The sequence below is a fragment of the Pleurodeles waltl genome, chromosome 4_2 (assembly GCF_031143425.1).
Source record: "Pleurodeles waltl isolate 20211129_DDA chromosome 4_2, aPleWal1.hap1.20221129, whole genome shotgun sequence".
Lineage (NCBI taxonomy): Eukaryota > Metazoa > Chordata > Amphibia > Caudata > Salamandridae > Pleurodeles > Pleurodeles waltl.
Genome location: NC_090443.1, coordinates 872,745,966 through 872,818,054, shown reverse-complemented (window position 1 = coordinate 872,818,054; position 72,089 = coordinate 872,745,966).

The following is a 72,089-nucleotide window of genomic DNA, read 5'->3' as shown; positions in this document are numbered from 1 at the left end:
ATATGCTATTTTGCTAATTCAAAGTTCCTAAAGTACCTACCTGCAATACCTTTCATTTGAAGTATTACATGTAAATCTTGAACCTGTGGTTCTTAAAATAAACTAAGAAAATATATTTTTCTATACAAAAACCTATTGGCCTGGAATTGTCTTTGAGTGTGTGTTCCTCATTTATTGCTTTTGTATGTACAACAAATGCTTAACACTACTCCTTTGATAAGCCTACTGCTCGACCACACTACCACAAAATAGAGCATTAGTATTATCTCTTTTTGCCACTATCTTACCTCTAAGGGGAACCCTTGGACTCTGTGCATACTATTCCTTACTTTGAAATAGTGCATACAGAGCCAACTTCCTACAATAAACCCATGCAATTTTCTGCAGAACCAGCATGCCAAAGAAAGAAGGAATATTTTATTTAAAATATAAAGTAATCATGTTTGATTAAAAGCATATAAACTAATCATACAGTTAGATCCCTAGAGTTAGAATCTTAATAACATTCATAAAACCATCACCTAGGTCAAACAAAAATCCAACAATGATTACATACTGCGGTTACAATTTACTCTTTGTGTCACAAGAAAAAGCTCCTATAGTTTCTAATAATAGTAAATGTTCAAACCTTCTGTTATGGCACCTAAGTACTTCATAATTATTAGTATGACGTTTACCAGCGCGGAAGGTGCAATCATTTAACGAGGCTGGATTGTGCTTCAGTGACATGTTATAACCAGTTTCTTTAGCTGGCAAAGTAAATCAGCTGTGAGAAAATGACAAGATGACAAAAGCAAACAAAGGCTGCGTTATCCACAGAACACAACATTTCTCAGCGTTTAAGCTTAATATCCCGACCCATAAACATTGCATTAACTTGTTAGCGGAAGCTTCACTGTGATGAAAAACACTGATATGAGTCGTTACCTGTGAGGCGGCTAGTTGGAAATTTGGCCAAACTTCTATCTCATCAATCCCAAAGAGTTTTATTTCTTAGTGCCAGTAATCCTTGCCAAACTAGCACTTCAGGACTGTCGGAATTGGTAATGACTCAGGAGTAGACCTATTCCCCGTAGGTTATAAATACAAATGCCTTTGTGTGGGATACTCTAATCAACAAGCAGAAATTGACATCCATATTTTAAAGGTCTGGTAGTGTATTGGTTAGTTTACTTAAGGAGCTCTTTTTGTATCTGATGAGAATATCCTAGGTCAATCAGCTGTCAAACTATACGTCAAGCAAAAAAGGCAGACTGCCAGCAGTGCGGCCTGGATATAGGCGGTCAGACCTCCAGCACTGTTAGCACTGCGACCAACCACTGAGCTTATTACAAGCACACAGTCTCCCTGGCCATTCCCCTTTTGCAGTCTGCCAATGGGAGTCCTAACCACAGCAGTTCGCTGTCAGCAACATAACAGACAACTGCACATTGGATGAATTTGAAAACAGCACAACTGATACACATGTCACAGTGGAGGCACCAAAAGGGACATTCTATAACACACCCCTTCACAAACCACAAATCCTCTGCATTTACAATGCAAAACACAAAAGCTAGAGCAACTTATTTTTTTACAAACACTCCATAGACAGGGCACACCTTTTTACACTACTCCATAGAACACCCTGCACACACTTTTGTCCATTACACTGACCCTGCTTAGTGAGACACTGTCACCCATAGTTTTTTCTCACCATGCCACATTTAAAAAATACCAATTTTTCAGAATATGAGTTAAGAGTCATGGTGGATGAAATCATAAGAGTAGAGCCATAATTGTTTGGAGCACAAGTTCAGCACATTCTCCTCAGTAGGAGAGTCAAAATGTGGGATAGGATAGTCGACAGATCAAGGCTGTAGGCACCACCCTGCACACAAAGCAGGACATCAGGAAGAGGTAAAATTATCTCAGGGGCAAGGTGCGCTCCCTGGTCTCCAGGCACCAGCTTCAGTCCAAAAAGACTGTCGGTGGCCCTCCCAGTGCCCCATTACATCTTTTTCCCTGAAAGGAGAAAGTTGTGGCCATCCCGCATCCTGGGAGCTTGACAGGGATACCTGGGGAAGTGGAGTCTGGTTAGTCACAACAGAAAAATGCCTCCAAAATGCAATGTCCTGCATGCTCACTGCTCACTTTTACCCACTTTCTTGTCCACCAACAATCAATACCCAGAGTATCTGAGTGTAAACACTGTTAATGTATATTGTTGGAGCCAACATGACAGTTACCAAGACCCATCACATGCCATATGTCCAAATGGGGAATGGAAATCTCAAAATAACAAAGACACATTCCAGGATCCAGGTATATCCTAAAATATAAATGTATGCTCAAACTTAAATGCAGTCTGCATACAAATACGTAATACACAACATGTGTATAGTGTGTGTAGTACAGAGAGTTTCCTGACAGCAACTCCCAGGAGGCACTGTTTCTCTAACTTCAAATAACAGACCAGTGTTCACTTGTCCAAAGACCCCTGTTCCTAAACTCTCAATTTAAGTGTACTCACCTGGGGGATACCATTCTTCAAGTGGGGGAAGTAGAGGGAGTGACCTGACTGCAACTCCCAGGAGGAACTGTTTCTCTAACTCCAAACACCAGACCAGTGTTCACTTGTCCAAAAACCCCTGTTTGGCACCTTTCAATTGAAGCGTACTCACCTGCGAGGATACAATGTGTGTAGCGTGTGTAGTAAAGAGAGTTACCTGACTGCAACTCCCAGGAGGCACTGGTTTTCTAACTCCAAACACCAGCCCAGTGTTTACTTGTCCAAATACTCCTGTCTGGTAACTCACAAATTAAGTGTACTTACCTCAGGAGATAACATTTGTGTGGTGTGTGTAGTACAGGGAGTGACCTGACTGCAAGTCCCAGCAGGCACTGTTTAACCGTACCTCCAATCACCAGCACAGTGGTCACATGCCCCTATACATCTGTTTGGTAACTCTCAATTGAAGGAGACTCACCCGGGAGGATAACATTTGTATAGTGTGTGTAGTACAGGGGGTGACCTGACTGCTGAGACAAGGAGGAACTGTTACTGTTACTCCACTCGCCAGCCCTGTGTTCTCTTCTCCAAATACCATTATTTGGTAACCCACAAAAGAAGTGTACTCATCTGGGGGGATAATATTTGTATAGTGTGTAGTACAGGAACTGACATGACTGCTAAGGCCAGGAGGCCTTGTGTATGTAACTCCAAACACCAAACCAGGGTTCACTTGTCAAAATCTGTCTGTCAGTGAACTCTGAAATGACGATAACTCACCTGGGAGGATGCCATTTGTATAGTGATGGGAGGTAGAAGGAGTGACCTGAATGCAAAGCCCAATAGACCCTGTTTCTCTAACTCCAACCACCAGCCCAGTGTCCACTTGCCCAAATACACCCATATGTGAACTCTCAAATGAAGTTTACTCACCTGGGAGTATAGCATTTGAAAATTGGTGGGATGTAGAGGGAGTGACCTGACTGCACTGTTTCTGTAACTTCAACCACCAGCCCAGTGGTCACTTGCATGAATAGACCTGTTTTGTAAGTTTCAAATTAAGTTTATTCACCTGGGAGGATAACATTTGTCAAGTGGCTGTAGTATAGACGGTGACATGCCTGCAACTCCCAGGAGGCACTGTTTCTCCAACTCCAAACACCAGACCAGTGGTCACAAGCTACAAAACATGTTTGAGAAGTCTCAAATGAGGTACACTCACCCAAATCACAGAGGTATCTGTCAACATAGATCCAATGTGAATTGCTAACCCAAGATGAATTTTTTGAGGACAGAAACAACACCCTACCCAGTGTGCAGAACAATGATCCCTTTGGCCTCAAGATGCATAACCAGAATGGTATTGGCAGCAGACACATTCACACTGCACTGACCTCAAGATGACTCTAGTCACATATGCAACATATCACAATCAACTAGGTCTCACAATACCCACAGCCATTTCTTGCCTAGCCACTGTTTTGCCGGCACTGGTGGCAAGATGGCATTTTCAGGTCATCCTCCCAAGTGCCAATGACCTGCAAACTTCAACAGCTGCTTTATTTCAATGGAATTGACATGCCACACAAATATCATGTGAATACAACCAATACCATGGGTACATGCCACAATAGGAATAACTCTGTAGGAGCAGATCTCCCCTTCCCCACCACCATGAAAGCGGAGACATCCAACGAAGAATCCTGGAGGTGCAGATGGCAAGACACCCACTATTGCCAGTAATAACCCTCCTCCTTAAGGACCTCCTTTGTGTGCCACACATTCATTCTGTTGACTGATCCTCAACCACCTACCACCTACCAGTTCCAATATGCTTTGGACTCCCAATAGTGTGGTATCTACTCCATTCATTTCATTCACCATGACTGACACCTTCACTTTACTTTTTGGTTTCTTCATGTCCCATATTTATTTTCTGCATTAGCATTGTAATAAATTCACCCATCACAAACTCATTGTCTGCTTGCTTAATTTTCAATGTTTGCTATGTTGAGATGTGAGACCACGTGAACCATATGATGAAGACACAAGCTACTTGTGCAAGGAGGGATATGTTACAGGTGCACAGTGTCCATTTTAGGATTAAAACCATTACACACAAACACATTAGTACAAGAGCCTGGTCAAACCAAACTTTTATTCCATTCTATAGCACATAGGCTGTCGATGTTTCAGTACTTTTAGAAACAAGAATGTGTGACTATACTGAGTCACAGTACATATTTTCAGGGTACAGACCCCCAGACCATGAAAAGAAGGGATTTGTCGTAAATTGTGCTGTGTAATAGGCAAACATTAAAGTGGTTGATGTCACAAGCTTGAGCCTCATCGTATACCACACCAAAGTAATCCAACACCACATTATCCAAGATACAGACAGATGGCAGTACAACAGTCCATGATCACAGGCCCTTCATAATCCAATGACAATGCATCTGGTGATATGTCACAAACATATGTTAGTGTTGTGGCACAGGCACTGTCACCTACAATGAGGAAACATATCTACAGCTAGATACATCTCAAAGGAAAAAGAGTGTTTAGCCAGTGTGAAGGAAAAATGACTTGGTCAAAAGCTAGGGCTATATATCTTATGAACACATGATGACAAAAATGATGCATCAGGCCCACTACAAGACACACAACAAATACAATATGCACTTCTGTACCTCCACCCAAACACTGTGCAAACTCTTTTGGAACAGGTCTTATACACCCAAACTCTGCAACCTACATTACCTGGAACAATCTGTGTCCACTTTGTACGCCAGAACAGGCTCAGATACCTGACGATGTCACAACCCAGAAATGCCCACATGAAGTTGCCATGGTGAAGAACAAAGAACAAAACAAGGACTATAGGCTTGACACAGTACCTATAACACGTGCCACGTAGCAAGCAACTGGAAAACAAAGTACATTGCAAGGAATCTGACACAAACAAAGCAACATCATCAAAGTGGGGATGTGTCCAAAGCTATCTTATCAAGCAGCCTTTTGCTAATTATTGCAGAGTATGAGCTGTTTCCAAAACACTCAACTCCACATATCCTCACAACTATAGTTAATTGTACAGTCACAGTGAAGACATCACATGACATACTTACACTCATGAAAAGAACAATGTTGTGGAGCATGCAGCATTCCACAGTGATCTGGAAAGCTTTCCTAGGTGAGTAGAGGAGGGCTCCACCAGTCTAGTCAAGAGAGTAAAATCTGTCCTTCAGGAGCCTAGAATCCCACTCCACTGGCCTCCGTGTTCTTCCATTGGCCTCATTGAAGTGGACTTCCCCTGGTATAGCTGGATTCCTCTGCAGCGTCATTAGCCAAGGACGGTTTGGATATGGTGAGTCTCCTGTCTAGGAATGTGACAGAAGTGCAGCAATGAGTCACTCACTTCATGATATTAGCACCTGACATTGCTCACACACATACAGGACAGACGTCATTCACCAACCAGCCGGGCCTTCTGGGTGCAGTTGTGACATCAGCTGGGGTCTGGTGCTGTGCTTCATAATGAAGGAATCATGGGCTGAACCCGGATAACAGGCACAAACGTGAGATGTAGACATCCACCAAACAGACAACTTGCACATTGATGGAATGGAAGTTCTTTCTGTTGCAATAGACTTATTCGGTGGCCTGGGCTGGCACCACTCTAACATGTGCATCATTGGCTACATCCTCACGTCGGGGGAACCTGATATAGCTGTCAATGTGTTTCACCATTACTGAGAAGAAAGCCTTCAACACCAGATTGAACATAGGTTGGGACATACCAGCAGATAGGGCCACTTATGTTGGCTAGGGAGTGCAATACTGACTTGACTTGTACAATGGGTGGTATGCTAATTGGATAACTAATAGCTGGCATCAGATCCGGATCCAACTGATGGATTAAGTCCACTATTGTTTGCCTATTCAGACGGCAGTACATGATGATATGGCGTTATTACATGGTCTGAAAATCTGGCAGTGGACTACAGGAGGTTGTTGCATCCACCCTCTTCGGGAGGCATCCCAGCGCTTATGCTCTAAACATCCAGATTTAAAGCGCTTTATGGAAGGGAAGTTCTTGACTAGTTAGCCTGTGGGAGGGAGTTCCAAAGCATAGCTCCTATGTAGGACATGGATCTTCTGCCCCACCTAACTCTCTTCACTGCAGGAAGCCGGGCCACAGCTGATGTTGAGGATCTGAGAGACCTGGAAGGAGTATAAAAGGAGGCAATAGATCTTAGTAGGGGTGGACCTCTATTGTGTATGGCTCTATGCATCAAGCCAAGAGATTTAAACTGTACCCGCTGTTCCACCGGAAGCCAGTGAAGAAGGGAAATAAAAGATTTAGCAGATTGATGTCTGGGGATGTTAAAGAGGAGCAGCGAAGCGCCATTCTGGACCACCTGCAGTCTTTTTACTACATACTCGGGAGTGCCGAGGTAAACAGCATTACCATAATCCAGACACAAAATAATCCGGGCCTAGACTGAGAGCTTCCTGGCTAAGAATGGGAGAAATTTGAAAACTTTCCTTAAAAGTCTTGATAGGCTAAAACAGGTAGCTTCTGTTGTTTTGGATTGATGGTCCATTCGAAGCTGTCAGTCGAGCCAGACTCCTAGGCTTTTTATCATATCTTTTTGAAGGTCCATGGCTTTCAGAGACTCCGAAATAGCTAACTGGATCCCTTGAGAGAGGTGGTTTCCTAATAACGTTACTTCCATTTCGTCTTAGTTAAGTCTTAGTTTGCAGTCAGACATCCATCTGGTCACTGCTTGGAGACAAGGGGTCAGAGAGGAGTGATCGGTATTAGATTTAGTAGAGAAAGAGAAAACAAATTGAGTATTGTCAGCCTAGGAGACCAGCATCAGGCCAAATGGGTTTGGGACCCCACAGTTGAGTGAGACACAGTTCGAAAAATGGGAGCAATCGAGAACTTGAAAAGTCCTATCCTTCAGAAGAGAGGAGAGACGTTTTAACGCAGTGCCAGAAATCCCAGCATCTGACATTCTCTGGATCAGCGTGGAATGGTCAACCGTATTGAAGGCCATACTGAGATCGAGTAGAATGTTTGACATCAGACAGTGTGTCCAGAGCAACATACATGATGCATGCCAATGATATCATGTGACAAATCATTTCTGACTGGATATACATGACACCCTGTGTACATCACAGCAGCAAACTGCACAATGGTCACATGTGACCCACATGTGTCCAAAACATGGATTTGAACAAAACGCACCTGTGTGCACCACAATAGCCCCTCAAAATGTGACTGTATTTTCTGACCACCAAAATGACCATCGCTGGTGGTGTGCAATGCACCGCTGTAAAATGCCATTGGTGCCAGGCAACATACTAAAATGGTGGTTGATTAGAAGGACCTACTTTACAAGACATGATAAGGATGTTTGTGATGCATCAAAGCAGCAAAGCATGCCGGCAGATGGCGGTAAGGTGGCACTGCTGCCACCAGCAGCGCCCGCCAGCAGAAGACTGCCAGGCCGTATTATGGGTCATAATAATGTTGGCGGCAGTGTACTGGCGTGGCGCTGCTGGTGGCAGCAGCGCCACCTTACTGCCATCTGCCAGCATGGCCACAGCCGGATTTCCGCCATTCTTCTGGCGGAAATCCGGCTGTTGTCATAATACGGAGGACGGCTGGTAGCTGTGGTGACAGTCTTCTGGCGGCCGTTGTTGCGGTGGTAGGCGGTTTTTACCACCAGTGTCAAAATGAGGGCCTATATGTTGAGTTCAGTCACATTGTGTTGTCTGAGGTTTTTGGGGTCCTAAATCCTTCCTGTGCTAGATGCATATAACTAGCTGAGGAGACTTTACTGCCGCCCAATTATATCTTTTTCTTCTTCATTGTTGTAAATGTTGGACAATGACAGCATGAGCTTGGTATGCATCTTATATGAATCATTTGAGAATCTTGTAAGCAATGTGTATAGTACCACAGGTCTTTCACCCCACATCTGGCTTGTGTCTGGAATCCATATCCTGACTCACTCTGCTCTTCAGGTTGCCACACACACCACATGCCGAATTGCTGATGGCCACATGATGTACTGTCATGCATGGAAGTGAAGAAAAAGGAGTGTCATGTAGGTTCTGTATGCTCAGCCTACAGAAACCAGAGCCTGTCAAATGTACCTCCCAGAATGGGAACTAGTCAAGGCTATGGGAGAGTCACTGTGGCTATACAACTGTGGCACTGTGGCACTGTGCACCTGTACACCAGCAGATCCGGGCCTGTGGACAATAGGATGCTCTAGTGACGAAACTTGACCTGAATGCCTGAATCCATAGACTAGATAAGGAATGGGTACTGAGGTAAATCCCTGAACTAGTCCATATGTGCATTTAGCACCACTGTCAATGTGTGTCCTTCACTTATGATAGGTCCCTTACTCCCACAGCTCTGTTCTCACCTTCACACAGTTCATATCTGTCCTGTGCTGGCTTGCTGCACAAATGACAGTCGCACAGTGCAGACAGTGTGTTGATTCCTGGAAGGCCATGATATGTGAGTCAGTAGCTTGGTCACAAGCAGTATTTGTACAATGTATGCTTTTGCATGTTGGATGCCATATCTGTAGGATGGACAAATATGTCAAAAGGAGTGTTCTGTGGTACATGTACATACCACAGGATCCACTCCCTGAAGTGGCATGAGTTTGTATTTGTTAGGCCACATGTTCACACATGGACACAGAAGACACTTTCTGTACCCACCTTGCCAGCCCCTCCATTGTCACTCATGTGTAATGGTGAAGTCTGTGCTATGGAAGTTGCCTGTGGGACTCTATGCAGTAAGTCAATCTCACAGAGTGTGAATGTGTTGGTTCATTCAAGCCTAAGGAGTTTGCCCTTTAGAAGCTACATATGTGTGTAGTGTTTCATTGTGGCTCACATCACAGTACATGTTGCTGGAGCATGGGCTACCTGATGTCAGAAAGCTTGCTTAGTCATTGTCGGCCATGAGCAGGGTTGTGGGTTAATCTGCAGATGGATATTTATATGTCTGTAGTCATGTCCCTGTACTTATTGGCTTATGTGTTTCAAACTTGTGGATTGTTAACAAATTGAAAAGTTGTAGCTTGGTGTTTCTGACATGTATGTGACTCAACCATTTTGGTACAAACTTGTGATTGTATTCTCTTGATTTTTATGTTGCATCCATGCAGGTTAACACCCATCAGAAGAAGGGGATATGGAGAGCCATCCCCTGGTGGTCCATAGTTGGCAGAGCGCCCACTGTCAGAAGAGGTGGGAGGACCTGGGACGCTGGGCCTAAATATCGCAGAGGTTCGGCTGGGGATGTCCTCCCAACGTGGACAGGACCCCCCTCAATGCCCTTCTTTCTGGCAGTGGCCTACCCAGACCTTGATGATCGTTTGAGGATAGCACAGCGCCCACAAGGAGGTGAGTAAAGGGAATAATCCTGCCTCTCACATTGCCAAGTGAAGGTGTTAGGTTCTGACGGCTCTCCCTGACGATTCAGGTATGAGCCATATGTAACACAGTAGATGAGTGATTGTTTGTGTAGACATGTCATGTGGTGCATACTGATGTGCCTTGCCTATTGGCCCAGGGACCTTGGCCACAACTGTGTGCAATCCACAAACACTTTGCTCTCCAGGGACAGCATAAGGCTGGGTAAGTTGATCAATCAGGTATGGTTTGTTGTTGTATTGGGTGTAAATTATACACAACAGACCACTACTCCGCAGTATTACAGGCCAAAAGAAAGGTAGTGATGGATGGCTGTCCTCAGCCCTGTGTCTGGTGAAATGAGTATATTGGCATCTGCCACCCAGAGGCTATTTGTCTTCAGTGTGTGATGGGTGCTGGTGCCTCAGTACTGTCTGGCCATCATACATGTCACAGAGCATACATATTTTTGGGGGTGCAGCTACAGATCAACATTTTCCCTTGGTAAGTGGGGAATGTCCATTGACATGATTTATGTGACATCACTGTTGCCAACATTCCTTGTGCTTACATGGTAGCATGTGTCCCTTTCTCTATTGGAAAACATTTGTAAACTGCTGTTTCATGCATGGGCTACCTGTGTTAATGGAATAATTTCTGTATACCCTCACATGTATGTGCATGCCAAACTGTGTGTGCAATAGGACATTTATAATGGGGGTACATGTCACGTGGTGCCACATACAGGAGTGTGTCACCATTGATTATTGGCTGACACATACCCTTACTCGTCATAGCATGTCATTTGGCATGTTCAACTGCAGTAGCAATGAGGGACAAGATGTGTACAACTAGATATTGTAGCCACAATGTGCACTTCCATGCCATTGATGTGGCATAATGTAGCAAAGTGCACTGCACATGTGCAATGGGGAAGGTTTGTAACCTGACTGTTGGCATGTATCATGAAGTGACTTGCTTTTATGCTGACATCACATGTGATTGGGTACAACCATTCATCCACAGACATCTGGGATTGCATGACCAAAATGGAGAAAGTGATGTATCTTCCCATTGGGTAACATGCTGAGGGTCTTCTACGAGTACTTGCAAATCTCTGGGCCTCTCCAACGTCCAATGTACTGATGCAGTCAGGGGTAGTCATTGTGAGGGGTGCCAGACATTAGTGGTGATTTCCCTGGGACTTGATGATTCATTGTGTTGTGGATTTTAGGGACATATCTCCCTGACATTTTGCACATGATCTCTGCACTGTACATTTCCCTGCCAAATGTGTGGCATATCTGATTAACATTGGTACTACCTCCATGACTCCATTGGGACAAAGTTCACATGGTGTAGTGTGCATTGTTGATAGGTTTCGGGTGTGACATGGGTTTTTCCATGTCACCTTCTCTGGGCTATTGTACTGCTGTCAACAACATGGTATGTTCTGGGAGCATCATGTTGCATTGTTGTATTATTGATTACGTGGCAAATGCATGTCTGCATTACCTTGTGTGGTATTGGCCTACTATTGTATGACAGGTAACTGAGGTATACTTCATGCGGAAAAATATTGACCGTAATGTGGTCTCCTACTTGTTCAAAGTCACTGTGATTGTACAAATTCAGCCATGCAATTGTAGTTGTCTGAGATCCTGATTTTCCAGTGGGCAACTGTTGACAGTTCAAATGGCATGCATGCATATGGTATGGTACATGTATGGGCCCATTAGATAGAGTTTGTTTCTGGGGCCTACTTGACATCATGGTAATGTTTATTAATCACAGCTGTTGTTCAGGTGTGATCATGGACATGTGATGACTCTAGTTCTCTGTGTTTTTGCAGCAGGGAAGTGAAGGAGACAGGGCACCACCAACACAGAGGGACCCAGTGGCCTGGAGGGTGAGGGAGTGCCACAGAGGAGACGGGATCTACATCCTCATCATCGCATTCTACCTCCAGTGGCCACTCCCTAGTGGAGATACGCCCATAATGGATGTACTCCTGTAACATCTTTGTCCACCACCCCCAGTTCTATCGCCAACCTCCCTGCTGCTCCCACCCACTTGGCATGCCAGCTCACCCAAGAGGGTGGGCATCTCCTTTGGCGCAGGCACCTCCACCCCAGCCTCTGTTACCCCCTGCTGCTCTGAGTGAGGAGGCTATTGACCTCCTGAGGAGCATCTCTGTGGTTCAGATTGCCATTGTGAATGCCATCCAGGGATTGGCCTGCAACTTCAGCAGGCCAATGCTTTCCTTGAAGGCATTCATAGTTCCATGTCTGGCCTACAGAGATCTTTTCAGGCTGTGGACTCCTCGCTGATGGCAGCCAGTCACCCCCCACCTTCCATCTCCCCCTCCACCTCCCTCTTTCCTATCCAAATCCCACACTCCCCTACCTATCCCAAGTGCACAGACAGATCTGCATGCACCCACCTCAACACACAAAAAAAGCACACATAAACACAAACACCACAAAACACACCAGCATGCAAGCACTCAACAGACCCACCCACACAATATCAGCAACCACTTCCCCAGACACCCTCTCCTCCACCGGCCCCACACACCACATTCAGCATACCCACAGGCACCACCACAACAAGCAGTGACACCCCCGCAGACATCACCTCTACAGACACACAGACATCCACACCCCCACCAAACCCTCAGACACCACCCCAACAGACACACAGACATCCACCACATCTACCATACCTGCAGATACGACCCCAACAGAGACACACATATCCACCACTCCCACATCACCTCCACCTCCCAGCCCCCAAGACACGTAAACACCCACACTCACACACCCAACAGACACCACCCAAACACAAGAATACCTCACACACGGACATATCCAAGACATCCACTCCGACACACCAAACAACCACTCCCCCCTTCTGATGACCATCCCCGTGTTCCTAAGGAAAGCTATTTGTTTGACTTTGCCCTTTCCCCTGATCCTTCCACCAAAGTCCCAAATCCAAGAGGCCTGACCTCCATCCCAACCCATCCCTACCACCTACAAGTCCTCCCCGTCATACCTCCCCCCTCCTGCAAGCACCCATACACTTTCCCCCAAGAAGAAGCCCACCCCTCCTAAGAAAGAGTCCATCCCTCCCAAACCCAAATCCACCCCCACTCACCCCTCAGGATGATTCTTGAGGTGCCTGCCTGCCGACTTGATGCTCCTTCCTGTGGAGGCTCCCTGGCAGAAATATGAGTCAAGTGTGGACACAGTACTGTGCACTTTAAAGACTGATGGACTGGCCAATGGCCTTGGACATTTCCTATTTGCTATAATATAAACTCAAACAGTTTTTTTGTTGGGTACACATTTTTCATGCAATTCCTTTTCTGCCTGTACGTTGTTCCTGAGTAACTTGTGTTTTCTGCCTACAGTTGTGTGTGTTTCAGCCTGCTTGCTGATCCATTTGCTGTTGTTTGGAAAATCGGACTTTGTGGGCAGTGCTGGTGTCAGCCAAGACAAAGGTAGATGTTGACTGTATGGATATGTGGGTGTAAATGCAACTGTGGTGCTTTGCATTGTGTTCTGTTTGATATGGTAAGTATTTCATCTTGTATTGTCCAATGTGAGCATGTATGGTTTTAGACTTATCGCCCTGATATGGATTGTACATTTGTCTCTTGTGTGGGATCTCAAGTTTTATTTGTTCAGACATGGAGGGTGTTCAATTGTAATAGCTTCCTTGACATTTGACTGTGAATGTGTCCATTTTACTGTATGTACCTCGCAGCTACTTCATCTAAGTGCCTGGCCCACGCGGTTGCAGTTGTATGTGCTTTCTTGACTTGCACTTCCCTGTTTGTCCCTGAGATACCTGAAGGGCCAGTTCCTGTGCAAGTGTTGTTCATGGGCATGTGCAAAGTGAAATGTGTCCCAGTGCACCATCCTTCCCTAGGTGCTCCTGATGCCCCTATCACTATATGTTTGCATAGTGAGCTTTGGATATTTCTCCCTGCTTATTGTGCATCCCATTGTCCTTCTATTGTGTTGCAATGTGGGTGATGTGTGTGTCCATTGCAAGGTTGTTTCATGGGAGGAGTGTTTGTGTTCCATGACACATCCATACACATGTGTGTTGAATCTGATGACAGTCCATGGTATGTGTGCAATGTGAGGGCACAGGACATGTTAGGCTGCTTGCAGGTGAGTTACTCCCTTTATACTGTCTGTTTCTGCCTGCTGAGATGTGGTGGGTGGACTGCCAGGTCACACAGGCGGTGTGCAACCTCATAATGTGTCCGGTGGAAGCACAAGCTTCGCCGGCCTGTTTGTGCCACCAAACTCATAATGAGGCCCTAAGCCTGTTACAATCCCGAAGCTTTGCTTGCTAGCTGTTCTGCTGACCATTCCCACTGTGGAAGTCTACCAGCCAACCCAAGGACCTGGGTATCCCTGGTAGGAGTCTGTGGCCTATTTACCCCTCACCATGAGTTAGACGCCAGCTGTTGACAATTCGATCTTGACCACATCAGATGTTCACAAACATCTGCTTAGCCTCTCCTGTCTTTGCAACCAATGGAGATGGGCTGCCGAAGAGAGTGACTGCTGCAAGTGCAGATGCGCTCGTCATATCAGCCAAAGCAAATTACAATACCAACGCCAACAACTGATTCACCAACAGAAGCAGAATGCTGCTCAAGACAATGAAACACTGCAGTAAACCCCAGCCTGGTCTAACTTTTCCTCACTGCACAGAAAAGTGGAATGGTGTCAAACTCTTCTTCAGTGAAAAATACAGAACATCAAACAGCACATTGATGAAACCAAGTATGCTTCAATTATTACACTCACCCATGTGCCCCTAGAAACTTGCAATGGTCAGCCATCAAAGCCCTGTCTCTCCCAGATCTTGCCGACATACTCAGGTCCTTCAAAGTTACTTCTTATGAAGTTGATGTCATACAATTGTCTTTTATTAAAACTCTCTCAGGGGACACTTTCTTACCCTTTCTTACTATTGTGAATGCCAACCTCGCTCAAGGCATCTTCCCAGAAGTTCTCAAGACAAGCCAGATCTTCCCACTCATAAAGAAACCCACACTGGACCCTTATGACCTCATCAACTAGCTGCCATCACTCACCTACCATTCATAGGCAAGATCAATAAAAAAGCAATCTATGTTCAACTCCAATATCACATCAATGCTAACCATCTCCTGCACAAATACTAGCCTGGCTTCCGATCAAGCTGCAGTATGGAGACCTCTACCTTACACATCATAGACAATGTACTGTTGGTCAAAGATGAAGATGACCCCTGACTCCTGATAAGCTGGTTCAGGACATTACAGAATAATGCCTGATGATATTACTCTACGGTAAGAAAGGAATTATGCTCACACATTCAGAGTTCAGCTGGGTCAAATATGTGGAACAATTAATCAGTGGGGAGGCCGATAGCCCGGGGACTGGGATCGTGTGAGCCGCGATGGGAGACTAGAAGACGTACAGGTCCTACCAGGAAGCTAGTACGCCGGCATAATTTCCTCCCTCTTACCTCGCTCCTTGGTGTTTTTGTGACCGGCACCTCGCAGCAGTCCTGCTCTGCACTGTTGGACTCAGTTATTCATGTCTTACCATTGAGTAATATCCTCAGGCATCATTCTGTAATGTCCTGATAATGATCCTGGTATTTTTATCGGATTGAAACGTTGTCGACCCTTGAGCGCTGGACCTGTACTGTGTATACAATATTTAATATAGGGCAGAGTTGCTGCTAGAAATTTATTTTTGACTATAAGGATTTACTGATTTGTGTCACACATTATTGCCTGAGTCGGTCTATATGACTTATGTATTTTTGTTTTTTATTTCTACCCACCATTTTGACTTATTTCTCAACCTCTTCACTGCCAGGCCTTTTCCCCCTCAGATGCCAGGCCTTTTTTGGGTATTTGGGGCAGTTTGCGCTTAGTACCTCATAACTGTTTGTCCACATAAGCTACCCATGCCACATTTGTGTCCTTTTTTCCAACATCCTAGGGATTTTAGAGGTATCCAGAGTTTGTGGGTTCCCCTGGAGGAGACCAGGAAATTAGCCAAAATACAGCCAAAATTTCTCTCCACATTTTCTTCTATAACTTTTTCCAGCTATGGCTACTTTTGAAAGCAATGTACTGTTATGTCTGCTGGACTCTTCTGGTTGTGGGGATATATAGGGCTTGTAGGTTCATCAAGAACTCTAGGCACCCAGAACCACTAAAGAAGCTGCACCATGCAATGGGTGTTCATTGTATACCGGGTATACAGCAATTCATTTGGTGATATGTTGTTAGAAATGGGGCCTTTGGTTGGCAGTCAGGTTACCCCCTGTTCAAGGAAGGACCCTCTCTCTAGTCAGGGTAAGTCACACACAATCCACATTATCGTGTGCCCACCCTCTGGTAGTTGGCACTGAGCAGTCAGGCTTAACTTAGAAAGCAATGTGTAAAGTATTTATGCAATAAATCATGCAATAATACAGTATAAACACCACAAAAATACACCAGACAGGTTTAGAAAAATATAGAATATTTATCTGATTAAATGCATGTCTAAATGATCAAGATAAGTACACATTGAAATATCACTTTAGAAAATGATAAAAAAGAGTCTTTTGTTCTTAAAAGAAATAAGTGTCTCTTGCAAGCACAAGTACCTGGTTTGCGTCTAAATTATCTGCAAGGGACCGCAGAGGTGGAGATGTGTGGAAAACTGGGAGGTGTGCATTGGTTTCTCCGGGTGCACACAGACGATGCGTCTATATTTTCCACGCAGCAACAGACTTGTGTCGATTTACGGCACGCAGACTGGGATCCTCTTCAGGTTGCAGGGTATTTGGATGCCCCGGGGACGATGTGGAGAAATCCTAATCGTGCGGGACGAAGTCACAGGAACTGCAGTGATCCGGTGGGTGATGTGAGGAAATTTCAGTCACACGGCAGACACTGCGTCAATTCCTCTTCGCAGGAAGTCGGACTGCATTGGTCCGGCTCAGCAATGCGTCGATCCAGAGGGCTGTGCGCCGAAATTCTGGTCGCAACACTGGCACTGCGTTGATCTCCACTCGGGGAGCCTGGCTGCATCGTTCCGGTTTGCTGTGCGGTGCTTTTCTCACTGCAGTGCAGGCTGTGCGGCGATTCTGCCAGGCTGTGCATCGATTTTTCATCACACAAGGAGTTCTTTGCAGTGATTACGTCTTTTTTGCCCTGAGCCGTCAGAAAACAAGAGGCAAGCTCAATCCAAGCTCTGGAAGAGCACTTCTCAGCAGAGCCAGAGGGCAGCAAGGCAGCAGGTCAACAGCAAGGCAGCAGTCCTTCTCAGAAAAGCAGTCCATGTGAGTCCTTTGGACAGAGTTCCTCTTGGCAGGTTGCAGGTCCTGGGGCAGAGTTCCTTTCCCAGTAGGTATCTTGACAAGAAATGTCTGCAGAAGTAGCTGTAGAAGTGTCTGAGTTGGTAGGGTCAGAGGCCCTGTTTAAATACCCAAATGTGCCTTTGAAATGGGGGAGACTTAAAAGAGTGGCTTAGAAGTGCACAAGGTCCCCTTTCAGTTCAATCCCGTCTGCCAGGTTCCCAGTAGGGGGTTTGGCAGTCTATTGTGTGAGGACAGGCCACTGTCCTTTGACATGTAAGTATCACGCCCTCCACCCTCCCAGCCCAGGAAGACCCATTCAGTATGCTGATGTGTGCAGGTGTGACTGAGCATTCTGTGTTTGGGGTTGTCTGAGTGAAATGCACATGGGAGTTGTCAACTAACCCAGCCAGACGTGGATTGTAAGGCACAGAAGGATTTAAGTGTAGAGAAATGCTCACTTTCGAAAAGTTGCATTTCTAGAATAGTAATATTAAATCCAACTTCATCAATAAGCAGGATTTTCTATTACCATTCTGCAAATACTAAATATGACCTGGCTACTCCTTTCAGATCGGAATCTACCACTCAAACAGTATGTGAGGGTAGCCCTAATGCCATCCCATGAAAGGAGCAGGCTTCACAGCAGTGTAAAACAAATTTAGGAGTTTTACACTACCAGGACATAAAGAATACACATGTTCATGTCCTGCCTTTTACCTACATAGCACCCTGTCCTATGGGCTACCTCAGGCCTACCCTAGGGGTGACTTATATGTAGAAAAAGGGGAGTTTAAGGCTTGACAATTACTTTTAAATGCCAAGTCAAAGTGGCAGTGAAACTGCACACACAGGCGTTGCAATGTCAGGCCTCAGACATCGTTAAGGGCTACTTATGTGGGTGGCACAACCAGTGCTGCAGGCCCACTAATAGTATTTAATTTACAGGCCCTGGGCACATGTAGTGCACTTTGCTAAGGACTTACAAGTAAATTAAATATTCCAATTGGGTATGAGCCAATTTCACCATGTTTTATGGAGAGAGCATATGCACCTTAGCACTGATTAGCAGTGGTAAAGTGTGCAGAGTCCTAAAGCCAGCAAAAATTAGTCTCCCGATTAAAATGGTACCTCACTTGCGTGGGTAGGCCTAATGCCCGCCACTGAAAACTCAACATGGACATATCACATTTTTACATTGAAATATGACGTGTTTTTCTAGAAAGTGCCTAGCTGTGGATTTTGGCCACTAGCTCAGCCGGCACCTAGGGAAACCTAGAAAACCTGTGCATTTCTGAAAAGTAGACATCTAGGGGATTCCAGGATGGGGTGACTTGCGGGGCTCTCACCAGGTTCTGTTACCCAGAATCCTTTGCAAACCTCAACATTTTGCAAAATAAAATACTTTTTCATCATATTTCGGTGACAGAAATTTCTGAAATCTGAGGGGAGCCACAAATGTCCTTCTACCCAGCAGTCCACAACATCTCCCGATAAAAATGGTACCTCACTTGTGTCGGTAGGCCTAGTGCCCGTGAAAGGAAACGCCCCAAAACACCATGTGGACACATCCAAATTATCAAATACAAAACGACCTGTTTTTGCACGGGGCTCCTGTGTTTTTGGTCCTGGGCTCAGCAGGCATCTAGGGAAACCTACCAAACCCAGACATTTCTGAAATCTAGACAACTGAGGGAGTCCAGGGCGTGTGGCTTTTGTGGACCCCACAGTGTTTTCTTACCCAGAATCCTCAGCAAACCTCAAATGTAGCTAAAAGTCATATTTTTACCACTTTTCTGTGTGGGATCAACGCACTGGCACAAATTTCCTACCACCCAACGTTCCCCCTCAGTCTCCAGATAAAAATGATACCTCACTTGTGTGGGTGGGCCAAGTGCCTGGGACAGTGAAGAGCCAAAAACATGTCACAATTGAGGGGGAACCAAAGTGGGGCAGAACTTTTATCGGTATAGATGCGACAATGCTGGGTGGAAGGACTTTTGTGGATTCCTGCAGACTCCAGAAGGTTCCATCATAAAAATGTGGGAAAAATGTGTGATTTCAAGCAAAGTTGGAGGTTTGCAGGGCATTGCGGGTAAGAAAATGGTGTGGGGTACATGTAAAGCACACTACCCTGGACTCACCCAGATATTTACTTTTCAGATGTGTCTAGGTCTCATAGATTTTTCTAGATGGCAGCATCCCAAAGTCCAAAAAAGTGCAGCACTCACCATTCCGAGTAGCACAATTTTGAGAGTTAGACAAGCTCTCATGGCCCAAATGTAAAACCAAACCCCAAAATAATCAAATGTCCTCTTGCTTGCCGTTGAGATAAGATCTTTTAGTGTGCGGGGGAGAGCAGAAAGATTGTTACCCCCTTTAGTTGGGGTGTGGGCATAACCATGCCCATACTGGTTGGTAGCCACCACCCAACTATTTTTTTTTAATTCCCTGGCATCTAGTAGGCTTTCTGCCCCCCAGGGAGTGGAACGGGGGTATTTGCCCCATCTGCCCACTGGTGGGCAGAACAACTTTGTCCCCATTTATTTGGGGTGGGGTATGGCCATACCCCCACCCTCTTTTTAAGAAAAAAAAATCTTCCCTGGTCTCTGGTGGGCTCTCTGCCCCCCCGGGGGGCAGACGGGCCTTACAAAAATAGGACATCTTCCCTCAAGGGAGGCAGAAATGGCCAACAATAATGTGCCCCCATGGAGAGCGACCCTTGCCCAAGGGGCTGCCCTCTCTACCAAAACACACACACACAAACCATGGTGTCTAGTGGTTTCTGCCCCCAGGGGGCAGATTGGCCAAATAAAAGTAGACATATCTGCCACAAAGGGGGGCAGAAATGGATTAAAAATAATTTTTCCCCCCAGGGGAGAGACCCTTGCCTAAGGGGTTGTTCCCAATATGTAAAAAAAAATCCCTGGTGTCTAGTGGGTTCTCCCCTTCCCCCCCCCCCCTCACCAGGGCTGATTGGGCTTATTAAAATAGGCTGATCAGCTCTCAGTTGAAAATGCCCCCCAATGCCCCACCCAGGGAGTGACCCTTGCTCATGGGGTCGCTCCCCTCATGATAATTTCCCTAACATAAACAAAGATCCTTGGTGTCTAGTGGGTATTTCTTCAGCCCAATCACTTACGATCGGGCTGTAGAAATGTTCAAAGAGACATGAAAGGAAAGGCTTCTCCTCTCCTTTCGTGTCTCTGCGCCACCCCCAGCTTCCAATCGTGGGGGCGGCCTCTGATGAGGTCAGCGTGCGATCGCGCGATGACGTCATCGCACGTCACGAGGGGTGGGGGGCAGTGGTGGAAGGGGTAGCAATTCCCCTTCCATCCCTGCCCATGGGAGGAGGGTGGGAGGCTCAGCCAGTCCCAGGACGTAACTGTTACGTTCTTGGTGCCTCAGCGCCGCAGCCAAGGATGTAACCATTACGTCCTTGGCGGGGAATGGGGTTAAATAAATGTGCTTTTATTTGTTTTCATTGACATTGTGTCTAGTTCTATTTCTTTTCTGTAAATGTATGACTGTTGACCATAGGGACCCTTGTTCCTTTAAACCTGTCTCTCACATCTCATCATGCGTCCCATCACAAGATAATCGCATGTATGTTTGGGCATTGAAAATAATTTTTAAATCTGTATTTTTCTGGTAGTGTGCAACGTACTTTTTGTTTTAATTAAAGTTAAAAAAAAAAACGCATCATCATTTCAGTTCAAATATGGAATGTTTTCTTCACTGGCAACCAGCCGAATTTCCATGTTTTCATTTATTTTTTTATTGAACTGTTCCTCCGCCGCGTCAAAACGGATTTAATATTCTTGTCTCCAGCAGCCATGACATCTGTTTTAAGCTGATCCCAAGGGTAGGTCGCTCCCCCTGCCGCTGCAGCTCCTCCAAGTTCCCGAGTTCCTGTGTTCCTGAGACCCACCTAACTGTAAGTACCCCCCTCCTCCCAGCCCCTCGCCCTGCCCCGCGCCACTCACCTTCTCTCCTGCTCCTGCTTCTTTTCCTCCTCTCTGTCTCTTCCTCCTCGCCCCCCCTCTGCAATCTTCTTCTGTGTTCTTCTGTTCTTCTCTTCTGTTCTTCTGTTCTTCCCTTCTGTTCTTCTGTGTTCTTCCGGTCTTCTGTGTTCTTCTTCTCTGTTCTTCTCGGTGCTTCTGTGTTCTTCTTCTCGGTTCTTCTGTGTTCTTCTCTGTTCTTCTCTGTTCTTCTCTGTTCTTCTGCTCTTCCGATCTTCTGTGCTTCTGTCTTCTGTTCTTCTGTTCTTCTGTCTTCTGCTCTTCCGGTCTTCTGTTCTTCTGTCTTCTGTTCTTCTGTCTTCTGTTCTCCTGTCTTCTGTTCTCCTGTCTTCGGCTCTTCTACCTCCTCCGTCTTCTTCCCCCGAGCCTGCCCTCCTGCTCCTTCCTCATCCCCCTCCCTCACTCGCCTCCCCCTCTCTCACCCCTAGCTAACCCGTTCGCTATCTACCTCCCTCACTCCTCCTATCTTCATATCTCTCTAGCTCCCTATCTCACTATCTAACTCCCCCACTCTCCACCTCCTCCTACCTACCTATCTGTCTATCTATCTATTTCCCTATCTATCGACTTCTCTATCTATTTTCTCTATCTATTTCTCTATCTCTCCCCCCCTCCCGCCACCCCCTCTACTACCTATCTCCCTATCCTCTCACTCTACCTCTCTCCCTCACCCACCTCTACAACCCCCCCTCCCCTATCTTCACAACCCTACTCCTATCTCTCTCCCTAATCTCCAAACCTCCTAACACTCACCCTCCTCCACCCTAAACCCCCTCCCCCAGCTCCTCTCACTCTACCTGTCCCCCCCCTCCCTCGCGCTTTCCCGCCGCGACCTCCTGCACGCCCCCGCCCCCCAGCTCCCATTCGCCCCCAGCTGACCCCTCCCCCCCTCCTACCTCTTATGGCGGCCGCTGCGCGACAGTGGTAGCGACCCTTGACCCAAGGGTAGGTCGCTCCCCCTGCCGCTGCAGCTCCTCCAAGTTCCCGAGTTCCTGTGTTCCTGAGACCCACCTAACTGTAAGTACCCCCCTCCTCCCAGCCCCTCGCCCTGCCCCGCGCCACTCACCTTCTCTCCTGCTCCTGCTTCTTTTCCTCCTCTCTGTCTCTTCCTCCTCGCCCCCCCTCTGCAATCTTCTTCTGTGTTCTTCTGTTCTTCTCTTCTGTTCTTCTGTTCTTCCCTTCTGTTCTTCTGTGTTCTTCCGGTCTTCTGTGTTCTTCTTCTCTGTTCTTCTTGGTGCTTCTGTGTTCTTCTTCTCGGTTCTTCTGTGTTCTTCTCTGTTCTTCTCTGTTCTTCTCTGTTCTTCTGCTCTTCCGATCTTCTGTGCTTCTGTCTTCTGTTCTTCTGTTCTTCTGTCTTCTGCTCTTCCGGTCTTCTGTTCTTCTGTCTTCTGTTCTTCTGTCTTCTGTTCTCCTGTCTTCGGCTCTTCTACCTCCTCCGTCTTCTTCCCCCGAGCCTGCCCTCCTGCTCCTTCCTCATCCCCCTCCCTCACTCGCCTCCCCCTCTCTCACCCCTAGCTAACCCGTTCGCTATCTACCTCCCTCACTCCTCCTATCTTCCTATCTCTCTAGCTCCCTATCTCACTATCTAACTCCCCCACTCTCCACCTCCTCCTACCTACCTATCTGTCTATCTATCTATTTCCCTATCTATCGACTTCTCTATCTATTTTCTCTATCTATTTCTCTATCTCTCCCCCCCTCCCGCCACCCCCTCTACTACCTATCTCCCTATCCTCTCACTCTACCTCTCTCCCTCACCCACCTCTACAACCCCCCCTCCCCTATCTTCACAACCCTACTCCTATCTCTCTCCCTCATCTCCAAACCTCCTAACACTCACCCTCCTCCACCCTAAACCCCCTCCCCCAGCTCCTCTCACTCTACCTGTCCCCCCCCTCCCTCGCGCTTTCCCGCCGCGACCTCCTGCACGCCCCCGCCCCCCAGCTCCCATTCGCCCCCAGCTGACCCCCCCCCCTCCTACCTCTTATGGCGGCCGCTGCGCGACAGTGGTAGCGACCCTTGACCCAAGGGTAGGTCGCTCCCCCTGCCGCTGCAGCTCCTCCAAGTTCCCGAGTTCCTGTGTTCCTGAGACCCACCTAACTGCAAGTACCCCCCTCCTCCCAGCCCCTCGCCCTGCCCCGCGCCACTCACCTTCTCTCCTGCTCCTGCTTCTTTTCCTCCTCTCTGTCTCTTCCTCCTCGCCCCCCCTCTGCAATCTTCTTCTGTGTTCTTCTGTTCTTCTCTTCTGTTCTTCTGTTCTTCCCTTCTGTTCTTCTGTGTTCTTCCGGTCTTCTGTGTTCTTCTTCTCTGTTCTTCTCGGTGCTTCTGTGTTCTTCTTCTCGGTTCTTCTGTGTTCTTCTGTGTTCTTCTCTGTTCTTCTCTGTTCTTCTCTGTTCTTCTGCTCTTCCGATCTTCTGTGCTTCTGTCTTCTGTTCTTCTGTTCTTCTGTCTTCTGCTCTTCCTGTCTTCTGTTCTCCTGTCTTCTGTTCTCCTGTCTTCTGTTCTCCTGTCTTCGGCTCTTCTACCTCCTCCGTCTTCTTCCCCCGAGCCTGCCCTCCTGCTCCTTCCTCATCCCCCTCCCTCACTCGCCTCCCCCTCTCTCACCCCTAGCTAACCCGTTCGCTATCTACCTCCCTCACTCCTCCTATCTTCCTATCTCTCTAGCTCCCTATCTCACTATCTAACTCCCCCACTCTCCACCTCCTCCTACCTACCTATCTGTCTATCTATCTATTTCCCTATCTATCGACTTCTCTATCTATTTTCTCTATCTATTTCTCTATCTCTCCCCCCCTCCCGCCACCCCCTCTACTACCTATCTCCCTATCCTCTCACTCTACCTCTCTCCCTCACCCACCTCTACAACCCCCCCTCCCCTATCTTCACAACCCTACTCCTATCTCTCTCCCTAATCTCCAAACCTCCTAACACTCACCCTCCTCCACCCTAAACCCCCTCCCCCAGCTCCTCTCACTCTACCTGTCCCCCCCCCTCCCTCGCGCTTTCGCGCCGCGACCTCCTGCACGCCCCCGCCCCCCAGCTCCCATTCGCCCCCAGCTGACCCCTCCCCCCCCCTCCTACCTCTTATGGCGGCCGCTGAGCGACAGTGGTAGCGACCCTTGACCCAAGGGTAGGTCGCTCCCCCTGCCGCTGCAGCTCCTCCAAGTTCCTGAGTTCCTGTGTTCCTGAGACCCACCTAACTGTAAGTACCCCCCTCCTCCCAGCCCCTCGCCCTGCCCCGCGCCACTCACCTTCTCTCCTGCTCCTGCTTCTTTTCCTCCTCTCTGTCTCTTCCTCCTCGCCCCCCCTCTGCAATCTTCTTCTGTGTTCTTCTGTTCTTCTCTTCTGTTCTTCTGTTCTTCCCTTCTGTTCTTCTGTGTTCTTCCGGTCTTCTGTGTTCTTCTTCTCTGTTCTTCTCGGTGCTTCTGTGTTCTTCTTCTCGGTTCTTCTGTGTTCTTCTCTGTTCTTCTCTGTTCTTCTGCTCTTCCGATCTTCTGTGCTTCTGTCTTCTGTTCTTCTGTTCTTCTGTCTTCTGCTCTTCCGGTCTTCTGTTCTTCTGTCTTCTGTTCTTCTGTCTTCTGTTCTCCTGTCTTCGGCTCTTCTACCTCCTCCGTCTTCTTCCCCCGAGCCTGCCCTCCTGCTCCTTCCTCATCCCCCTCCCTCACTCGCCTCCCCCTCTCTCACCCCTTGCTAACCCGTTCGCTATCTACCTCCCTCACTCCTCCTATCTTCCTATCTCTCTAGCTCCCTATCTCACTATCTAACTCCCCCACTCTCCACCTCCTCCTACCTACCTATCTGTCTATCTATCTATTTCCCTATCTATCGACTTCTCTATCTATTTTCTCTATCTATTTCTCTATCTCTCCCCCCCTCCCGCCACCCCCTCTACTACCTATCTCCCTATCCTCTCACTCTACCTCTCTCCCTCACCCACCTCTACAACCCCCCCTCCCCTATCTTCACAACCCTACTCCTATCTCTCTCCCTAATCTCCAAACCTCCTAACACTCACCCTCCTCCACCCTAAACCCCCTCCCCCAGCTCCTCTCACTCTACCTGTCCCCCCCCTCCCTCGCGCTTTCCCGCCGCGACCTCCTGCACGCCCCTGCCCCCCAGCTCCCATTCGCCCCCAGCTGACCCCTCCCCCCCCCTCCTACCTCTTATGGCGGCCGCTGCGCGACAGTGGTAGCGACCCTTGACCCAAGGGTAGGTCGCTCCCCCTGCCGCTGCAGCTCCTCCAAGTTCCCGAGTTCCTGTGTTCCTGAGACCCACCTAACTGTAAGTACCCCCCTCCTCCCAGCCCCTCGCCCTGCCCCGCGCCACTCACCTTCTCTCCTGCTCCTGCTTCTTTTCCTCCTCTCTGTCTCTTCCTCCTCGCCCCCCCTCTGCAATCTTCTTCTGTGTTCTTCTGTTCTTCTCTTCTGTTCTTCTGTTCTTCCCTTCTGTTCTTCTGTGTTCTTCCGGTCTTCTTTGTTCTTCTTCTCTGTTCTTCTCGGTGCTTCGGTGTTCTTCTTCTCGGTTCTTCTGTGTTCTTCTGTGTTCTTCTCTGTTCCTCTCTGTTCTTCTCTGTTCTTCTGCTCTTCCGATCTTCTGTGCTTCTGTCTTCTGTTCTTCTGTTCTTCTGTCTTCTGCTCTTCCGGTCTTCTGTTCTTCTGTCTTCTGTTCTTCTGTCTTCTGTTCTCCTGTCTTCGGCTCTTCTACCTCCTCCGTCTTCTTCCCCCGAGCCTGCCCTCCTGCTCCTTCCTCATCCCCCTCCCTCACTCGCCTCCCCCTCTCTCACCCCTAGCTAACCCGTTCGCTATCTACCTCCCTCACTCCTCCTATCTTCCTATCTCTCTAGCTCCCTATCTCACTATCTAACTCCCCCACTCTCCACCTCCTCCTACCTACCTATCTGTCTATCTATCTATTTCCCTATCTATCGACTTCTCTATCTATTTTCTCTATCTATTTCTCTATCTCTCCCCCCCTCCCGCCACCCCCTCTACTACCTATCTCCCTATCCTCTCACTCTACCTCTCTCCCTCACCCACCTCTACAACCCCCCCTCCCCTATCTTCACAACCCTACTCCTATCTCTCTCCCTAATCTCCAAACCTCCTAACACTCACCCTCCTCCACCCTAAACCCCCTCCCCCAGCTCCTCTCACTCTACCTGTCCCCCCCCCTCCCTCGCGCTTTCCCGCCGCAACCTCCTGCACGCCCCGCCCCCCAGCTCCCATTCGCCCCCAGCTGACCCCTCCCCCCCCTCCTACCTCTTATGGCGGCCGCTGCGCGACAGTGGTAGCGACCCTTGACCCAAGGGTAGGTCGCTCCCCCTGCCGCTGCAGCTCCTCCAAGTTCCCGAGTTCCTGTGTTCCTGAGACCCACCTAACTGTAAGTACCCCCCCTCCTCCCAGCCCCTCGCCCTGCCCCGCGCCACTCACCTTCTCTCCTGCTCCTGCTTCTTTTCCTCCTCTCTGTCTCTTCCTCCTCGCCCCCCCTCTGCAATCTTCTTCTGTGTTCTTCTGTTCTTCTCTTCTGTTCTTCTGTTCTTCCCTTCTGTTCTTCTGTGTTCTTCCGGTCTTCTGTGTTCTTCTTCTCTGTTCTTCTCGGTGCTTCTGTGTTCTTCTTCTCGGTTCTTCTGTGTTCTTCTCTGTTCTTCTCTGTTCTTCTCTGTTCTTCTCTGTTCTTCTGCTCTTCCGATCTTCTGTGCTTCTGTCTTCTGTTCTTCTGTTCTTCTGTCTTCTGCTCTTCCGGTCTTCTGTTCTTCTGTCTTCTGTTCTTCTGTCTTCTGTTCTCCTGTCTTCGGCTCTTCTACCTCCTCCGTCTTCTTCCCCCGAGCCTGCCCTCCTGCTCCTTCCTCATCCCCCTCCCTCACTCGCCTCCCCCTCTCTCACCCCTAGCTAACCCGTTCGCTATCTACCTCCCTCACTCCTCCTATCTTCCTATCTCTCTAGCTCCCTATCTCACTATCTAACTCCCCCACTCTCCACCTCCTCCTACCTACCTATCTGTCTATCTATCTATTTCCCTATCTATCGACTTCTCTATCTATTTTCTCTATCTATTTCTCTATCTCTCCCCCCCTCCCTCCACCCCCTCTACTACCTATCTCCCTATCCTCTCACTCTACCTCTCTCCCTCACCCACCTCTACAACCCCCCCTCCCCTATCTTCACAACCCTACTCCTATCTCTCTCCCTAATCTCCAAACCTCATAACACTCACCCTCCTCCACCCTAAACCCCCTCCCCCAGCTCCTCTCACTCTACCTGTCCCCCCCCTCCCTCGCGCTTTCCCGCCGCGACCTCCTGCACGCCCCCGCCCCCCAGCTCCCATTCGCCCCCAGCTGACCCCTCCCCCCCCCCTCCTACCTCTTATGGCGGCCGCTGCGCGACAGTGGTAGCGACCCTTGACCCAAGGGTAGGTCGCTCCCCCTGCCGCTGCAGCTCCTCCAAGTTCCCGAGTTCCTGTGTTCCTGAGACCCACCTAACTGTAAGTACCCCCCTCCTCCCAGCCCCTCACCCTGCCCCGCGCCACTCACCTTCTCTCCTGCTCCTGCTTCTTTTCCTCCTCTCTGTCTCTTCCTCCTCGCCCCCCCTCTGCAATCTTCTTCTGTGTTCTTCTGTTCTTCTCTTCTGTTCTTCTGTTCTTCCCTTCTGTTCTTCTGTGTTCTTCCGGTCTTCTGTGTTCTTCTTCTCTGTTCTTCTCGGTGCTTCTGTGTTCTTCTTCTCGGTTCTTCTGTGTTCTTCTCTGTTCTTCTCTGTTCTTCTCTGTTCTTCTCTGTTCTTCTGCTCTTCCGATCTTCTGTGCTTCTGTCTTCTGTTCTTCTGTTCTTCTGTCTTCTGCTCTTCCGGTCTTCTGTTCTTCTGTCTTCTGTTCTTCTGTCTTCTGTTCTCCTGTCTTCGGCTCTTCTACCTCCTCCGTCTTCTTCCCCCGAGCCTGCCCTCCTGCTCCTTCCTCATCCCCCTCCCTCACTCGCCTCCCCCTCTCTCACCCCTAGCTAACCCGTTCGCTATCTACCTCCCTCACTCCTCCTATCTTCCTATCTCTCTAGCTCCCTATCTCACTATCTAACTCCCCCACTCTCCACCTCCTCCTACCTACCTATCTGTCTATCTATCTATTTCCCTATCTATCGACTTCTCTATCTATTTTCTCTATCTATTTCTCTATCTCTCCCCCCCTCCCGCCACCCCCTCTACTACCTATCTCCCTATCCTCTCACTCTACCTCTCTCCCTCACCCACCTCTACAACCCCCCCTCCCCTATCTTCACAACCCTACTCCTATCTCTCTCCCTCATCTCCAAACCTCCTAACACTCACCCTCCTCCACCCTAAACCCCCTCCCCCAGCTCCTCTCACTCTACCTGTCCCCCCCTCCCTCGCGCTTTCCCGCCGCGACCTCCTGCACGCCCCCGCCCCCCAGCTCCCATTCGCCCCCAGCTGACCCCCCCCCCCTCCTACCTCTTATTGCGGCCGCTGCACGACAGTGGTAGCGACCCTTGACCCAAGGGTAGGTCGCTCCCCCTGCCGCTGCAGCTCCTCCAAGTTCCCGAGTTCCTGTGTTCCTGAGACCCACCTAACTGTAAGTACCCCCCTCCTCCCAGCCCCTCGCCCTGCCCCGCGCCACTCACCTTCTCTCCTGCTCCTGCTTCTTTTCCTCCTCTCTGTCTCTTCCTCCTCGCCCCCCCTCTGCAATCTTCTTCTGTGTTCTTCTGTTCTTCTCTTCTGTTCTTCTGTTCTTCCCTTCTGTTCTTCTGTGTTCTTCCGGTCTTCTGTGTTCTTCTTCTCTGTTCTTCTCGGTGCTTCTGTGTTCTTCTTCTTGGTTCTTCTGTGTTCTTCTCGGTTCTTCTCTGTTCTTCTGTGTTCTTCTCTGTTCTTCTCTGTTCTTCTCTGTTCTTCTGCTCTTCCGATCTTCTGTGCTTCTGTCTTCTGTTCTTCTGTTCTTCTGTCTTCTGCTCTTCCTGTCTTCTGTTCTCCTGTCTTCTGTTCTCCTGTCTTCTGTTCTCCTGTCTTCGGCTCTTCTACCTCCTCCGTCTTCTTCCCCCGAGCCTGCCCTCCTGCTCCTTCCTCATCCCCCTCCCTCACTCGCCTCCCCCTCTCTCACCCCTAGCTAACCCGTTCGCTATCTACCTCCCTCACTCCTCCTATCTTCCTATCTCTCTAGCTCCCTATCTCACTATCTAACTCCCCCACTCTCCACCTCCTCCTACCTACCTATCTGTCTATCTATCTATTTCCCTATCTATCGACTTCTCTATCTATTTTCTCTATCTATTTCTCTATCTCTCCCCCCCTCCCGCCACCCCCTCTACTACCTATCTCCCTATCCTCTCACTCTACCTCTCTCCCTCACCCACCTCTACAACCCCCCCTCCCCTATCTTCACAACCCTACTCCTATCTCTCTCCCTAATCTCCAAACCTCCTAACACTCACCCTCCTCCACCCTAAACCCCCTCCCCCAGCTCCTCTCACTCTACCTGTCCCCCCCCCTCCCTCGCGCTTTCCCGCCGCGACTTCCTGCACGCCCCCGCCCCCCAGCTCCCATTCGCCCCCAGCTGACCCCTCCCCCCCCCTCCTACCTCTTATGGCGGCCGCTGCGCGACAGTGGTAGCGACCCTTGACCCAAGGGTAGGTCGCTCCCCCTGCCGCTGCAGCTCCTCCAAGTTCCCGAGTTCCTGTGTTCCTGAGACCCACCTAACTGTAAGTACCCCCCTCCTCCCAGCCCCTCGCCCTGCCCCGCGCCACTCACCTTCTCTCCTGCTCCTGCTTCTTTTCCTCCTCTCTGTCTCTTCCTCCTCGCCCCCCCCTCTGCAATCTTCTTCTGTGTTCTTCTGTTCTTCTCTTCTGTTCTTCTGTTCTTCCCTTCTGTTCTTCTGTGTTCTTCCGGTCTTCTGTGTTCTTCTTCTCTGTTCTTCTCGGTGCTTCTGTGTTCTTCTTCTCGGTTCTTCTGTGTTCTTCTGTGTTCTTCTCTGTTCTTCTCTGTTCTTCTCTGTTCTTCTGCTCTTCCGATCTTCTGTGCTTCTGTCTTCTGTTCTTCTGTTCTTCTGTCTTCTGCTCTTCCGGTCTTCTGTTCTTCTGTCTTCTGTTCTTCTGTCTTCTGTTCTCCTGTCTTCGGCTCTTCTACCTCCTCCGTCTTCTTCCCCCGAGCCTGCCCTCTTGCTCCTTCCTCATCCCCCTCCCTCACTCGCCTCCCCCTCTCTCACCCCTAGCTAACCCGTTCGCTATCTACCTCCCTCACTCCTCCTATCTTCCTATCTCTCTAGCTCCCTATCTCACTATCTAACTCCCCCACTCTCCACCTCCTCCTACCTAACTATCTGTCTATCTATCTATTTCCCTATCTATCGACTTCTCTATCTATTTTCTCTATCTATTTCTCTATCTCTCCCCCCCTCCCGCCACCCCCTCTACTACCTATCTCCCTATCCTCTCACTCTACCTCTCTCCCTCACCCACCTCTACAACCCCCCCTCCCCTATCTTCACAACCCTACTCCTATCTCTCTCCCTAATCTCCAAACCTCCTAACACTCACCCTCCTCCACCCTAAACCCCCTCCCCCAGCTCCTCTCACTCTACCTGTCCCCCCCTCCCTCGCGCTTTCCCGCCGCGACCTCCTGCACGCCCCCGCCCCCCAGCTCCCATTCGCCCCCAGCTGACCCCTCCCCCCCCTCCTACCTCTTATGGCGGCCGCTGCGCGATAGTGGTAGCGACCCTTGACCCAAGGGTAGGTCGCTCCCCCTGCCGCTGCAGCTCCTCCAGTTCCCGAGTTCCTGTGTTCCTGAGACCCACCTAACTGTAAGTACCCCCCTCCTCCCAGCCCCTCGCCCTGCCCCGCGCCACTCACCTTCTCTCCTGCTCCTGCTTCTTTTCCTCCTCTCTGTCTCTTCCTCCTCGCCCCCCCTCTGCAATCTTCTTCTGTGTTCTTCTGTTCTTCTCTTCTGTTCTTCTGTTCTTCCCTTCTGTTCTTCTGTGTTCTTCCGGTCTTCTGTGTTCTTCTTCTCTGTTCTTCTCGGTGCTTCTGTGTTCTTCTTCTCGGTTCTTCTGTGTTCTTCTCTGTTCTTCTCTGTTCTTCTCTGTTCTTCTCTGTTCTTCTGCTCTTCCGATCTTCTGTGCTTCTGTCTTCTGTTCTTCTGTTCTTCTGTCTTCTGCTCTTCCGGTCTTCTGTTCTTCTGTCTTCTCTTCTTCTGTCTTCTGTTCTCCTGTCTTCGGCTCTTCTACCTCCTCCGTCTTCTTCCCCCGAGCCTGCCCTCCTGCTCCTTCCTCATCCCCCTCCCTCACTCGCCTCCCCCTCTCTCACCCCTCGCTAACCCGTTCGCTATCTACCTCCCTCACTCCTCCTATCTTCCTATCTCTCTAGCTCCCTATCTCACTATCTAACTCCCCCACTCTCCACCTCCTCCTACCTACCTATCTGTCTATCTATCTATTTCCCTATCTATCGACTTTTCTATCTATTTTCTCTATCTATTTCTCTATCTCTCCCCCCCTCCCGCCACCCCCTCTACTACCTATCTCCCTATCCTCTCACTCTACCTCTCTCCCTCACCCACCTCTACAACCTCCCCTCCCCTATCTTCACAACCCTACTCCTATCTCTCTCCCTAATCTCCAAAGCTCCTAACACTCACCCTCCTCCACCCTAAACCCCCTCCCCCAGCTCCTCTCACTCTACCTGTCCCCCCCCTCCCTCGCGCTTTCCCGCCGCGACCTCCTGCACGCCCCCGCCCCCCAGCTCCCATTCGCCCCCAGCTGACCCCTCCCCCCCCCTCCTACCTCTTATGGCGGCCGCTGCGCGACTGCGCAGCGGGCGCGCGCAGCGGGCACGCCGCTGGCGCGCCGGAGGCGCGCCAGAGGCAAGCCCGTCTGCGCCCGTCCGCGCCTGGCCCGCGCCCAGCGCCACGACCCCTGGTCCCCAGCTCCCCCAAGCCCGCTGATCCGCTACGACCCCACCACCCTCCACGCCCTCAACCCAGGGCGCTCCAAAACCTGCTTCCTAGCTCACCCCAAACGCACCCATGGACCCTTCGCCTGCAACTCCTGCAAACGCATCTTCCACCACGCAACTACCACGACCACAAGCCTACGCGCCATCAACCACCTCAAGTGCATCCTGATCAACGCTCGTTCCGTCCACAAGCACGCCGTTGAACTTTGGGACCTCCTGGACTCCACAGCCCCGGACGTCGCCTTCATCACGGAGACATGGATGAACGCCTCCTCTGCTCCAGACATCGCTACCCGCCATCCCCGAAGGCTACAAGATCTCCAGAAAAGACCGCACCAACCAAGTAGGAGGAGGTGTCGCCATCATCTTCAAAGACTCCATCAGCGTCACCACCTCCACCGAAGACCCCCCCCTCGCCGCTGAACACCTGCATTTTCAGATTCGCACCGACCCAAGGACCACCCTCAGAGGATCCCTCGTCTACCGTCCTCCCGGACCTCGCGCCTCTTTCAGCGACGCCATCGCCGACTTCATCTCCCCGCACGCCCTCGCCTCACCGGACTACATCCTCCTAGGCGACCTCAACTTCCATCTGGAACAAAACAACGACCCCAACACCACCACCCTGCTCGACAACCTCGCCAACCTCGGCCTCAAACAACTGGTGAACACCGCCACCCACATCGCCGGACACACGCTCGACCCTATCTTCTCCGCCAGCAAACACGTCTTCTTCAGCCACACCTCTGCCCTACACTGGACCGACCACAGCTGCGTCCACTTCACATTCCGACGCGAGACCTCCCACCTCCGCACTCAACCCATCCCTCATCGACAGTGGAACAAGACCCCTGAAGAGCAACTCTTCTCCGCTCTCGCCGCCAACCAACCCACCCTCACCACCGACCCCAACGACGCAGCTCTCAACCTCACAAACTGGATCTCCAACTGCGCTGACAACCTTGCTCCCCTCAAACGCACGCATCGACAGACCAACACCAAAAAACCTCTCTGGTTCTCTGACACCCTCAAAGAATCAAAGAAAACTCGTTGTGCCCTTGAGAAGGCCTGGCGCAAGGACCACACCGCTGACAACATGACCGCCCTCAAGAACGCTACACGCGAACACCACCACCTGATCCGCACTGCCAAAAGGAACTTTTTCACCGACAGACTAGACAAAAACAGCCACAACAGCAGAGAACTCTTCAGCATCGTCAAAGAGTTCTCCAACCCCAGCGCCAACGCCGTCACGCCCTCACAGGATTTGTGCGAATCCCTCGCCACTTTCTTCCATCGCAAGATCAGCGACCTCCACGACAGCTTCGGACACCAGACCCAACCATACACCACTGAACCCGCTTCCCCGGACATCACCCTCAACAACTGGACCCACATCAACACGGAAGAAACCAAATCCATCATGAACTCTATCCACTCCGGCGCCCCTTCGGACCCCTGCCCGCACTTCATCTTTAACAAAGCCGACGACATCATCGCCCCGCACCTCCAGACCGTCATCAACTCTTCTTTTTCTTCTGCTACCTTCCCCGAATGCTGGAAGCACGCTGAAGTCAACGCCCTACTAAAGAAACCTACGGCTGACCCAAGCGACCTGAAAAACTTCCGCCCCATCTCTCTTCTACCTTTCCCAGCCAAGGTAATAGAAAAGACCGTCAACAAACAGCTGACCACCTTCCTGGAAGTCAACAACCTGCTCGACCCTTCACAAACCGGATTCCGAACCAACCACAGCACGGAAACCGCCCTCATCTCAGTCACAGACGACATCAGAACCCTGATGGACAACGGTGAAACAGTCGCCCTCATTCTCCTCGACCTCTCGGCTGCCTTTGACACCGTCTGTCACCGCACCCTAATCACCCGCCTACGCTCCACCGGGATCCAAGGCCAGGCCCTGGACTGGATCGCCTCCTTCCTCGCTAACCGCTCCCAAAGAGTTTACCTCCCTCCGTTTCGCTCAGAACCTACCAAGATCATCTGCGGCGTACCTCAAGGCTCATCGCTCAGCCCGACACTCTTCAATGTCTACATGAGCCCCCTCGCCGACATCGTACGCAAGCACGACATCATCATCACCTCCTACGCCGACGACACCCAACTTGTACTCTCCCTCACCAAGGACCCCGCCAGCGCCAAGACCAACCTACAAGAGGGTATGAAGGACGTCGCAGATTGGATGAGGCTCAGCCGCCTAAAGCTGAACTCTGAAAAAACGGAAGTCCTCATCCTCGGCAACACCCCGTCCGCCTGGGACGACTCCTGGTGGCCCACGGCCCTCGGCACCGCACCGACCCCCGCAGACCACGCCCGCAACCTCGGCTTCATCTTGGACCCTCTTCTCACCATGACCAAGCAAGTCAACGCCGTGTCCTCCGCCTGCTTCCTCACTCTCCGCATGCTCCGTAAGATCTTCCGCTGGATCCCCGCCGACACCAGAAAAACCGTGACCCACGCCCTCGTCACGAGCCGCCTGGACTACGGCAACACCCTCTACGCCGGGACCACAGCCAAACTCCAAAACCGCCTGCAACGCATCCAAAACGCCTCGGCCCGCCTCATCCTCGACGTACCCCGCAACAGCCACATCTCCGCACACCTGAGACACCTGCATTGGCTCCCAGTCAGCAAAAGGATCACCTTCCGTCTTCTCACCCACGCACACAAAGCCCTCCACAACAAGGGACCGGAATACCTCAACAGACGCCTCAGCTTCTACGTCCCCACCCGCCCCCTCCGCTCCGCTGGCCTCGCACTTGCTGCCGTCCCTCGCACCCGCCGCTCCACGGCGGGTGGGAGATCTTTCTCCTTCCTGGCGGCCAAGACCTGGAACTCCCTCCCCACCAGCCTCAGGACCACCCAGGACCACTCCGCTTTCCGGAGACTCCTAAAGACTTGGCTGTTCGAGCAGCGATAACCCCCCCTTTCCCCCCTAGCGCCTTGAGACCCGCACGGGTGAGTAGCGCGCTTTATAAATGTTAATGATTTGATTTGATTTGATTTGATCCCTGGGACACCGTGTCTGCCGTTAACCTTCAGAATGGAATAAGTTCGGTACGCCTGACTGATACCCGAAACAACCTTTTTGAACGCAAGTTTATGGGGAGGGGCGCAAGCGAATAGACGTTATCTCAAAAACTACTGATGACGCGGGCATCAGATAAATAGAATCATCAAAATGAATTGTTTTACTGAGAATAGATGGATAGGAGATTCCACCTAGACGCGCATTTATTAACATGAGAGACACTTGGAGAGTTGCGCCTGCTTTGAAAACGGCCTGCACAATGACACAATAAATGGCAGCCAGTCACTAAAAATGGGCGGTATTCCAAACAATTTGTACTGGAACAAAAAATAACTAGAAAAACTCTACGCGGCAAGCTTGCTGTCTGTCTACTAAAACATTTTCGCCAGGGGTCAAAGCTTTGACCAGGAATATATTTCACGCTGTTTAGCTTTTGTTACGTAATAAGAAATTGAGAATGGATTATGTTCGCTCTTCATATCTTAAAGTCGTTTAAGCTTAAGGCTACTGGTGCATGTGTCACTCCATAAGAAACAAGCATAGTGCATGATCAATGTGTCGTGTTTCATTGTCTTTTTATTCGGATTTAAAGAATAATTTACATTTTGAACATTAAGCAAACGTGTAAGAATATGACTGCTGACTTCAATCAATCCTATATGGAACACAAATAAACGCAGGATAAGCAGCTGACTATTACAGTTCACCATCAAACGTACGTAAAAGTATGTAAAACGTCTCAGATAGGCTCAAATGACGGAAGGCAGTGAACTTACAGCAGAATTTATGAGAAATGGAAAGATATCTGAAACGTGGTGTTGTAGTTATAGATCAGCATTGCAGAGTATCCACGACCACCCCGAGCAAAAACATAATCCTGGGTTATAGTAACGAAACAAAGGGAGAAACCATATATATTTAAGTGGCATGTGTGTGTGTTGGTATTTTTAGAGCACCTAGTTGGCAACAACGAGCGCCAAATTGGTTCATGACCCCCACAAATATGTCAAGGAAAGATTATCTGGTCAGAGGTAAGTTTTTTTTAATGGGCCTTATCCATCACTGCTGCAGTTTCAAAACAGTTTCACCCTTAAGTCATCAGTGTTGGCAATATTGTACTGCCAACAGACCACCTAAACTCTTATGCTCCACAGTTTTTTGCCACTCTAATCAAGGACTGGGAGTGACAACAATCCACTGGGCCTGCTGGATCATAAGAGAGATGAGGTACTCCCAGAAGTGACCACTTCATTGCTGATGAGGAACAGGTCACAGCCACTATAGACTCAATGACACAATCGCCTTAGAGTTTCCTCTGTTTAATTCGTGCATAACCAAAAACTAGACTCTTTATCCCTTCTGCACTTCTGGGTCACTTCTGGGGCAGTACCCGCTTCCACTTTGGAACCTCCTGGGAGATGGGGAAGGACAGCTTTGCCTCTCTATTTCCCAGAGTGGTGTCCATGACTCCCACCTATGTCAGAGAAACTATCACCAATTTCACAAGCAATGCGACACTTCAGGACTGAACCACTTGGTGAGGCCAGGATACTCCAGCATCGAAGATGGCCATAACATGGAGCTCGGGAAGGAGCATCCTTTCAGGTCTGGAGCTCTGGTGGCTAAAATGTTATTCATAGACTAGATTTCCATGGATAAAATCCCTATCACACACTTAAAGATTTGTAAGTCAAACTCAATGACATAGATGTTTAGCAAGAGTTTCACACTCCACTTTTTCCCTGATGCAACATAAACCGTTGTGTAACATAGACTTGGGGAATCCACATAACACTTACAGCAAAATGATGCTAAATAGCTGTGCCCTGTTCTGTGTCCCACTGCAAGGTTTCTGGCCATCTGTTTTGAAATAGAAGAACACAAATGTATAACTTAGAGACTTTCACGTAGATTAACACATTTAGGAAATGGAGAAAACATAACAAAAAACATAGCATAGTGGACTACTAAATTGTCCTAATATGGTTTATCTATATTAATTTATACGAATTCCTGCTTTTTCCTAAATTTGTGACTGTCAAAAGCATTTTTGGTTGTATTCTTGTACACGTTTTATACTAATTACCATTCTGTGAGGACAGTATTTGCTTTTTAAAGGGACCTCCCCAAGAGGGACGGTGGATTAAATAGTCTAGCTAAGGATTTCATTTGTTATTATAAACCTTTAATTGGTCACTTTTTGTGAAGCAAGTCCACCTTGGTGTCTCTCCTTATGATGGTCCTTTTTAAAAGAAGTAATCACCACATGTATAATACTGACACAAATGGGGAGGTCTAGAATTCACTAATAATACTATTTTTCTGGAATTTGCCTAACATCAATGCCCCATATATGCAGTGGTTGGTTTCTACCATAGGCAATGTTAGTGGTTGGCGTTCCCTACTTGAGCAGTTTGAGAGAAATCAGGAGATAAACACATATATGTTGAATCTACCTAGGAAATACTAGGCCATTGTCTGCTCTCAGGTCAAACAAACAAACTGTGCTAAGCTCTGCTTGGGCTAAATAATCTATCAGTTATCCTATGTCAGCTTTAGCTTGGGCTACGCTCCATCAATGACAAACACCATCAACAGCCAAACTCCTTCTCCATTTTACTCACCCTACTTACCCATCAAGTACTCTATTCTGAACCCACAATCCACACTAAGAATTTAGAAAAAGTTGAAGAGAACCATACATTCTCACACACTGACACGCTTGCTTTCTTTATATCCCCGGTGGTGTAATCTTCATTAACCTAAACCCTCAATTTTATATATATAGAGAGAAATCTAGTTTATAGGTCCAGAAGCAATTTTAGCTGTATTAAATGGGTTTATACAACCTACACAGAGAGGACGTTGAAATATCAAACTTCCTAAATCTTGGGTTGTTGTAATCAGACTACTTTCTTCACAGTGTTCAGTTAATAGTAACTGTCATGATGTGCCAGTTCACTTAAACAGTAGCTGAGGAGTCTGCCAGAGAAAGCATAATTTTGTTTTTGCCCTCACGCTTGCTGGTCACAGACTGAGACCACTTTAGGCCAAAGCACTTCTGTGGAGGCAGGTGTGGGCCAAATGCTGGTAGTGCATAGGTTCCACTGTACTATGCAGTACTGTTAAGGCACAATCTTAGGGAGTTCAGCCTAAGTCCCACACTACTGTGGGATGCTGCCTGTCCCTGTCATTTGAATGACCTGAAGTCTCGCTTTCTGTAACCTGAGGCATGAGGGAAGTACCTGAGCTTTCCTCACTCCAACCACAGGGTCCTGTCTGCTCTACTTCGGTTCCTCCCTATTCAGTGGTCAAGCCATGTTGGATAGTAATGCAGCATCTACACAGAGGTGGACCATGGATAATGCATGCACCTCTTCAGCATTTTCTTAGGCCTCTCCTGAAGATACTATCCACCTGGGAGGCAGCTATGCAGCATCACTATTTTTTCATAATCAAAGTTAAAATATGTGGTCACAGACATTGATACAGGACAGCACATTGGCAGCTACAAAAAGGGATACATAAAAAAGGGAATACAAAGGCACAATAGTAAAACCATAGGAGATGTGGGTTGCTGTAATAATGGAAAGTATTTCGTTGTTTGTGTACACATCAGCAGTGTTTCACTATCCCATGTGACTGAAGAACAACTAAGGGAACTGCAAACTTAAGTTGCTACTAGCAAGGTTCTAAGGTTCATGTCTATCAGTTTTATATTTATTTCCTTATTCACATATAAAGAAAGAAAAAAATGAATAAACATAGTCTGAACGTTCATTGCATCATCCTCATGAGGTTATAAGTGGATAAGAAAATAGTTCATCAGTAGTGTTGGGTGCGGCCTTCTCTGCAGTGTCACCCCATCCTTTTTACCTTGCCTTTTCCCCTCCTGGTGTGCTGAAATTGTTTTGGTTGGCAGACTCCCTAAAACTTGGTAAAATTCGCTTACAGCTGATTGGCATTATTTAATTTATTTATAAGTCCCTAGTAAAGTGGTATACTATTTGTTCCATGCACTTAAGTAGCCACTTAAGACAAGTGTCAGGCCTGCCATTGCAGCCTGTGTGCTGTTTTAAACTACCAAATCAAGTTGGCAAAATAATCCTCTTGCCAGGCCTAAAATTCCCTTTATAATTCATATATGTAGCCCCTAAGATAGGCACTGAACAGCCCACATGGTGGTGGGGGGGGGGGGGGCGCATTGTATATAAAAAGTTGGATATGTAATTTTAAGTTTTATATGGTCTGGTAGTGAACAACTCACGAATTAATTTTTCACTACTGTGAGGCCTACCTCTGTCTTAGGATAACTTGAGTTACCTTATCATATATAGTAAGTGATAATGTTTGTTTGAGAACAGGTAGAAATTTCATGTTTGATGTCTAAAGAATTGTAATTTAAAAATCTTCTTTAATGGTAAAGTCAGCTTTTATGTCACAATTCTGAAAATTTCACTTTCAGAAAGTTGGCAGTTTCTTGTATTAACCATTTGATGCCTGAAGCCTGTTTTCTGTGTCACATGACTAGATCTAGTTGGAGGTTGGTCTTTGTGTATTTCTCCCAGACAGCAGAACAATAGGTGGGCTGAGTGTTCGTAGGATGAGCCATCACAGCAGGATGGGAGGGCTGAGCTGTGCACAGTCCCACTTACACTTTAAAGCAGATGCCTGGACACACTCACAAAAATGTCACACTAACTTTTGTGACCTCAGAACCAGTAGAGCCTGGCCAGGGATGCAGGACTTTCCAACACTATCTGTGGGGCAAAAACTCTAGAAGTTTCTTTCACTTCAAAGCTGCCACCAGGTATAAAAACAGAACCCTTAGAACCACAGATCAGTTTACTTCTGGACCTGCGGAGGACTCTATGAGGATGGCCCTGCCTCCTGTGCCTGCTGTGCACTTCAGAGGACGTCAGTGCTGTACCAAGAGGACTGCCCTGCTGCCTGCAACCTGCCCTGTGCCTACAGAGGTCCAGCATGCTGCTTGAGACCTGTTTTTCTGCTTGAACCCAGGACTACCAGAGTAACTCCAAGGTCTAGTTGGCTGGCCTCCTGATCAAATACTCAGGGACAGAAAAGGATCCAATCATCTTGAACCCACACCTGGACACAGCCTGAGTGAGTCCTGACCCTCCAAGCAGTGCTCTTCCAGTCCTGGACCCTTGGAAGTGGTGCTAAAAATGCCCATATTGCCCAGATCCAAAACTTGGGACCTTGTTGCCAAAAAATGCTCTGAGAACTGAGAGGAAGCCAGGACCTCCCGGATCACCAATCAGCAAATGGAGCATCTTTGGTCGGCCTGACATTCCAGGTGCTCTCACTATGTTCTTCTCCTCAGCAGTAAATCCTGTTCAGCGACTTCTTGCAGCATATGCATCCAGCCTCATGGAGTGTTTGTGGGGTACTACCTGCATGCTTATCAGAATGTAGAAATCTTTACTGCGACTTCATCTAGCGACTCAAAAATGATGATGTCTCCTCCCCTGACACTGTCAACTGCCTTGACCCATTGACCTTTACCTTCTCAGACATTTTAAACAAAGACTCAGACGAGTCCACTTTCTGTATCTGAACTGTGCTCCATCGCGGTCAGCCATAAATTTCGACTTTGCCCTGGTCTTCCACAACCAGATATCTATAGTTGGCACTTTGATCTTTTAGGCATTATTTTTCACTTTAAACTTTGAAAATTCCTAATTCTGGTTTTACTGATTGGAGGTTTGTCATTTTTGTATGAAATAGTTTACTAAACTTTACACTATTTTTCTAAATTGGTGTGGTATTTTTCTTGTGTTGTATTTTCTTGTTATTGCTGTTTGAGTGCAGCATAAATACTTTACACATTGCCTCTAAGTTAGGCCTCACTGCTTTTGACCCAAGCTATTAGAGGGTTAAGCACAGAGTAATTTAGAGTTTTTTGTGGTTTACCGTGACAGGAACTGTGCCTCTTGCTTGAGCTATTATTCACACCCAGTTTCCTAAAATAGAACTAATATAAGGATTGGGAGATGAGTAGGGGTCCACTATGACAGTGCTTATTATGTTTTGCATGCTTCTTCAGGTGTTTTTTTAGAATAGTAGGCTTCCTTTCTGACTTTGATCTCCCCACAGATGCACACACTGGCATCAAACAAGTAGTTTGTCCTGGCTTGAGGGACTTAGGTCCCAGTGGTTGAATGCAGTGAAGTAGCAGGCTTAAGCCATAAAGCCCACGACAGTGCACAAGTTAGAGTTTGTAGAATCTGACATGAATGAATAAAGACCTAGAAACGGTTGGGTCATGCAAATCAGAATATCAAGCCATTACAGTGAATTGGTATAATTTCAAATTGCAAATTTCCTTAAACGCTCCTAATGAATACCAATCTACTGGTCAAAAGCAAATACTTTTTCACCCCTGATCTGAGGCCAAAAGCACTACACTCTAATCACAAGCAGTTTACCTTTCCTCAAGTATCAAGCTGATGGGGCATCAGCTCTGGTCAGTCTTTCAGCTCACTCCTGTTGACCTCTCAATGAGCAGCATGCCTCTTGCTCACCTTCTGTCCATTGAGTCATTGCAAATGTTTTGTAGGGTTTCATCTCCGATTGTAGACTCTGATGCAGGACTCTGTCCTTCCTACTCTGTCCTTCCTTTTTCTCTTTTCTTTGCATTTCAATGGAGTGCTGCTACTCCAACACTTTAATTGGTATTGACCAATGGTAGAATGCTTAAATTGACCTGGGTCAGCAAACAGTTCTTTACTGACATTGCATCCTGGCCCTCTGTGTGTGACTTTCTCTTCCACGGAGGCTCTCTGTATTCTGGGTTGCTTTCCTTGCTGTTTTTGTCTTGAAGGCCTCCCAGTGGAGTATGACACTGATACAGAAGGTGGAGGGTTCCCATTGTCAGCCTAATTCCCTTCAGTGGGACACTTCCACGTGCAGAAGGAGACTTCTTGGTTGATCTGTGCGTTGTCAGGAGACTGAGACTGAGACTGAGACTGAGACTGAGACACTGAAGGAACACGTGCAGAAGGAGACTTCTTGGTTGATCTGTGCGTTGTCAGGAGACTGAGACACTGAAGGAACACCAGGAGTGTCACTAAATCAGTTTCATGTACTTCTAGAAAATACGGTCACCAGTGTAACCACGTAGCCTTGTAGGTAATGAGGCAGAAGATACTGTACTTTTTTTCCATACAGGCTTTAATTCTTGGTTTCAGGGTTCGAAGATTGTAGCAGGTAATTACCCAGCACAACCAAAATAGTGTTTTCTCAGTTTTCAGATCTAACTGAATCAAGATGGTGTTTGCTCAATTTTCAGGTCCGATTGATAGTGTCGGGGTAGCTGCTGTCACCGGTGGAAGGCAGACGGACAGATCATTCATACTATGACATCACTTGATTCGTAGACTATTTCTTACAGGGTGTAAGGACAGATAATACAGCTCACTGTTCCTCCATATCCATTCATGTACAGTTCATATGGTTTTAAACTTCCCCAGATGGCCTATATGTGTCGTTTTCTAAAGAAAGCCTATTTTTTTCAAGGAAAAGGAGGTCTTTTGTGTTGGTTATTACTTTTCTAGGGTTAAACTTATTTCAAATTGCTGTTTTCATTTTCAGTGTCATTGTACACGTTTTATTCTTTTATTAGTTAATGGTTACTGTTATTATTTCCGGTGACTCAAGGCAGAGTTGGACAGGCTATATTCAGTATCAAGGTTTGTCCTCTTTCTTCAATGCATCGGCCTGTTCTATCAAATAAATAAATAATGTACCTAATCGAATCCGCTGAGCTCCTTGGTAGGTAAATGCTATTATGCACCCATAGCTTCATTGTCAAGATCATTCTCGAACTCCATTGTTTGTCAATATCCTTTCTTTTCCAGGCCCAGAGAGAATAATAATATTGATAAATATCGAAGTTCACATTACTTGGCGGAGCTGGCCTTCCGCGGTGCAATATCTCTAAAGTATTCTTGTCAATAAAAGGTTTACATGAAACAACACGAGTGATTTAAATACCAGATTAAGTGCACTCTAGCAAACATCCATCACCGCGGGGTAATTCGTCCTATGAATTGTGACACAACAATCACTGGCTTCACACTATTGCTCTCTCGGTGCTGAACATCACTCCGAGGTTCTTATTAGCTTCCACAGGACTGGCATTTTGCACTCTGGTGTTTATCGTCGCCCTTTCGAGGCACGCGCCTCCCTGCCTTTCCTTCAAAGTCGTGTGGCGGAAATCGAGCGTCGTTAATGGCCGTCATTTATCAGCTCAGAGGAGGAAGAACCCAGCCGCTCTTGATGAATGCCAAAACGTTCTGCTTTAAGAACTGCACCAAGTCACTAATCACACAAATCATTAAAACAATTGAGAGAGGAGACTTTAGACATGGTCTCGATGTTAGGGATACGCAATTTGCATTCTTCACCCACAATACAATGCGTTATGGCTCCAGAGACTTTCCATACTGCTGCTCAGTTTGTCTTCACAGCTTTATGGGTCTGTGTCTCGGTTTACGCTCAGGGCCGGACTGGGAACCCATAGCAGCCCTGGCAAGTTTTATCAGACCAGCTCCGAGCGATCCTGACCACTACAAAGGGAACATTTATGGAGGCGTGGGGGAATGGGGGCGCCCACAAGAAAATTTTGAAAGAATGGTGCATTCCAGAACACATTTGTCACTACATATTCAGTTGTTTAAGCTTTTAAAACATAGATAACGATGTCCTTGCTGTGTACCAGAATAGGACAATCTTTTCTAGGGCCCTTCAATGGTTACCTCACTATCACCTTCCAACAATTCCCCTAATCTCTCCATAGCCCCTCTCTCACGTTTGCTCATATCAGTGTGGGGTGTCAGAGCTAAGGTGACCACCTGGCATTGAGGCAAATTCTGGACAGGATTGTGAAAAATTCAGGACAAAGGGTCAAAATTCAGGACAAAGATTCAGGACAAAGGGTCAAAATGAAGGACAAAAATTCAAGAACAAACATCAGTGTTACAGACTCATGCAAGAGAGGCCATGCCTCACTCTGTTGTCAGTGCTATGTTAAAAAAGAGTAAATAAATGCACTATTTATTCACTGTGGTCTTTTTGTGATTGCCTCCTGGTATGCTACATTCAGGTGTCACATTTCGTACTTGTTCAGCAGTAAATTAATGCCCTTCAGTACTAGGCAAAGCCATCACCCATATCCAAATCTACCCAATCTTTCTTGAAGAGAAAGTAACAGCAACATTTTGATTATGTTTCTGAACACTTTAAAACCCTTGGCAAACAGTTTGGGAAACATTAAGGTAATTAACCTTATGCTAGTTTAAACAAATTGAACAAAAACGATTTTTTCTATCACATGACAACATTTAAATAAACTTCAGAATACATCAGAATTAGGAGTACAAATGAAGCACATTTTCGTTAATTCTGAACTGTACTGGAAACAAATACCTTTATATGATTAAAACAAATCATTGCATTAGGTGATGCAATTTCCACACATCATCATCTGTGCACAGTATAGTTTAATTTGAAAAACTGTACATTTATGTAAATGTAATGGTCATTTCAATAAAAATGTGTTGTCTGTAATGGCAGTGTGTTACCACACCGTGCATAATCCACTCTGCTTTGCGCCACTCCACACCACTGCACCCTACTCTGAATCACACCACTTTACAACACTCCATGCCACTGCACTGCACTCTTCTCCAATCTGAACCACTCCACATGATACCACTGCACTCTAAGCTACTTCACACTATGCCACTCTACTCTACGCTGTATCACTCTACTCTATGCCAATGCACTTTACGCCTCTCTACACCACTGTGCTCTCCACCTATACACTCCAGTATTGGCAACACCAATCTAGTCTGCACAACTCCACTCTGTGCCACTCTGCAACACTGCACTGTACTCTAAGCTAATACACTCTGTGCTTGTGCACTTTACTCTGTAACACTCAACTCTATGTCCCTGCAATCTACATCAATACACTGTATGTCACTCTAATCTACTCTGCACCTCTGCACTCTACACCACTTTGTTCTATGCCATCACACTATATGCCACTCTACACAAGTCCACTCTACCCTGCACCTCTCCACTCTAAGCCACTTCACTCTACTGTGAAACAATCTACTTTATGCCATGCACTCTTTGCCACTGCATTCTATGCCACTGCACTCTACCCTGCACCTCTCCACTCTATGCAATTGCACTCTACTCTGAAACAATCTATTCTACGCCACTGCACTCTACGGCACTCTAACCACTGCGCTCTAATACAATGCACTCTAGGTCACTGCATGCTGACATTACTCTGCAACACTGCACCGGCTGCCACCATACTCTACACTACTCTACTCTGTACCACTACATTCTGCACCAATACACTCTATTCCACTGCACTCTATGGCACGCTACTCTGCCCCATGCCACTCTATGCCACTGCACTCTACACCAGTGCTCTCTAAACAACTGCCCTGTATGCCACTGCCCTTTACTTTGCACCAATGTACTCTATGCTACTGTTCTCTGTACCACTCTACACCACTGCACTGACACTCTACTCTGCATTACTGCACTCTACACCACTCTACTCTGTGCTACTGCATTCTATCCCACTGCACTCTAGGCAATATATTCTACTCTGCACCAGTCTACAATACTCCACTCTGCACCAGTCTACGCCACTGCACTCTACGCCACATGAGTCTACTCTGTACTCTGAGACTGCACCACTCTGCATTACTGCACTCTCAACCACTCGATTGAACAGCAATCTACTCCACTGCACTCTATGCTACTCTACCCCATGCCTCTATTCCACTGCACTCTATGGCATGCTACTCTGCCCCATGCCACTCTATGCCTCTATGCCACTGCACTCTGCGTCAATGCACTCTAAACATCTGCACTGTACACCACTGCCCTCTACTCTGCACCACTGAACACTACGCCACTGCTCTCTGTGCCACTCTACATCACTGCACTGACACTCTACTCTGCAACATTGCACCCTCTGCCACTGTACTGTACACCAATCTACTCTGTACAACTGCATTCTGCGCCACTGCACTGCACTCTATGCCAATCTACTCTACTCTGCATCACTACACTCTACGCAACTGCACTCTACAGCACTATACCCTACTCTGCACTGCACCACTCACTACACCACTGCACTCTCTGCCATGCGAGTCTACTCTGCACTCTGTGCACCACTCTACACTACTGCACTCTCTGCTACTCTATAGAATGCCACTCTACTCCTTTACACTCTATGCCACACTACTCTGTCCCATGCCACTGCACTCTATGCCAATGCAGTCTAAACAACTGCACTGTACTCTGAACCACTGGGCTCTACACCACTGCTCCTATGCCACTCTTCTCCACTCTGCACCACTATGCCACTAACTTTTAGCCATGCTGAACAGCAGTCACTCTGGTGTATAACATGGCTAAAACACATTTTTGCAAAGCCAATAACTCTTCCGTAGACAAGACCTATTGGCTTTGCCAATGTTTGTTAGTACTATGAGGTACTGAGGTCCCTAAATGAACTGTGGATGTGTAAGTCCTTATTTTAAACATGCATTCAATGCCTCGTCATGGGGGTAGTAAGCACTATATAAATACAATTACATCATAATATAGGCTGCTACAAAATGCGCAAATACATTAAATTGAAAAAAAAGGGCTTCTCAAATACAGATTTGAATAATATACAGTTTATACCTAGTGTTAGAAATTGGGTCTTTGGTTGACAGTCAGGTTAACCCCTGTTCAAGCAAGGACCCTCAATCTAGTCAGGGTAAAAGAGAATCACCCTCAGCCAACCCCTGCTTACCCCCTTGGTAGCTTGGCAGAGCAGTACGCTTAACTTCAGAGTGCTAGGTGTAAAGTATTTGTACCAACACACACAGTAATTCAATGAAATCACTACAAAATGACACAACACAGGTTTAGAAAAATAGGAAATATTTATCTAAACAAAACAAGACCAAAACGAAAAAAATCCACAATACACAAGTCAAGTTATCAATTAAAAAGCAAAAAGAGTCTTTGTGTAGTTTAAAACACACACTTACACTGTTAGTGTGAAAATGTACCTTGGGTGTGTCAAAAATAATCCCGCACGGGCGAGTGTGCATCAAAAAGGGCTTGCGATTCGTTGATTTCACTCATGAGCGAGACCTTGCATCGTTTCTCTTATCGTCGGGTCATGGCGCGTTGTTTCTTCTCTCCGCAGGAGAGTGATGCGTTGATCCGGTCAGCACTCTCGGGTCCGGGCAGGCCTTGCGTTGTTTTTACACACCCAGCGGTACTTGCATCGGAAATCCAGCCGCATGATGATCCAAAAACCACGCAGCACAGGTTGCGATCTCACCTGCCTCCGTCAGCGATGCTGCGCGTCGTTTCTCCAGCTCCATGTGTCAATTCTTCAGTGGTGTTAAAGGCGAGCAAAAATTTTCAGCGGTGAAGCCGGCAGTGCGCCGATTTCCCAGCCGCAGATGGGAATCGCATTGATCTTTTCCCCGCCCGGCGTTTTGTGCGTGGATTTTTTCCTCTTAGGCTGCCAGCTTCTCCTTTCAGGACCCCAGGAACTGGATGGGCACCACAGGGCAGAGTAGGAGTCTCTCCAGAGACTCCAGGTGCTGGCAGCGAGAAGTCTTTGCTGTCCCTGAGACTTCAAACAACAGGAGGCAAGCTCTAAATCAAGCCCTTGGAGATCTTCACAAGATGGAAGGCACACAAAGTCCAGTCTTTGCCTTCTTACTCTGGCAGAAGCAGCAACTGCAGGATAGCTCCACAAAGCACAGTCACAGGCAGGGCAGCACTCCTTCCTCAGGTCTTCTGCTCTTCTCCAGACAGAGGTTCCTCTTGGTTTCCAGAAGTGTTCTAAAGTCTGTGGTTTTGGGTGCCCTTCTTACACCCAATTTCTCCTTTGAAGTAGGCCTACTTCAAAGCAAAGTCTCTCTTGAATGTGAAATCCTGCCTTGCCCAGGCCAGGCTTCAGACACTGACCAGGGGGTTGGAGACTGCATTGTATGAGGACAGGCACAGCCCTTTCAGGTGTGAGTGACCACTCCCCCCCTCCCTCCTAGCACAGCTGGCTCATCAGGATATGCTGGCTACACCCCAGCTCCCTTTGTGTCACTGTCTAGTGTGAGGTGCAACCAGCCCAACTGTCAAACTGACCCAGACAGGGAATTCACAAACAGGCAGAGTCACAGAAATGGCATAAGCAAGAAAATGCTCACTTTCTAAAAGTGGCATTTTCGAACACACAATCTTAAAATCTACTTTACTAAAAGGTGTATTTTCAAATTGTGAGCTCAGAGACCCCAAACTCCACATGTCCATGCGCTCCCAAAGGGAATCTACACTTTAATCAGATTTAAAGGTAGCCCCCATGTTAACCTATGAGAGGGACAGGCCTTGCAACAGTGAAAAACAAATTTAGCAATATTTCACTGTCAGGACATAGAAAACACATTACTATGGGGGTCATTACAACATTGGCGGTAAAAGCCGCTTACCGCCGTGCAGAAGACCGCCAACACACCGCAGCGGCCGAGGAATTCCACCACAGTCATTATGACCCAAAGCCCGAAATCCGCCAAAATCTAGACACCCACACAAGTCCGCCACACCAAAGGTCAGTGATAAACTGGCGATAACAAAACCTCCACCGTCACGCCAACAGGAATACGCCCACACTATCACGACCCACGAATCCACGGGCGGTCTTTCAACTGCGGTATTCCATTGGCGGTACACACCGCCACGCTCAAAATACACACATTTACAAAACACATCCACGTTGGACAAATCGAAATACACACACCTGCTACACATACACACACCACTCCCACACATCCAATACAATATAAAACACACACCCACATCACCCACAAACCCCTACGACCACAATTGCGACTGAAGGCCAGAGAGAGACACCACCATCTACAAACGAGCATTCACAGTCACTCAACACCATCACCACATAACATCCACGCACCTCACACAACACACCTCTAAATATCACCCCACACATCACAACACACACCACCTCACACATCACCCACACCACCCCATGGCACCGCAAAGACACCCCAGGTTCTCTGAGGAGGAGCTCAGGGTCATGGTGGAGGAAATCATCCGATTAGAGCCACAGCTATTCGGATCACAGGTGCAGCACACCTCCATAGCTAGGAAGATGGAGCTATGGCGAAGAATCGTGGACAGGGTCAACGCAGTGGGACAGCACCCAAGAAATAGGGATGACATCAGGAAGAGGTGGAATGACCTATGGGGGAAGGTGCGTTCCGTGGTCTCAAGACACCACAGAGGACTGGGGCGGACTCCCACCTCCTCCCCCACAACTAACAACATGGGAGGAGCAGGTCTTGGCTATCCTGCATCATGAGGGCTCGCAGGAGTAGCTGGAGGAATGGACTCTGGTAAGTCAAATCTTTACTACTTCATCCCCCACCCAACCTGCATGCCATCTCTTACCCCCACCCTTGCCCTCACCCCCATCACTCCAACTCCTCACACATGTCCCAATATCACAAACCACACATCCCAAACCCAAGCCCTGCATGCAACACCAAAGCATGGACACCCATCACCAAAGCATGGGCACTGCACATATCCATACACCCCCCTAAACCATCATCACACAAGGTCCTACACAGGAATGCAAGCACTGGGGTACACGGTCACCCACCCACTACAGACCCAGACAACTATTCCCACTGTATTGGGTCCATGTCCTCACCTAATAGCCACACCCGGTGCCTCTGGAGTTACCCCATCACATAAGGGATGCTGCTATTCCGCAGGATGTAAGCGCCATGCACTGAGCCAGGGAATTTTGCATTAACACGGGAGATGTACTGGTCTGCCAAACACACCATCTGCACATTCATGGAATGGTAACTCTTCCGGTTTCTGTACACCTGTTCACTCCTGCGGGGGTACCAAGGCCACATGTGTCCCATCAATGGCACCTATGATGTTGGGGATATGTCCCAGGGCATATAAATCACCTTTCACTGTAGGCAAATCCTCCACCAGAGGGAAAACTATGTAGCTCTGCATGTGTTTCAGCAGGGCAGACAACACTCTGGACAACACGTTGGAAAACATAGCCTGATGCTATGGCCACTGTTATTTGAAAAGACCCACTTGCTAGGAAATGGAGTACTGCCAGCACCTGCACTTGAGGGGGGATTCCTGTGGGATGGTGGATAGCTGACATTAGGTCTGGCTCCAACTGGGCACACAGTTCCTGGATTGTGGCACGATCAAGCCTGTAGGTGATGATCACATGTCGCTCCTCCATTGTCGACAGGTCCACCAGCGGTCTGTACACCGGAGGAGGCCGCCATCTCCTCACATGCCCCAGTGGACGGTGCCTATGGAGGAGAACAGCGAGCAGAGCGTCAACCAACTCTGAGGTACGTAAACACAGCTTGCTCTGAAAATATTAGCAAATCGAAATATGCCTGTATGAGTGTTTAGGCAAGGCCTAGATATGTGTGGCACAAATCCAAAATAATGCCATATGGGCCCCTGAAATGGCGGCTGCCTGACCTATAAAGTGGGACAGGGGGATATGAGGTAACTGCGCTGGCGTTGTATACCGTCGCGGTAGGCGGTCGAAGACCACGGCGCAATCCTGCATTGGTTAACATTGGACCTTATGGGTCCCAGGAGCCAATGACGATGTACGCCGGCGGTGACGGTACGCACCGCCGCGGACATGACCGCCATTTTCTATCTGTTCAATCACTTGAGACCTGATCTTCGACAGGAGAGGACCTACACTGCAAGTGCTGCTGTGACCTCAGTCTGGAAGAGACAATGGCTCGTGTGTCTGGGGAAAGGGCCCCTGCCTTCAGCTCGGTGGAGTTGGAGAGACTCGTGGATGGAGTCCTCCCCCAGTACACGCTACTCTACGGTCCTCCAGACAAACAGGTAAGTACACTGTGAGCATGCTGTATGGGCAATGCCTGTGTGGAGTGGGGTGGATGAAAGATAGGGGGGGTGAGAATGAGGCGTGCATGAAACGACGGTGAGTGCATGTGCGTCATGGCAAGGGTAGGAATGCGGGCTAATGACTGTGACGGTGCAGATGGTAATTACTTCTCTTTTTCCCCTGTACAATTCTTGTAGGTCAGCGCCCACCAGAAGAACTATGTTTGGCGTGCCATCGCCAAGGAAGTCCGGACCCTGGGGGTCTACCACAGACGGAGCATCCACTGCCGGAAAAGATGGGAGGACATTCGCCGCTGGAGCAAGAAGACGGCGGAGGCCCAGCTGGGGATGGCCTCCCAACGTGGGAGGGGTGCCCGTCACACCATGACCCCCCTGATGTTCAGGATCCTGGCGGTGGCGTACCCGGAGTTGGATGGGCGCTTGAGGGCATCACAGCAGACACAAGGGGGTGAGTACACTCTCATTCTGCTGATTCAGCGCACATTGTAGGTGTCTGGGTGGGGGAGGTGGGCTGTGGGTTCCCCTAGGCCAGGGCGAGTTTAGCAGGCAAGGACCCTTCTTGAGGCAGGCCCTGTGGCACCCCACCCCACCTGTGTACAGTGCCAACTACACCTAGTCAGGCTCCTGTGACATCCATGTGTGCAGAAATCGGGCATAGCCTTGTAACCCATGCCCCTGGGATTGAATAGTGGACTCCAAGTGCGCGGCGTAGTGCAGGGGGCTTCTGTGTCTATCGTGTCCACCAGCGGTAGCCGTATTGCATGCACTCCAACATGTCTTTCTTCTGTCTCCCCCCCCCCCTTTTTGTGGTCTCCCTGTTCTTGTGTGTATTAGCATCATCAGGTGGAGGAGCAGTGGCACCAGAGCAGGAGGGAGCTGCATCCCACATGGCCCTGGAGGGCGACACTACGGAGTCTGAATTCACCAGTGGGACGGAGGGCGAGGGGAGCTACACAGCGGGGACAGGAGCTGACACCAGCGATACGGACTCCTCCTCTGATGGAAGCTCCCTTGCGGTGGCGGGCCCATCTGTGCCTACCGCATCTACAGGTACAGCCGCCACCCCCCCTACCAGCACCGCCCTCCCAGCAGCCCCTCAGCGTTTGCCCCGTGCCCCGTGCCCGCTCACCCAGGAGGGTGGGCATCACCTTCGCCCCAGGCACCTCAGCCCCTGCCCCAGTCACCCCTGCTGCCCTCAGTGAGGAAGCCATTGACCTCCTCAGGTCCCTCACTGTTGGGAAGTCTACCATTTTGAATGCCATCCAGGGTGTAGAGAGGTAGTTGCAAAACCAATGCATACCTGGAGGGCATTCACTCTGGTCAGGCAGCCCTTCAGCGAGCTTTTCAGACTCTGGCCTCAGCACTGATGGCAGCCATTGTCCCTGTCTCTAGCCTCCCCCCTCCAACTTCCTCCACCCAGACCCACACCCCTGTACCTCAGCCTATCCCAAGCACACCATCAGACCAGCATGCACACACCTCAACACACAAGGGAAGCTCTGGCAAACATAAGCACCACACATCCCACAGGCACTCACACAAGCATCACACACATGCAGACACATCAACATCCACTGCCTCCACTGTGTCCCCCTCTTCCTCGTCTCCCTCCTCCCTCCCTGTCTCGTCTCCACTCACACCTGCATGCACTACATCCTCAGCCACTACGTCCATCACCAGCACACCCACCACCACACCCCACTCACGTGCAGTCACCACCCCCACTACCATTCACACGTCCCCTGTGTCCTCTCCCAGTGTGTCTGTGAGGCCACCTCCCAAGGTACACAAACGCAGCCACACACCCACCCAACAGCCATCCACCTCACGACAGCCTCCAGTCCATGCACCTTCACCCAAAGTCAGCAAACGTACACCTCCTACAACCACTACCTCTTCCTCCACTCCCAAACCCCCTCCAGCTACCCGTCCCAGTGTTCCTAAGAAACTTTTCCTGGCCAACCTTGACCTCTTTCCCTCACCTCCCCCACCCCTTCAGTCTCCTAGGGCCCGACTCTCCAGGTCCCAACCTAGCACCTCAGCCATAACATCGGCGGGACCAGTGGTGCCAGTAGTCACCGGATTCTGGAGTGCACCAGGCAGCAGGGCAGCCAGTGTGGCAAGGAGCCAGAGCACGGACAGTCCCCCACATGTCAAGCATAAAAAGTTAGCCAGTGCCCTGCGGGAGAGGGGAAAGAAATCAGCCATCAAAGCAGCTCCCAGGGGTACAGTTGGGAGTGTGGAGACAGCTGCGACACCGTCCAAGGTGGGGAAGGGGCACAGTAAAACCGGCAAGTCTGGGAAGATCAGCACGGCGGACAAGACCGTCAGCAGCCCCTCTGCCCCGGACAAGACCGCCACCAGCAGCCCCACTGCCCAGGACAAGACCGCCACCAGCAGCCCCGCTGCCCAGGACAAGACCGCCACCAGCAGCCCCGCTGCCCAGGACAAGACCGCCAGCACCACCGCAGGACAGTGAGCGCCAATGATTACAACGCTACTGAGGCCGCCACGGGCAGGATGAAGCACTCTGGGCACCAAGCCCCCTCCAGAACCAATGGAGAAAGGCATCCACTACCTCTGTCCTTGGCAGGATGAAGCACTCTGGGCACAAAGCCCCCTCCAGAACCAGTGGTGTATCACATCCACTACCTCTGTCCTTGGCAGGATGAAGCACTCTGGGCACCAAGCCCCCTCCAGAACCAGTGGAGAAAGGCATCCACTACCTCTGTCCTTGGCAGGATGAAGCACTCTGGGCACAAAGCCCCCTCCAGAACCAGTGGAGACTGTTATCCACTTGAGAGACTGCGGCTTTGCACTCCCCAGGATTGAACAGTGGGCAACCCACCCACTGTAGAGACTTGAGAGACTGTGGCTATGTACTCCCCAGGATTGAATAGTGGGCAACCCACCCACTGTAGAGACTTGAGAGACTGTGGCTTTGCACTCCCCAGGATTGAACAGTGGGCAACCCACCCACTATAGAGACTTGAGAGACTGTAGCTTTGCACTCCCCAGGATTGAACAGTGGGCATGAAGCCCCCTCGTGGATCTGGCGTTGTGCACTCATCCGGCTGAGGTGCCCCTCCCCTTCCCCCTGAGGTGCCTGATTTATTTCTATCTGATGCCCCAACAGTGTTCTCTCCGTTTTGATCGGGTATTGAGTGTAGGCCTCGCCCATGCCTTTTGGGCCCAGTGGTCCACGCACTATGATGGTGGAATCCCTTGGACTCGTGTTCTTGGTGTATATAATTGTTTATAGTGTAAATGTATATATATGTAAATATTTTTGATTTATGTAATTGAATATATAACAATTATTGGACTCATTTCCTTTTGTCCTTGCATTCTTCCAGGGGGGTTTAGGGGTGTAACTGTAATGTATCATGCTGTATTTGTGTGTGTGTTGTAGTGGGTGAGGGTGGGGGTGGGAGTGTTGCGTATTGCGTGTGTGTCACTGTTTTTTCCCTCCCCCTCCCCTGTGTCATAGGTTCAGTACTCACTGTGGTCTTCGCCGCCGGCGTTCGTGCTCCTGGTAGAGAAGCAGGAAGATAAAGGCTGGGAGTATCTGAAGGTCCTGTTCCATGGCGTCCTGGTTCCTCGTGGGGTGGGTAGAGGTGAGCGTTTTCCCTTCCAAGTCCTGTTTCTGCCGTGTTTTTGTTCACGGGGAATCCGCCCCGGAAAAGGTGGTGGATTGGACTGTTGTAATTCTGTGGGCAGTACATTGTCCTCCGCCTGTCTGTTGGCGGTTACCGCCGCGGTGTTTGTACTGCCATGGCGGTCGGAGTGTTAAAGCGGCTGTCTATGTTGGCGGTTTCTGCCACGTTCTAAATTCCATTTTTTTTACCGCCGGCCTGTTGGCAGTTTTACCGCCGCTTTAACACTGACCGCCAGGGTTGTAATGACCACCAATATGTCCTACCTTAACCATACACTGCACCCTGCCCTTGAGGCTACCTAGGGCCTACTTTAGGGGTGTCTGGCATGTAAGAAAAGGAAACGTTTAGGCCTGGCAAGTGGGTACACTTTCCAAGTCGAATTTACACTTAAAACTGCACACAGAGACACTGCAGTGGCAGGTCTGAGACATGATCACAGAGCTACTAATGTGGCTGGCACAACTAGTGCTGCAGGCCCACTAGTAGCATTTGATTTACAGGCCCTGGGCACCTCTAGTGCACTGTACTAGGGATTTACTAGTAAAACAAATATGCCAATCATGGATTAACCAATCAACTATACAATTTACACAGAGAGCATTTGCATTTTAGCACTGGTTAGCAGTGGTAAAGTGCTCAGAGTTCAAAAGCCAACAGCAACCGGTCAGACCAAATAGGAGGCAGGAGGCAAAAAGATTGGGGATGACCCTGCATAAGCAAAAAACTCCAACACCTAGTATTAAAATTTTTTACAACTCTCCATTAACCCACAGACTCCACAGCTCACATTGGTACACCATTCCAGTACCTCGCTAAAAGAAAATATTGTTGTCATCAGAAAGCTTCAAGTGACTCCTTTGATTAAAGTCAATGCAGGTTTCCAAGCCCCTTTGCATTTGCAGATTTACTAGTTGCCCACATTTGCATTTATTTAGGGAAGGAGACACCCTGGCAAGAAGGTTTGTTTCTTATCTGTCTGCCCCTCCATCCCTCAGTGCATACAAGACTCCCTGCCCTTCCATCCAGATGGGGAAACTAGCCCTCTCTCCCTCAGCGCACACAAGACTCCCTGCCCTTCAATCCAACTGGGGAAACTGATCTGCCTGTAATTTCGCCCTGCCATCCATTGTCCTTTTGGTGAAAGGCTAAAATTACGGACAAATGTCGTCCGTTAAGGCTTTCATCATGGACAATGGATGGAAGGGCTAAATTACGGGCAGTCCATGAAATTTACGGACGGGTGGTCACCCTAGTCAGAGCACTTTACATCACACACAAATACAGAGACAATGACTCATGCATGTGTAAATCAATGTATTGAAAATGTTACCTAAGGCAAAGGGGACTACAAGGTGTAGGATTTACGTCATCCACACTGGTAGGCATTGTTTAGGAATGCTTGCTCTGGAGAAGCAAAAAATTTGCGATTCAGAACATACCACAGTGGTTAGGGTTGACTTTAATAATAAGAATTCATCCCTATCCAAACAAGCCTTTTTTTAGCAACATCAGGCAATTTGAATGCAGCTATCTGATGGCAGTTCATATTTCACTGTGCCAGATCATGACTGTAACTTATAAAGGGCACCGTAACATAACTGTCTGTGACAAAAGCAGTAACTCACTGAGCCATGCACATAACATTTTGTTCTTTGATATGCATGGTGCATGTTCTTTGTAGCAGGCATATTAACCCACTGCACCACCTTAGATAAGTCCAAACTGCCAATAGACAAAACTCCCATCTCTCTCCAGCAGGTACATTAGTTCTCAGAGTTATCTTGGCACTTTTATTGTTGCACGAAAACTGCTGGAAAGACATGGAACTTTGCAGTGTTTGAAAATTATGCACTGCTACAAAACCGGCCCCCACTAACAAAAGCAGCCACCCACCCTTCCAGCCTCCCAGGGAAACACCTTTGCCTGCCTTGTTTACGCTTAGAGACGGATATAGAATACTTGTTATTATCTGGGCAGCCCCACCCACACAGGGATGGCCCGCCCTGCAGGGGGCACGTTCAGCCTAAGGACCATGAATATGTGTGAGATAGGGGACTGTCAGAAGTCCCACATCACATTCTATGGGGCAAGGAGAAGCATTATTTTGCATTAAATCACTGATCTGGGTCAAGTGTCTCGGGCACAAGCATGGACTGATTTAGCAATGTTTTTTTCTATAGCCACAAAATGAACTTGCCTAATCTGTCGGAATTTTATCGACTTTGTTTGCCATAGTTATAACACTTGCCCTGCAGTTTGTGTAAAAGTTTTAATTGACCAGTAACAAGGAGTTTCTACTGGATTCTGTGATTTTCTGCTATCACTATAATTGAGAAAATTCCAATTGGTTCCAGGGGTTCCAGTTTGGAACTGGTTATTGAAGTCTGTTGGCTACAGTAAGTACTTTTTAATTACCTAATCGTGTGCCTAAAAATGAATATGGCACAAGTGGATCCATTAGAAACCATATGTAAACAATCAACTGGAGTTTGCATTAATTTAAAACCTTGTAACTCCGTTTTAATAAATGGCTCTTGCTCTATCTGCCATTTCATGCCCAAGCTGGCCTTTCCTTATTGTCTCGTGGGATCGCCTCAAATGGTCCACCATTTGCTGTTTACTCTTACAAGTATGGAAATATATAACTGAACCTAGACGTATTTATTGTGAACTCCTCAGCTGCTTGAGCCTCTGAATTGGAAAAAAACACTTCCTACAAAGGTACATTTGAACGGCCACCCTCTGCTGCACACTGACACTGCGGACATGGCGTATCCTTTGGCAGGTGAAGAATCTCAGCGAGAGGATTTTGATCAATGTTTGCGCATATCTGTTAGGTGGAAGGATCAAAAATGAAGTCTCCCTTTTAACTTCCTTAGGAATCTGTTTTCTTCAATACAAAAAATAAATACAGAAAATATTTACACTGAACTTGGCATGGATCTAGAACTTCCCTCAAGAAAAAGCCTTTGCTTGGTTTGATTTAAACCTGGTTAAAAGTTGGCTGCAGAGTGTGGCTGAAGTCCAGTCCTTATGGCCAACTCCCCCTCGCACAGGCAAAAGCTGTGCGTGAGAAGCAGTTGGATTTTTGTGGTGGGTTTGGGGGAAGTCCATTCGCAGCCTTCGCAAGGAACAATTTAAAAGAAAATGGATGTAGTCTATCAGAAAAGGGAAAAAAATGAAGTTCATTGAAAACACAGTAGCATGGGTTATAATACCTTAAGATGATTTAAAAAAAACTGAAGCTCAGTTGAAAAAGCACAGTTAATGCCCAGTTATAGTTGCAAATTAAAACCAAAAAAACACCTAAATTGATCTGTTATGATTAACGCAACAAATTATAACTCACAAAATAGTCATCATAACTCGCCAAACACAAAGCTCATTCCTTCGCAATCTTATATCTATAAGTAAAAACACCTTACTATACAACATCATTAGATAACACACGATGAAATCATGATGATATTATGTATATATTTGTTTTATTGATAATGGCATTGGTAATGTCACATGTAATCTGAACTGAAAGAACATTTATGACATTTGAAACTGTATCTGTAACATCAAAGATGAGCACTGCTTATGAGTTATGGCTTTGATAACTGTTTTGCATGTTATGGATTGCAAGATTAACAATAACTGATGATTGTCAGTGACATTTCACTTTAATTCATAACCATAGCTGTACTGTAACCGGGATTTTGCTTGTCCCTTTGATGCCTTTGGATGAATCTGCACAACACGTTCACATCCAACATGGTTAGTGGCTTAACTAATAGAACAGAGAGTTGCATTTTAGGGTTTCTTACTATGAACCAGATGTAAGTATTTATTATTTTTGTGTGTGTGAATAGTAGAGATTGGGCTTTTTTTTAAATGTGCTGGTGTGTGTGTGTGGAGGGCAACTCTATCCAAAGGCAAAATGTGCAGACCCCTTTTGTATTCTGATTGTACTGATATAACCACCCAAGAGGCGGAATATGCAAAAACTATTTCTACAATATCATACAGCTGTTAGTGAACCTAGCATGAGTTTGGACAGTAGTTTAACTTTGTCAATGGGGCATTAATTACACAATCTGTATAAGGAGAGGTCATGGAAGAATGTAATTGCTCTGAGATTTGCGTGAGAAAAATGGACACACATTTTCTTCCAAAAGTGACCAGGGTGATGGAGAGTGTCACTTTGGATGTAAGAAGCAGGGGAAAGACGAGGTAGTAGCAAATGACAGTACAGCCTTAAATAAATTAGCTAAATATTTTGAGGCTGGGGTGAATGTACATGGAAGATTAAAGGGCATTTTCATGTTTATTTGTAACAATAATATAGGGTAGAATGAGTGGAATGAGGAATTAGGTAAGGATGTGGCAAAGAGAATTGAACACTCGCAGCCAGATGTATCAAAGTGCTGTTTAGCATTTCCTAAATAGTGAATTTTAAGAAATTGGTATTTGAAAAATGCAAAATGGTATGTAAGAAAATAGCGATTCCTTAAGAGAGAATTTTTAAAATTCGCAATCGCTATTAGGGAATCACTTTTAGGGAATGGGATTCCATTCATCCCTGTGAATGCCCACATGTGCAAATGGTTTTGCATTTCCTAATTTGCAAATTCCTTTTAGGGATTCTATACTTAGGTAATGCAAATACAAGGGTGTTGGGGGCTTAAGGCCCCTTTGATGCACCACCCCCAAAGAAATGTGCACATGTAAAGCACACACATGCCCCACATGGCACTTTAGAAAATTGATTTTCGGTGCATTTTTTAAAATTACACATGGTTACCACCAACTTGGAGTTGGTGGTAATTGCTTTTCCTTAATGCCCAGTTCGCATTTAGGAAATGCATGACACATGTGCATAGGTAATCGCAAATAGGTATTCCCTATTTACGATTTCCTATTTATAGAATGGCAAATTGCAATTCCCCATTTGGAGTTGCAATTTTAGGGCTAAAAATTGTGATTCCCTAAAATTGCACTGCGATACCTCTCATACATCGTGTAAGGCGATTTTGCATTTACAAACGGTGGAATCTTGTGATTCGCACCATTTATGAATGCAAAATGTCTTGATACATCTGGCCCTTAGTGTCACATGTGAAGTAAATTAAATGGAATAAGAAGAAGGGTGTTTAGTTGAAAGAAATCTTAAATCCATTTAAAGACATAATGAAGGAGGAAGTTATGTGAAAGCATATTAATAGTGTGGAAATGTGCGATATTGCAAATAACGAAAGATGCACAGCATAATAATGGCTTGCAGTAAATGTGTATTACTGGGAGTCATAGCAAAACGTTGGAAGCACTATGGAAAGATGATATCAAAAGCGTAGGAGAATTAAAAGAAGTATTGGAAAAGTTGTTTGGAGTTGGCATGTATAGTAGTGAGTACTCAAGTTATATTTTCCAAAGAGAGTGTTATCTTAGAACTCTGGTAAAGGATAGCTAAGTACAGCCAGTGTTGAGTGAAATGGGGAATATTTTAAAGGTGAATAGCGTTAAATATTGGCACATAGCTAGCTATTAGCCAGATATGAATTGGGTTAGTGGAAAGACTGAACAAGACTTTGAAGGAAGTCGTAGAGATTGGTATGAAAATGGAGGTAAACAGAGGAAGAGATCAATTAAAAAATTACAGGCATATATATTTTCATTCCATAGTGCTATGGGTTGGTACAGTTTGAAGGGTTAAGGGGAAGAACTTCCCTTGAGATTGTCCCCTGGATGCTTAAGAAAGGCTAAGTGGAAGTGAAAGAAGCATGGGTACTATTGTGAGTTGGGGGGGATGCAAAACAAGAAGGACAGAAGATTGAATGTCACAAAACAGCTAAGATGAAGAGTGGAAAGATTGAACATTGGGTCACAATGAGACTCCCATGTATGGTGAAAAAAGAGAACTAGGTATTCAACTCCCATGCAAGTGAAAGAGAGGTTGCACATGGTGGTCAAAACTAATAATTCTAAAGTGGGGAATCCAGACAGGGTCATTGTTGTGTCCAACAAGAAAAGAGAAGGAAAATACCATGCTGCCAAAAAGTTTCTAAAGATGGACAAATTCGAGGAGAAGGATACTAAGGAATTATATATGGGGCAGCATCTTCCCCAGCATAGTACCTGCTGAATGACTAGGCCACACTTGGAGTTGTAAATCACAAATTTTGACTCCTCTGTGTGTACTTGTGAACTCCAACATTACAAAGTAAGCTCTCATGTATTCTATTCTTAACATTATGGTGGTTATTACAACCTTGGCGGTCACTGTTAAAGTGGTGGTAAAACCGGCAACAGGCCAGCGGTAAAAAAAATGGAATCCCGACCGTGGCGGAAACCGCAAACATAGACAGCCACTTTAACACTCCGACCGCCAAGGCGCTACAAACAAACACGGCAGCGGTAACCGCCAACAGACAGGCGGAAGACAATGTACCGCCCACAGTATTACAACAGTCCAATCCGCCACCTTTTCCTGGGCGGATTCACCGCGAACAAAAACACGGCGGAAACAGGACTTGGAAGGGAAAACGCTCACCTCTACACACCCCACTAGGAACCAGGACGCCATGGAACCAGAACTCCAGATTCTCCCAGCCTTTGTCTTCCTGCTCCTCTACCAGGAGCACGAATGCTGGCGGGAAGACCACGGTGAGTACTGCACCTACGACACAGGGGAGGGGGGAGGGAAAAGAGAGTGACACACACACGCAACACGAAACACCCCCACCCCCACACACACTAATACATCATGATACATTACAGTTACACGCCCCAACCCCCCCAGAAGAATGCAAAGACAAAAGGAAACGATTTGAATGTTTGTAATCGATTAAAATCCAGTACTCAAAATATATATATACACTATAAACAAATATATACACCAAGAATACAAGTCCAAGGTATTGCACCATAAAAGCCCATGGACCACAGGGCCCAAAATGCATGGGCGAGGCCCACACAAGATACCCGATCAAAACGGAGAGAACACTGCAGGGGCATCAGATAGAAATACAACAGGCACCTCAGGTGGAAGGGAAGGGGGGGCACCTCAGGCGGATGGGTGACCGACGCCAGATCCACGAGGGGGCTCCATGCCCACTGCTGTACCCTGGGGAGTGCAAAGCCACAGTCTCACAAATCACTCCAGTGGGTGGTTTGCCCACTGCTTTATCCTGGGGAGTGCAAAGCCACAGTCTCACAAGTCTCTCCAGTGGGTGAGTTGCCCACTGCTTTATCCTGGGGAGTGCAAAGCCACAGTCTCACAAGTCTCTCCAGTGGGTGGGTTACCCACTGCTTTATCCTGGGTAGTGCAAAGCCACAGTCTCACAAGTCTCTCCAGTGGGTGGTTTGCCCACTGCTTTATCCTGGGGAGTGCAAAGCCACAGTCTCACAAGTCTCTCCAGTGGGTGGGTTGCCCACTGCTTTATCCTGGGGAGTGCAAAGCCACAGTCTCACAAGTCTCTCCAGTGGGTGGGTTGCCCACTCCTTTATCCTGGGGAGTGCAAAACCACAGTCTCTCTAGTGGATAACAGTTTCCACTGGTTCTGGAGGGGGCGTTGTGCCCAGAGTGCTTCATCCTGCCAATGACAGAGGTAGTGGATGCCTTTCTCCACTGGTTCTAGAGGGGGCTTTGTGCCCAGAGTGCTTCATCCTGCCAAGGACAGAGGTAGTGGATGCCTTTCTCCACTGGTTCTAGAGGGGGCTTTGTGCCCAGAGTGCTTCATCCTGCCAAGGACTGAGGTAGTGGATGCCTTTCTCCACTGGTTCTGGAGGGGGCTTTGTGCCCAGAGTGCTTCATCCTGCCAAGGACTGAGGTAGTGGATGTGAATCTCCACTGGTTCTTGAGGGGGCTTTGTGCCCAGAGTGCTTCATCCTGCCAAGGACTGAGGTACTGGATGCCTTTCTCCACTGGTTCTGGAGGGGGCTTTGTGCCCAGAGTGCTTCATCCTGCCAAGGACTGAGGTAGTGGATGTGAACCTCCACTGGTTCTGGAGGGGGCTTTGTGCCCAGAGTGCTTCATCCTGCTCGTGATCACCTCAGTAGCGTCTGAGCTTTTGGCGCTCATTGGCCTGCGGTGCTGGTGGCGGCGGTGTCCTGTGAAGCAGTGCTGGTGGCGGCGCTGTCATTGGCAGCGGTGCTGGTGGCGGCGGTGTCCTTGGCAGCGGTGCTGGTGGTGGCGGTGTTCTGTGAAGCGGTGCTGGTGGCGGCAGTGTCCTGAGAAGCGGTGCTTGTGGCGGCGGTATCCTTGGCAGCGGTGCTGGTGGCGACGGTGTCCTGTGAAGCGGCGCTGGTGGCGGCGGTGTCCTGTGAAGCGGTGCTTGTGGCGGCGGTGCCCTTGGCAGTGGTGCTGGTGGCAGCGGTGTCCTATGAAGCGGTGCTGGTGGCGGCGGTGTCCTGTGAAGCGGTGCTGGTGGCGGCGGTGTCCTGTGAAGTGGTGCTGGTGGCGGCGGTGTCCTTGGCAGTGGTGCTGGTGGCAGTCTTGTCCGCCGTGCAGGTTTTCGGCGACTTGCCTGTCTTTCTGTGCCCCTTCCCCACCTTGGATGGTGACGTAGCTTTCTTCCCACTCCCAACTGTACTCCTGGGAGAGCTTTTGGTGGTAGATGTTTTGCCTTTCTCCCGCCGGGCAGTGGGCAACCTTTTATGCTTCTGAGGTGGGGGACTGTTCATGGTCTGGCTCCTTGGCACACTGGCTGCCCTGCTGCTTGGCGCACTCCAGAAGCCGGTTACTGCTGGCACCACTGTTCCCGCTGATGTTGTGGCTGAGGTGCTGGGTTGGGACCTGGAAAGGCGGGCCCTAGGGGACTGAAAGGGTGGGGGAGGTGAGGGGAAGAGGTCAAGGTTGGACAGGAAAGGTTTTTGGGACACACTGGGACGGGTAGATGGAGGGGGATTGGGAGTGGAGGAAGAGGTAGTGGTTGTAGGAGGTGTACGTTTGCTGACTTTGGGTGAAGGTGCAGGGGCTGGAGGCTGTCGTGAGGTGGATGGCTGTTGGGTGGGTGTGTGGCTGCGTTTGTGTACCTTGGGAGGTGGGCTCACAGACACACTGGGAGAGGACACAGGGGATCTGTGAATGGTAGTGGGGGTGGTGAGTGCAAGTGAGCGGGGTGTGACGATGGGTGTGCTGGTGATGGACGTAGTGGCTGAAGATGTAGTGCATGCAGGTGTGAGTGGAGACGAGACAGGGAGGGAGGAGGGAGACGAGGAGGAGGGGGACACTGTGGAGGCAGTGGATGTTGGTATGTGTGCATGGGTATGATGCTTGCGGGAGTGCCTGTGGGATGTGTGGTGCTTATGTTTGCCAGAGCTTCCCTTGTGTGTTGATGTGGGTGCATGCTGGTCTGATGGTGTGCTTGGGATAGGCTGAGGTACAGGTGTTTGGGTCTGGGTGGAGGAAGTTGGAGGGGGGAGGCTGGACACAGGGACAATGGCTGCCATCAGTGCTGAGGCCAGAGTCTGAAAAGCTTGCTGTTGGGCTGCCTAGCCAGAATGAATGCCCTCCAGGTATGCATTGGTCCGTTGCAACTGCCTCTCTACACCCTGGATGGCATTCAAAATGGTAGACTGCCCAACAGTGTGGGACCTGAGGAGGTCAATGGCCTCCTCACTGAGGGCAGCAGGGCTGGCAGGGGCTGAGGTGCCTGTGGCAAAGGAGATGCCCACCCTCCTGGGTGAGCGGCCACGGGGCACACGCTGAGGGGCTGCTGGGAGGGCAGTGCTGGTAGGGGGGTGGTGGCTGTACCTGTAGATGCGGTGGGCACAGACAGGCCCGCCACCGCAAGGGAGCTCCCATCAGAGGAGGAGACAGTGTCACTGGTCTCAGCTCCTGTCCCCGCCGTGAAGCTCCCCTCGCCCTCCGTCCCACTGGTGGCTTCAGACTCCGTTGTGTCGCCCTCCATGGCCATGTGGGATGCAGCTCCCTCCTGCTCCGGTGCCACTGCTCCTCCGCCTGATTATGCTAATGCACACAAGAACAGGGAGACCACAAAAAGGGGGAGGAGACAGAAGAAAGACATGTTGAGTGCATGCAATACCGCTACCGTTGGCGGACACTAAAGACACAGAAGCCCCCTGCACTACGCTGTGCACTTTGAGTTCCCTAATTAATCACAGGGACATGGGGCACAAGGCCTATGCCCGATTGCTGCACACATGGAAGTCACAGGAGCCTGACTAGATGTGGTTGGCTCTGAACACAGGTGGGGTGGGGTGCCACATGGCCTGCCTTAGGAAGGGACCTTGCCTACTAAACTAGCCCTGGCCTAGGGGAACCCACAGCCCACCTCCCCCACCCAGACACCTCCAATGCGCGCTGAATCAGCTGAATGAGATGCCCTCAAGCACCCATCCAACTCCGGATAGGCCCGCCAGGATCTGGAACATCAGGGGGGTCATGGTGTGACGGGCCCCCTTCTCACGTTGGGAGGCCATCCCCAGCTGGGCCTCCGCCATCTTCTTGCTCCAGCGGCGAATGTCCTCCCATCTTTTCCGGCAGTGGGTGCTCCGTCTGTGGTGGACCCCAGGGTCCAGACTTCCTTGGCGATGGCACGCCAAATATCCTTCTTCTGGTGGGCGCTGACCTACAGGAATAGTACAGGGGAAACGTAGAAGATATAACCGTCCACACCGTCACAGTCATTGGCCCGCATCCCTACCCTTGCCATGACGCACATGCACTCACCGTCGTTTCATGCATGCCTCATTATCCCACTCCCTATCTTCCATCCACACCACTCCACACAGGCATTGCCCATTCGGCATGCTCACAGTGTACTTACCTGTTTGTCTGGAGGACCGTCGAGTAGCTTGTACTGGGGGAGGACCCCATCCACTAGTTTCTCCAACTCCTCCATAGTGAAGGCAGGGGCCCTTTCCCAGACACATGAGCCATTGTCTCTTCCAGACTGAGGTCACAGCAGCACGTGCAGTGTAGGTCCTTTCCTGTTGAAGATCAGGTATCAAGTGAGTGAACAGAGAGAAAATGGCGGTGACGTCCGCAGCGGTGCGTACCGTCACCGCCGGCGTACATCGTCATTGGCTCCGGGGACCCATAGAGTCCAATGTTAACCAATGCAGGATTGCGCCGCGGTCTTCGACCGCCTACCGCGACGGTGTACAACGCCAGCGCAGTTACCTCATATCCCCTTTTCCCACATTACAGGTCAGGCAGCCGCCATTTCAGGGGGCCACATAGCATTAATTTTAAATGCGTCACACATATCTAGGCCTTGCATACACACTAATACAGGCACATAGCGGATTAAAAAAATGGTGGAATAAAGTTGTGTTTTCGTACCTCAGTGTTGGCTGACTCTCTGCTCGCTGTTCTCCTCCATAGAGCACGTCCGCTGGGGCAGGTGAGGAGATGGCGCCATCCTCCGGTGTACAGACCACTGGTGGACCTGTCGACAATGGAGGAGCAACATGTAATTGTCACCTACAGACTGGACCGTGCCACAATCCAGGAACTGTGTGCCCAGTTGGAGCCAGACCTGATGTCAGCTATCCGCCATCCCACAGGAATCCCCCCTCTAGTGCAGGTGCTGTCAGTACTCCATTTCCTGGCCAGTGGGTCTTTTCAAACAACAGTGGCCATTGCATCAGGGATGTCCCAGCCTATGTTCTCAAACGTGTTGTCCAGAGTGTTGTCTGCCCTGCTGAAACACATGCGAAGCTACATCGTTTTCCCTCAGGTGGAGGATTTGCCTACAGTGAAAGGTGACTTCTATGCCCTGGGACATATCCCCAACATCATTGGTGCCATTGATGGGACACATGTGGTCTTGGTCCCCCCCACAGGAGTGAACAGGTGTACAGTAACCGGAAGATTTACCATTCTATGAATGTGCAGATGGTGTGTTTGGACGATCAGTACATCTCCCATGTGAATGCCAAGTTTCCTGGCTCAGTGCATGACGCTTACATTCTGAGGAATAGCAGCATCCCTTATGTGATGGGGCAAATCCAGAGGCACCGTGTATGGCTATTAGGGTAGGACATGGACCCTATACAGTGTGACTAGGTGTCTGGGTCTGGGGATGTCCCTAAGAGTTAGTGTGTGTCTAACAGTTGTCCCTCGACATTTGCAGGTGACTCTGGTTACCCCAGCCTGTCATGGCTACTGACCTCAGTGAGGAATCCCAGGACAAGGGCAGAGGAACGCTACAATGAGGGCCATGGGTGAACTAGGAGGGTTATAGAGAGGACCTTCGGCCTCCTGAAGGCCAGGTTCTGGTGTCTCCATATGACAGGTGGTTCCCTATTCTACTCACCAAAGAAGGTGTGCCAGATCATCATGGCCTGCTGTATGCGTCACAACTTGGCTTTGCGATGACAGGTGCCTTTTCTGCATAAGGATGGTCCAGATGGAGTTGTTGTGGCAGCTGTGGAGCCTGTGGACAGTGAAGACGAGGAAGCAGAAGAAGAGGATATCGACAACAGAAACACGGTGATTCATCAATACTTCCAGTGAGACACAGGTAAGAAGACATCACTGCCTGCTACATCTGATACCCTTGTTCTACCTCTCAGCTGTCTGTCACTTTCACCCAGTGTATGGACCCTGAGTTGTCACTTTCCCTTTCAATTTCACAGATGTGGGTCCCACTGTGTGACATCTGCTTTGTTTCCGCATTGACTAGAGCTGTGTGACATAGGTATGTTGACAATACAATGGATATAGCAGTTTTCCACAGTTATTGCAAATACACATTTTGGAAAGCACAGACTGACTGCAGATTGTTTTGTGCTTTAAGGGTGTTTATTTATGTGCTAAATATTGGAGGGTGTTGTAAAATGGTCAGGGGTGATGGTGGAGGATTGTCCATGGCAGAGTACAGTCTATTAGTCTCACGGGTGCATTGTCCAAAGGGGCATAGGAAGTGGAGCTGGGGCAGTTGGTGGATGGACAGGGTAACAAAGTGGGACAGAAGGATGACAATCAGGGTGGTCTCATTTTTTGGCGGGGGTCTTGGCATTGTTCTCTGTCTTTGTCCTGGATCTCAGGGACCGTTTTCGGGGTGGTTCTCCATTTGTAGGGGGTGGGGTGCTGGTGTTGTGGTCCTGTGGCGGTGCCTCCTGTCCACTAGCGCTGGCGGAGGTGGTGGGCAGTTCATCGTCCAGGCTAGTGTCAGGGGCCCCTTGTTGTGCCACAGTGTCCTTCCTGTTGCTGACAAGTTCCTTCAGCACCCCTACAATGGTGCCCAGGGTGGTATTGATGGATTTGAGTTCCTCCCTGAACCACAAATACTGTTCCTCCTGCAGCAGCTGGGTCTCCTGAAACTTGGCCAGTACCATTGCCATCGTCTCCTGGGAATGGTGGTAGGCTCCCATGATGTTGGAGAGGGCCTCGTGGAGAGTGGGTTCCCTGGGCCTGTCCTCCCCCTGTCGCACAGCAGCCCGCCGAGTTCCCCTGTGTTCCTGGGCCTCTGTCCCCTGAATGATGTGCCCACTGCCCCCAGGGCCCTGGTGCTGTTGGGGTAGTGGGTTAGCCTGGGTTCCCTGTAGTGGTTGACACACTGCTGCTTGAAGTGTCCTGGGGACAGAGGTATGGGCCCGCTGGGTGGGTGCTGTGCTGGTGTGAGGGGAACCGACTGTCCCGAGGTCCCAGATGGGCCAGGCTTGTCATCTAGATCCAGTTGGACAGAGCTGCTGTCATCACTGTGGGCCTCTTCTGTGGGGGGAGTGTACATGTCCGGCACCTCCTGTCCGGTGACGTTGGGTAGGGGTCCTGCAGGGGTGTAAAGGCATGATTATTGCATCTGTGTGTGCCATGGTGTGCAATGGGTGGGTGACCCTGTACCCCAGTGCTTGCATTCTTGTGTAAGACCTTGTGTGCTAAATGTTTAGTGGTGTGTGTGGGTATGTGCAGTGGCCATGCATTGGTGATGGGTGTCCATGCTTTGGTGTTGCATGCAGGGCTTGGTGTTGGGATGTGTGGGTTGTGATAGAGGGACATATGTGAGGAGTTGGAGTGATGGGGTGAGGGTGGGGGTATGTGATAGCATGCAGGTAGGGTGGGGGATAAAGTAGTGAAAGATTTGCCTTACCAGAGTCCATTCCCCCAGCTACTCCTGCGAGGCCCTCTGGATGCAATATAGCCAAGACCTGCTCCTCCCATGTTGTTAGTTGTGGGGGAGGAGGTGGTGGTCCGCTGCCAGTCCTCTGAACCGCGATGTGGTGTCTTGAGATCACAGAAAGCACCTTCCCCCGTAGGTCATTCCACCTCTTCCTGATATCATCCCGTGTTCTTGGGTGCTGTCCCACTGCGTTGACCCTGTCCACGATTCTGCGCCCTAGCTCCATCTTCCTAGCTATGGTGGTGTGCTGCACCTGTGATCCAAATAGCTGTGGCTCTACCCGGATGATTTCCTCCACCATGACCCTGAGCTCCTCCTCAGAGAACCTGGGGTGTCTTTGCGGTGCCATGGGGTGCTGTGGGTGATGTGTGGGGTAGTGTGTGTTGTGATGTGTGGGGTGATGTTTAGGAGTGTTTGGTGTTTTGTTCGTGGATGTTGTGTGAGTGATGGTGTTGAGTGCCTGTGGATGCTAGTTTGTAGATGGTGGTGTCTCTCTCTGGCCTTCAGTCGCAATTCTGGTCGTAAGGGTTTGTGGGTGATGTGGGTGTGTGTTTTATATTGTATTGGGTGTGTGGGAGTGGTGTGTGTATGTGTATCAGGTGTGTGTATTTGGAATTGTCCAATGTGGTAGTGTTTTGTAAATGTGTGTGTATTTTGAGCGCAGCTGTGTGTACCGCCAATGGAATACCGCGGTTGAAAGACGTGGATTCGTGGGTCGTGATAGTGTGGGCGTATTCCTGTTGGTGTGACAGTGGAAGTTTTGTTATCGCCAGTTTATCACTGACCTTTGGTGTGGCGGACTTGTGTGGGTGTCTACATTTTGGCGGATTCCGAGTTGTGGGTCGTAATAGCTGTGGCGGAATTCCGCGGCGGTGTGTTGGCGGTCTTCTGAACGGCGGTAAGCAGCATTTACCGCCAATGTTGTAATGACCCCCTATGTCACACGCTGATATAGAGTCCTCGGGGGGCCTTAGCGGATCCGTTCTAAATCATGCAAGACACTACGGCCCTCATTATCACTTTGGCAGTCTCAAGTCGAGACTGCCAAAGCCACGTGCGCCATTAGACCGCCAGAGCTGGCGGTCTCCCGCCACCATATTATGGATACTGCTGGTTCTTTGGTCCAGTGGGGTATCTTGTTTGCCATTTCTCTCCCAAACATCAAAGTCGCAGGACTTCTGCCTCTGGTCGAGTCGGTGTTGAACGATAAGCGTAGAGTAGAATTCAGCACTGTTTTTAAATTTAGCTTCTCAAGAGTTGCCCACTGCATTGCTTTCTTTAGCGTATCCATAAAACACTCAATAAGTCCTTGGCCTGTGGCCACAAGGGTGTGTTCTTTTGATGGTTTACATTCAGATGCTTCTGAAATTCCTTAAAGTCTTTGCTATTAAAAGGTGGACAGTTGTCTGACTTCACAGTGGCTGGCAAACCCCATGTTGCAAATATGCCAGTTTTCCAATTACTCATTCATGTTTTGTTGATGAGAGATCTTTAACAAATGGAAAATGTGAATAATCATCTATTATCACCATTAAATAATGCCCATTGTTGAGTGGGCTAAAGAAATTGATGGCTACTTTCTTTCAGGCCTGTTTGGGAAGTTCTGAGATAGTCAGCATATGTTGAGTGACTTTGGTTGACGTGCAGTTACATATGTGGCAGGGCTTGAGTTCCTTTTCAACTCTTTCATCTAGGTATGGAAACCAAACTCAATCCCGAAGAGCTCTCTTTGTAGTAAAAATACAACAGTGTCCTTCATAAGCCACTTCTATCACCTTTTGGCCCAGACTCTCTGGAATCAAGATCCTTACAGAATAATTCCTTCCTGAATTATGGATGATTTGTCCTTTACATTCTTGTACTTTTGCTATTTGTCATTATTACTGAGTAGTTGATTGATTATGTTTGTTCTATGGCAGAGGTTTAATTATGTATTTTAACCTTAACCTTAGCATGCCATTATAAGGACTTGTAGCAGTGATAATCTGAGTTAACGATACAGAAGCTGGTGTACTCAACTTGCCAATGGAATTGATGTAGGCCTCAACCCTTTTGGATGGAGTCCCATGTCCTTGAATGGGCACTCTTGAAAAGTAGTCAGCAGGATTTTGATCCTTTCCTGGTTGATGCACAATTGTATATTCGTACTCTTACAATCATAGTCCCCATCGTTCAATTCGAGGAGGTGTCTTGGTATTTGGATTGCCAAAGATAGTCAACAATGCTTGATGATCAATCACCAGCATAAAAGGTTTTCTGTACAGGAATACATGGAAATGTTCCCAAGCACCATACTTCAGCCAAACGTTTCTTTTTAGGCAGTGAGTAAGCACGTTCTGTTTGAGATACAATTCTACTAGGATAGGCCACAATATGTTGTCTTGCATTTGGGCATCCACTATGCTGTCAAGTATAGCTCTTATCCTCATGGAATTAGCTTCAACTACAATCTCTTTTGGAGCTTTGGACTGAAATATGCCATTTCTGTAGCATTTTCACTTGCATGTTCAATTCTCTTGAAACTCTTTTCACATTTCCTTGACCATTTAAAAGGAAAATTTTTCTTGGTTAACTGTCGTAGCAGAGTACTGACAGTGGCAAAGTCCTTTATGTATCGTAAACAGTAGCTGGTCATTCCAATAAATTATTTCACCATTGTGGTGGTTCAGTATTTGTTAAAGCTTGCACTTTTGCAGAGTCAGGCGTCATGCCCTCATCAGAAAATATATGGCCAAAGATTTCAATTATGTTTTATTGAACTCGTGTTCAAATGCTTTGTTTATTTGGCACATGTCAATGCATATGCACACAGCTCCTTCAAGGTCCTTTCTAGGCACTACTAATATGGGAGAAACCCATGGCTTTGGACCAGTGGAATGTTTATTAATGTCATGTTTAAGCAATGATTCAAGTTCTTTTCCAGCAGCTCCTTCTAAATGTAACGCAACTCATCAATGGCTCTGAGCAACAGGACAAACATTCTCATTAATATGCAGTTTTACTTTCAT